This window comes from Nicotiana tabacum, chromosome 18, assembly GCF_000715075.1.
Source record: "Nicotiana tabacum cultivar K326 chromosome 18, ASM71507v2, whole genome shotgun sequence".
In the NCBI taxonomy this organism is placed as follows: domain Eukaryota; kingdom Viridiplantae; phylum Streptophyta; class Magnoliopsida; order Solanales; family Solanaceae; genus Nicotiana; species Nicotiana tabacum.
In genome coordinates, this window is record NC_134097.1 from 84911290 (window position 1) to 84983378 (window position 72089).

The window sequence follows — 72089 nt, forward strand, 5'->3', positions numbered from 1 at the left end:
TTGACATCTTTAGAAAGTTTTTATATACATACGAAAATTCAAAATTCACAAAAATTGCATATATTTTTGTTTTTATCAGGATAAGTGTCTTTTGTTAAAATCTTATTAATAAATGTGCAGAATGAGCACGATTCCGAATGAACCCTTTTCAATCATGAATAAAATTCCCCTCCAATTGCGGCTCTGGTGGAATGATTTGGGCAAAGAAGGGCATGACGAAATCAAGAAGTATCTGAAAGGCCTCACGAGTTTGTTGGATATCAGGCCACGAGGAGATATCATAAGGGCACTAGTCCCCCACTGGGATCCTGCGCACAATGTCTTCCGTTTCTCAGATTTTGAACTTACCCCAACTTTAGAAGAAATAGCAGGGTATATCGGCAGCACTGAGACTCCTTTGAGGCACAAATATCTGATTGCTCCAAGAGCTGTAGCAATACACCGGTTCCTGGACTCCTTAAAGATAGTCAGAACAATTCATAACCCTGACTTGGCAAAAGGTTTTTGCAGCATGAGTTTCATATATCAAAGATATGGTCACATAGGAGGATTCGACAAGCCAGAAAACCAGTTGTGCAGCAAAGGTAATCACCAAAAGTGGGAAGAACATAGACGAATTGCTTTCATGATAACTTTCTTAGGACTACTAGTATTCCCAAGAAAAGATGGGAATATTGACATAAAGATAGCAGGGGTCGTCAGTACGTTGCTCACACAGAGTGATAGTACGTTGGCGCCCATGATAGTATCTGATATATTCAGGGCACTCACTTCTTGCAAAGCCGGAGGAAGCTTTTTCGAGGGTTGCAATTTGTTGTTGCAAATGTGGATGACCGAACACCTATGTCACCGAGCCCAGTTTTTGAGCCATGGGTCCGCTGGAAAGACCTGCATAGAGGAGTTCTATACCAGAGTTGATGAAACCTACCTGCCAGAAGGAGTCACAGCATGGACCTCATGTTTCCATACCCTCAACGCCAGTCAAATACAGTGGACGCTAGGGTGGTTACCGATCGACGAAGTCATATACATGCCAGCAGCCAGGCCCCATTTTCTCTTGATGGGACTTAAGAGTATTCAACCATACGCGCCGCATCGGGTTTTAAGGCAACTTGGGAGGTATCAGATAGTGCCGAAAGACGAGGATCTGAGCATCCAGGTAATCGAGATCAGTCCCGACGGCCAGTTTCCTGAAGCAAGGGTTCGTCAAATTTGGAGCCAATGTCAATACTTAGAAGCAAATACTTGTGTAATGAATCGGGCAAAAGGGGAAGTTTCGCCCGGGTATCAGGCCTGGTACAAAGGGGAGACATCATCTGGAAAACCAACCAAAAGACCTCACCTGCAAGAATTTGCCAAATCTTCACAAGAACAGTGGGGCTGGTTGGCCAAAGAGCAGGAATATCTTGTCAAAGCAGGCAAACTGAAGCAACAAGTTCAGGATATGAGGTTTGAGTGCCAATTACAGTCTGCCGCCCACGAGGGAGAAAAGAACAGGCTAATCAGAGAAGGCGAGATCCTCAAAGCTCAGATCCGGAGAATGAAAAAAGAGGCTAATAGCCAACTAAGAAGCCGGGCAGATAAAAGATTGATAGCAGGGTTAAAGGATCAGGTTGCGGAATGCCAGGAAGATTTGGAAAAAGCCAGGGCCAGCACGGCAAAATTGCGAACCAAGTGGGCAAAAGGTGCGATGGCTCGGAGGCAGCGCCTGCAACGAGTCATAAGGGAGTATGAACTGAGCGTCGGGACATTAAGGGAAACGAATGCCTCTCTTCGAGAAAGGATCCTCAAGCAAACACGAGATGCCCAAGCCGACAGAAGGCAATGTTACGATGCAATGACCAGAATGGAAAGGCAAATGGAGATGTTCCAGGATCAGCTTGCCAACAATGCGCAAACACTGGGATTGAAGAACCAACAGATAAGGCATTTGTTCACAGAAAGGGACAACATCCGGGGAAAGATCGACGAGATTGGGCATTACATCTACATGAGATGCCTGGCATGCGAGCAAAAGCCTCGAAAGACCCTCCTTGTTTCCATCATGGGTTGCGTCCACCGAATCATGAATGAGTTGAAAAACCTGCAGAGGGACCTCACACCAAGGGCCGCGGAAAGGCCGAATGATGCCTCGCGGGTCCCTAAGTTGGAAAATTAATCTTTGGTTGAGTCCTGTTTATTTGGCTTTGTCGCTTTTCCATATGTTGTTTTCCTTTCTTTTAGTCAAAACGGGTTAAGAACTGTGGAGTCTGTACTATTGCTATTCCTTGCTTGATGTAATTTGTAATAGCAAAATTTTGAGAATGAATTTAATGATTTCACAAGAATTGTGTGTTTCTTTACTTTAAGGCAGAACTACGCCTGGTCTGATTCACGCGGGGACGTGATACGTAGGCAATCCCCATAAGATTCGACCGCTTTTAATAAATAAAGAAAAGAAAATGTAAATAAAATAAAACACGAGGTTTCGCAAAATACTTTAAAGAGAGACGAATGAACAAACCGGGATGACGCATGTGGTTTGAAGCAAAGCATGTAGAAACGGTTAACTGCCTAGGCGCATTGCATCCTCTATGTGTTATGATCAAATCTGTTAAGCTCTAACACTAACAAAGTTTGTTGTTGTCTGATACCAGACAGTTAGTTGTTAAAGAATTCTGGCAACACATTCATACCAAACCAGATCCAAAGGACCGGTAGCAACAAGCATGACTACTTCAGAGAATAGTAATGAGGAAGAAAGGCCGATGAGCCAGTTGCTAAAAGAAGCAATGGAAAAGATTGAAAGGATGGGACTAGAGATGCATGCAATGCAGCTAGCCCTGGCCAAAACACAAAAGAGCCCTGAGACACTGGGACACATGCCGGAGTACCCTCACTCTGGCCCTTCCACAAGCCGCCCAAATCCCCTTTATCATCAAGAAAGAAGCCCTCATGATTCCCAAGCTCCACCACCCCATCAACCTCTCCCAACACCCAATATTCCCATTTTTGTGGGACCTACATCAGCCCCTTTGCAGCGAACGACCAGTGAGCCATTGTTTCAGGCTCACGATACACAATACTATCCCCCTGAGCCTACATTCCATGCACCCGAACCACAGGCTTACAATCCCCATTTGGAAGTACCGGCAGAGGTTGAGAAGCCGGTTAAGGCCCCTGAACAGGATGAAGTGTTGAGAAAGTTCAAAAGCCTGGAGCAATCCTTCAGGAACTTGCACGGGCTGGGCAATCAAGTCAGCGTGGCATACAAAGATCTGTGCCCTTTCCCAGATGTCCAACTCCCGGCTGGGTTCAAGATGCCCAAGTTTGATTTATATGAAGGACACGGTGATCCCATGGCACATTTGCGGGGATTCTGTAGCAAAATGAGAGGGGCAGGAGGCAAGGATGAGCTTTTGATAGCTTATTTCGGCCAAAGTCTGAGCGGATCTGCACTGGAATGGTATACCAGGCAGGATTTCAGCAGGTGGTACACGTGGGATGACCTGGCGCAGGCTTTTGCAGGTCATTTCCAATACAATCTGGAGATAGTCCCTGACCGTCTCACGTTACTAAGAACTGGGAAGAAACCTGGGGAAAGTTTTCGCGAGTTCGGATTCCGCTGGAGAGAACAAGCAGCCAGAGTCGATCCTCCCATGAGAGAGGGAGAGATGGTGGACTATTTTTTGCAGACATTGGATCCAACCTACTTTGGTCACTTGGTGACAACGGTTGGAAAATCTTTCAACGAGGTGGTCAAAATAGGGGTCATGATAGAAGAAGGTTTGAGGTCAGACAAAATCTTGAACTATTCGGCACTCAAGGCCACAACCCAGGCTATTCAAAGCGGCACGGGAGGTGCGCTAAGAAGAAAGAAAGAAGAGGTTGCCACGATTGAGGCAGGCAGTTGGTCCCGGGCTGGCAGGCCGCATTACAACCAACCCAGGCCTCACAGGTCAAACTACCCATACAACCCACCACAAAATTTCTATCCACCTCGAGAACCACATTGTTCCGTACACCAAGCCCAGGTATACACTCAGCCTCCGGTTCGCCCACAATGGCGCGCACCGGCTCCCCAGAACATATATGCACCACCACAAAACACCTACCCTCCACCAAGGGCATATAGAAATCCTTCAGGGGCAGGTTTCCGGGGAAATCCAGATGCCAGAAATGACAGGTTGCGGAAGCAAAGAACCTTCACCGAACTGGGAGAAACCTACACCACTGTGTTCCACAAGCTGCGGCAATTGGGTTTGGTTAGTCCTGTCCATACTCGGGAACCAAATCCCCCGCCTCAGAATTTGGATCGTTCAATCAGTTGTGAATACTGTTCAGGGATGCTCGGGCACGATACCGAGAAGTGCTGGAAGTTAAGGCATGTCATACAGGATCTTATTGACACCAATAAGATCGAGGTCCAGACACCGGAGGCTCCTAACATCAACCAGAACCCACTGCCAGCGCACCACGAAACTCACATGATTGAGTTGGTGTGTGAGGGAGGAGAATTAAGAAAACCCTCACAAACAGTGATGATGATCCAAGCCGCCCCGAAAGAAGTCTTAGCCAGTGGAGGAACGAGTGTACAGTCGCAGGGAGAAGGCATCAAGCCGGTAGTGATATGGGGGAAAAGCCCATCCATCATAGCAAGCAAACCCGAGCCAAGCAAGTTGGTAATACCAGGGATCCTGCCCACACCGGCAGTCATGTTGAAAGGGGTATGTAGAGAACGGGTGACCATAAAGCCTGTGGTCCAACTGCCGATGATTGACAGCAAGGCGGTGCCTTGGAAATATGAAAAAGCAATGGTGACATACCAAGGAAAACCGGTGGAAGAAGTCAGTTGTGAAGCGCAAGGGCTGACTCGATCAGGTCGATGTTTTGCTCCGGTGGAGCTAAGAAAAACCAACCCAGTGGCAACCAAGAAGCCAGTGTCCGAAGAAGAGGCTGAAGAATTCCTGAGGAAGATGAAAGTACATGACTATTCCGTAGTCGAACAGCTGAGAAAAACACCAGCCCAGATCTCACTGTTGTCGTTGCTGATCCATTCTGAGGAGCATCGTCGGGCCCTGTTAAAGATATTGAACGAGGCTCATGTACCCAGTGAGATTTATGTAAACCACCTGGAAACCATTGCCAGCAAGATTTTCGAGGTGAACAGGGTAACATTCTCAGATGATGACCTGCCGGTGGAAGGTACGGAGCACAATAAAGCTCTATACCTGGCTGTCAAATGTGAAGACTCAGTGGTAACCCGAGTATTGGTGGATAACGGCTCAAGCGCCAATATTTGTCCCTTATCCACCCTGGACCAGTTAAAGATTGACCGTGGAAGAATCCGGGAAAATAGCATCTGTGTCCGGGGGTTTGACGGAAACGGAACAGCCACTGTGGGGGATGTTGTACTTGAACTAACCATTGGTCCGGTCCTGTTTACCATGGAATTCCAGGTATTGGACGCTACGGTATCTTACAACTTGCTGTTAGGACGACCCTGGATTCATGCAGCTAAAGCGGTGCCTTCCACCCTACATCAGACAGTGAAGTTCGAGTGGGAAAGACAAGAGGTCGTGCTGCACGGCGAGGATACAACATGCACCATGAGCGGAACCATCGTGCCTTTCATAGAGACCACTGATGACAAGGGCCCCTGGGTCTACCAGATTCTCGATACAGGGTCAGCCAACAAAATTTCTGAAGGAGAAATCATCCCGCACCCTAGGGTAGCTGCCGCAACAGTCATGATGGTATCGGAGATGCTGGGTAACGGATTTGTGCCGGGAAAAGGCCTGGGAGTTGAACTTCAAGGGATAGTCCAACCTGTTTCCCTTCCTAAGAATCTGGAAACTTTCGGGTTGGGGTTCAAACCAACCGCAGCAGACAGGAAGCAAGCGCGAAAAATGAAGAAGAGAGTCTGGTTTCTGCCTAAACCAGTGCCACGCCTCTCAAGGTCTTTTGTTAAAGCAAGTGCCAAGGGGTCAGCGATCCCAAAGATTCGAGGACCTTTGATCGGTATAAATGAAGACCTGAATCAGAGTTTTGAGAGGCTATTCACAGATGTCAGTATGGTGGAAGCTGGAGAAGGTTCCAGCAGAGCAGAGATACAATTTGTGGGGCCTGAGGCCAAGACCAACAATTGGACGGTTACTCCTCTTCCTGTCCGAGGGGAGTCTTGGTAGTAGGCTTTGATTAATGTTTTGTTTGTTTGTTTGTTTGATCGGATTATTCAAGGGTGTAATCCCAATTTTACTTTCGTTTTGTAAAAGTGTGAACCCTTTTTATCCTGCAAATTTAATAAAGTTCTTTTCTTTTGTCCCATTTTAATTTCTTGTTTTGTTCTTTTTTTTCTGAACAGTTCTCTTTTTACTGGTCCTAATGACATGGCATGCACAGCGGATCTTCGACCTAGTCTAATAAATCAATCTGAATCTGACTCAATGATGCAAGAGGTCGTTTGTGATAATGAATCCGAATGTGACGAAGGGGAAGCCTTCGAAGAAATAAACCGAGAACTGTGCCAATTTGAAGAGAAACCCAAGCCTAACCTAAATGACACTGAGGCTGTGAACCTAGGAGACGCTGATAACATCCAAGAGACCAAAATTAGCATCCACATTGAGCTGAATGTCAAAGCAGAATTGATCGAAACTCTCAGGAAATTCAAAGATGTTTTTGCATGGTCCTATGATGATATGCCTGGATTGAGCACCAATTTAGTGGTTCACAAACTACCCACTGACCCGGCATACCCTCCGGTCAAGCAAAAACTAAGGAAATTTAAAACAGAAATGAGTGTAAAAATTAAAGAAGAAGTGATCAAGCAGTTGCAATCGAAGGTCATTCGGGTCACTCGATATCCCGAGTGGTTGGCCAATGTGGTACCAGTCCCAAAGAAAGATGGAAAAATCAGGGTGTGCGTCGACTACCGCAACCTCAACAAAGCAAGTCCCAAGGACAATTTCCCGTTACCCAACATTCATATCCTGATCGATAATTGCGCCGGGCGCGAGATCGGATCTTTTGTGGATTGCTATGCGGGTTATCATCAGATCCTAATGGACGAAGAGGATGCGGAGAAGACAGCGTTTATTACGCCATAGGGAACCTACTGCTATCGGGTAATGCCGTTCGGATTAAAGAACGCCGGGGCAACGTACATGCGAGCAATGACTGCGGTGTTTCATGACATGATACACAAGGAAATTGAGGTGTACGTCGATGATGTGATCATCAAATCTTGGCGTCAGGAGGACCATATAGCAGACCTAAGGAGATTTTTCCAAAGACTCCGGAGGTATGATATCAAGCTTAACCCGGCCAAATGCGCATTCGGGGTCCCATCAGGAAAGTTGCTAGGATTCATCGTCAGTCGACGGGGGATTGAGTTAGACCCATCCAAAATTGAATCCATCCGAGATTTGCCACCACCAAGGAACAAAACAGAGGTAATGCGTCTGCTGGGTAGACTCAATTACATCAGCAGGTTCATCGCTCAACTCACAGCAACTTGTGAGCCCATATTTCGGTTGCTGAGAAAGGATGCTGCGGTAGGTTGGACAGCAGAGTGTCAGGAAGCTTTCGACCAAATCAAAGGGTATCTGTCTAATCCACCCGTATTGGTCCCACCTAAGCCCGGGAAACCCCTAATTCTTTACCTGACGGTCTTGGAAAATTCATTTGGTTGTGTATTGGGGCAACATGACGACACAGGAAGGAAGGAGCAGGCCATCTACTACCTTAGCAAGAAATTCACAGTGCATGAGGTCAAGTACACTCAACTCGAGAAAACGTGCTGCGCCCTAACTTGGGTAGCTCAGAAGTTGAAGCACTACCTGTCTTCATATACTACTTATCTCATATCCCGCTTGGACCCATTGAAGTACATCTTTCAGAAACCTATGCCCACGGGAAGGTTGGAAAAATGGCAAATTCTGCTCACAGAATTTGATATCATCTACGTAACGAGGACGGCCATGAAAGCCCAGGCACTGGCAGACCATTTGGCAGAGAATCCCGTTGATGAAAAATACGAGCCCTTAAGAACGTATTTTCCTGACGAAGAGGTGTTGCATACGAATGATTTGGAATTACCTGAGGAACCGGGTTGGAAGCTCTTCTTCGATGGAGCTGCAAACGCAAAAGGGGTTGGAATAGGAGCAGTACTCATTTCTGAAACAGGACGGCATTATCCTGTTACGGCTCAACTACGCTTCTATTGCACCAACAATATGGCTGAATATGAGGCTTGCATTCTGGGTCTGCGCTTGGCTGCTGACATGGATGTCCAGGACGTCTTGGTCTTGGGAGACTCGGACCTCTTGGTGCATCAAATTCAGGGTGAATGGGAAACACGAGATCTAAAGCTCATACCATACCGACAATGTTTGCATGATCTGAGCAAACAATTTCGATCGGTGAAGTTCAAACACATCCCGAGAGTTCACAATGAAGTTGCGGATGCCTTGGCCACCTTAGCCTCAATGCTGCACCACCCTGACAAAATGTATTTGGATCCTCTACACATCCAGGTCCGTGATCAGCACGCCTACTGCAATGCCATAGAAGAAGAAGCAGATGGCGAACCCTGGTTTCATGATATCAAGGAATACCTCAGAATGGGGATATATCCAGAACATGCCTCTGGAGACCAAAAAGAGCCCTTCGGCGTTTGTCGAATGGTTTCTTCCTCAGTGGAGGAGTATTGTACAAAAGAACCCCGGATTTGGGATTGTTGAGATGCATAGATGCCAGTCAAGCAATGACGGTTATGGAAGAGGTACATGCGGGAGTTTGCGGACCGCACATGAGCGGATATGTATTGGCAAGAAAGATCCTTCGAACAGGGTGTTATTGGCTCACCATGGAACGCGACTGTATCACTTTTGTGAGGAAATGCCATCAGTGCCAGATACATGGAGATTTGATTCATTCTCCGCCAACAGAGTTACATACGATGTCAGCACCTTGGCCGTTTGTGGCATGGGGCATGGATGTCATTGGGCCCATCGAGCCAGCAGCGTCCAACGGTCACAGGTTCATTCTAGTGACCATTGATTACTTCACCAAATGGGTTGAGGCTAAAACCTTCAAATCGGTAACCAAGAAGGCAGTGGCGGACTTTGTTCACTCCCATATCATCTGCAGATTTGGGATCCCAAAAGTGATCATCACGGATAACGGTGCGAATCTTAATAGCAGCCTGATGAAAGAGGTATGCCAACAATTCAAGATTACACACCGCAATTCCACCCCATATCGTCCCAAGGCGAATGGAGCAGTCGAAGCAGCCAATAAGAATATCAAGAAGATACTGCGAAAAATGGTGGAAGGGTCCAGACAATGGCACGAGAAATTACCCTTTGCTTTATTGGGGTACCGCACTACCGTCTGGACCTCCATAGGCACAACTCCTTATTTGTTGGTATACGGAACTGAGGCCGTGATACCAGCGGAGGTCGAAATTCCGTCCCTCCGAATTGTCACTGAAGTCGGGATTGATGATGATGAATGGGTAAAAGCTCGATTGGAACAGTTGAGCCTGATAGATGAGAAACGATTGGCAGCAGTGTGCCATGGTCAACTGTATCAGAAGAGAATGGCAAGAGCATATAACAAGAAGGTGCGCCCCAGGAAGTTTGAGGTGGGGCAGCAGGTGTTAAAGAAGATCCTCCCACATCAGGTCGAGGCAAAAGGCAAATTCGCCCCAAATTGGCAAGGGCCTTATATCGTGACCAGAGTATTGTCCCACGGCGCTCTGTGTTTGACAGATGTCGAGGGTAGATGTGTCGACATGGCTATCAATTCAGATGCAGTCAAGAGATATTATGCGTAATTTCTTTAATTATGGCAATTTTTGGTTTATTTGTTTGTATTTGGCATTTGTTGGATAATGAGATGACGGAGGCAATTCTTTCTTCTATCCAAACAATGTTTAACCCTTGCTTCCCCCTTTGAGCCTTAAGTAATTCTTTCATACCCCTCTTTTGGAATCACTAATGGAAAGGACATGAAAAAAAAAAGAGAAAGATAAAATCATAAGAAATACAAAACCGTGGGAACTACGTTTGACCTGATTCCTCAAAGAGGATACGTAGGCGCCTCACGGCTCGGTCATAGTATGCATCATAGTGAATATAGGATGCATAAGGTACATAGTGTGCATAATAGGCACAGCGTGCGTAACGCACATAGCGCAACATAAGTGTAAAAACATAAGTGTAAAAAATAAATTCCCCAAGCAAGAAAACTGGGGCAGAGGTTATGTTTTAAAATCCAACAAAGGTTTGATTCCAAAAGTTGTAGCACATCACCCATCAGATTATTTTCATTTTTCATAGCCTTTCTTTAACTCCGCACCAAAACCAACATCAACGTCCAAAAGACCTCCCGATCGATGTTCAAGAGATGTCGAGTCAGGCGAATAAGACCGAGAATGGTACACCAATCCCCAGCAAAGAAGAGGATCGTAAGACTGGGGATGGATTGATAGTCAAAGGAGTCTCCAGAAGAGAAGGTCGTATCTACAACGCCCTGATTCCTCGAAAGAAATAAAATGAGAGAGTCTTATCGGTGAAAACCTTCACAGGCACCGAGAGGCGATATAAGATGAGGGATATGAAATGAGAGAGTCTTATTGGTGAAAACCTTCACAGGCACCATAAGGCGCCGGGAGATGAGAGAAAAGAGAGAGTCTCATTAGTGAAAACCCCTCGAAGGGCACTATGAGGCGACGAGACAGATCAGCAAAGCTACCACATTCGAAACGAAATGAACACTCTTTTATCATCCCCAGCAAGTCAAACCATCGGGCAAATCAATTGATACAAATAGACTGGGTCGGAATCTATGGTGCACGCCATGATCACGGGGACCAATTGTGTCCTCCAGATAAGTTCTTTTGATTGTCTCCTCCCACAAAATATTGGTTCAGAAAGATTTTCTCCTTTCCATATCTTTATTTCTTTTCCTAAAATGTGTCTTTAAAGGATTTTTTAAAGCTTACTACCAGAAACCGAAGGGGAATTCATCCAATGCAGGATAATACAAACAGTATTAAAGGCCGGCCCCAGGCAATGCAGGGATTGTGCTCGGAAATGCTGGAAGAAGTATGCTCCAAAAGGGGAGTGGTGTCGGGGGTTAGAAGCAGACTCCCACATCATGTGTTTAAAGAGAAAGCAGAAAAGGGGATAAATTGAAAACCAATCCCCAGCAGGCTAGAGACCCCCAACAGGCAACCTTGCCCGCCAACCAATTATGGGGACAAAGAGCAAGAAAGGGGGAAGAGAGAAAAATGGCTCGCCAGAAAGGCACCCTATACCACCACGATTAAAACTGACTAAATCCTTTTGTCTGTTGCAGAAGAGCAAAGAATTGATGATGGCAGCAAGATGCAACGCCATGGAAGTCACCAAAAACCGGGGCAGAAAATTTTCTGCCGATTGTCGAAAATTTTCTCGAAAAACGGGGAAGCAATTTCAATACTTTTAAGTTCTAGGTCGCCCACCAGTATAATGCGGGAATACATTTAAGTTCTAGGTCGCCCACCAGTATAATGCGGGAATACTTTTAAGTTCTAGGTCGCCCACCAGTATAATGCGGGAATACTTTTAAGTTCTAGGTCGCCCACCAGTATAATGCGGGAATACATTTAAGTTCTAGGTCGCCCACCAGTATAATGCGGGAATACTTTTAAGTTCTAGGTCGCCCACCAGTATAATGCGGGAATACTTTTAAGTTCTAGGTCGCCCACCAGTATAATACGGGAATACTTTTAAGTTCTAGGTCGCCCACCAGTATAATGCGGGAATACATTTAAGTTCTAGGTCGCCCACCAGTATAATGCGGGAATACATTTAAGTTCTAGGTCGCCCACCAGTATAATGCGGGAATATTTTTAAGTTCTAGGTCGCCCACCAGTATAATGCGGGAATACTTTTAAGTTCTAGGTCGCCCACCAGTATAATGCGGGAATACTTTTAAGTTCTAGGTCGCCCACCAGTATAATGCGGGAATACTTTTAAGTTCTAGGTCGCCCACCAGTATAATGCGGGAATACATTTAAGTTCTAGGTCGCCCACCAGTATAATGCGGGAATACATTTAAGTTCTAGGTCGCCCACCAGTATAATGCGGGAATACTTTTAAGTTCTAGGTCGCCCACCAGTATAATGCGAGAATACATTTAAGTTCTAGGTCGCCCCCCAGTATAATGCGGGAATACTTTTAAGTTCTAGGTCGCCCACCAGTATAATGCGGGAATACTTTTAAGTTCTAGGTCGCCCACCAGTATAATGCGGGAATACTCTTTAGCTCTAGATTTTGGAGTCAGTCACCCCACCTAAAGACGGAAGGGTACAACAGAGATCCCCAAACGGGAAACAATAAAATCCCCAGCGCCAAGAAGCAGAAGTCTGCCAAAGCAAGCTCACATTCAAAAGCAAGAAAGAACGCGTCTCAGAAGAAGCGGTTCGGAAACATTGTAGCATGCCCAGTATGACGATACTGATGAAGAGACATACCTGAAGAAACCAGTGGAAGATTTAAAGAAGAAAGCCATGTTCCCAGCAAATCAAACAAAGTGATGAAAACTGGCATTCAAAAAGGTGGTGGACCAGCATCATCTCCCAAAGTCACAAGATAAAGGCATCGGAGGAAAGCGTTAGCCGACAAGAAAGCAAGGCAACAAGAACAAGTGGAAGATGGATAAGATTTCAGGATCCTCAGTTTAGCTTAGCTTCTTGTTTTCCTTTTAGAGCAATGTAATAGGGAGATCGTTTGAGCAGTGGCATCCTACAGCAGCATACAACAGCGCACAACAACAGCAAACACTACAGTCACACGGTAGTCCCAGCTACCAAAATTTCCCGAACTACATTGACCTGATTCCTGTTTCAGCCCAGGATATGTAGGAAACCTCTGAAGCAAAGGTTCGGTCAAATCTTTTTCAAAAAATGCTTCACACGGAGTATTCGTACGGGCAAAAATCGCTCGCTTATCTTTGCGCGAAAACCCTTCGTGTCTTCGTGCAAAGAGGGGCAGCTGTAAGCACGTGATTTTTGCTTTACGAGCAATCACTCCAAAAGGAAAACAAAAATAAAAATAGTGACAAATGACCCCGCGATACAAATTCTGCATGACATGTATTGCTAGTCATTTGTGGGTCTGTCCATTTTGCATTTAATCATTATCAAACAAAATACAAAAAATATGTGTGTCATTAAAAGAAAATTCGAAATATATATATGTGCATCGTTCGGTCTAGGTTGTGATTTAACTTACTTAAATATTTTTGTGATAACTATGTGAAAATGTTATAGTATGGTTGATTTTAATCTCACTATTTTATTTCATTTTTTGTTTAAAAGAAAAAAAAAGCAAAAGAGTGAGGGAAAATCGGTTTGGGCCCAAAGAAATAAAACAAAGCAGGCCCAAACAGACACTCGAGTCCAGTCCAAGTCCGGCTGCCCTGACCACCTCCCGAAACGACGCCGCATCATGCATCTGATCTGGGCCGTTCAAACTCTCGATCCAACGGCTCAGGACCTCTTTCAGCGACCCATGTTCAAACCCGACCCAAATAACCAGCCTGACCCAACCCCTCACTTAAACCAAACGACCCCGTTTAACTACCAAACGACCCCGTCTCATGTCTCATCCTCAGATCCAAGCCGTTGAGATCATCTGATCTAACGGCTCAGATCCAATCAGACTCCCCATATATAAACTCAACCCTTCACCCCACGCCCCCTATCCGAACCCCACCCCTCACTCGTCTCCTTCCCCAAGCTGAAACCCCAAACCCTAGCAAGCCGTCCTAGCTTCCCCTCCACCAAAACCCGGCGGCACGAACGCCGGTGACCACCCCCTTCACACCCCTAAAGCATCCAACCACCCTGAACACGAATCCACTAACCACGAACCTCGAATCACCTCCTATCGTCTCGAATCTGGATTTGAAGATTCGAGACAAAACTCGATCTATGCCAAACCACCCCATCTTCATACCAGACACCCCCCTGACCGTCCTCATGACCAAACCAAGCTTGGTTTGGTCCGAATCTACCCACAACTCCTAAAAATCCAGATCTGAAAATCCAGAACTTGAAACACATGCACCTGGGGAACCCGGCCAGTCTTGACAAGGGTTTGGGGTCTAATAGACCTTAATCAAGGTGTTCTCATGTGAGAACACCCTGGTTAAAGTTTGTTCGGCCTCAAAAGTTCGAAGTTGAATCAGATTTGGGTTTGTTTGATTTAAACATTTTCGGTAAGTTTTTCCTTTCTTTTGTGATAGTTTTGATTAAGTGGTCAGCATGTGTCATTATGTTTGTTTGTTATTTTTTGTTATTTTTTCATTCGGATTTCTTTCATCTCTGTAAAGACCTTTTTATTTGGTCGATTGTGTTCTGTGTATGATTCTGAATGTACTTCTGTGATAAACATGATCGTCGATTAGTTTAATCGTCAGATAAGTTAACTCATATAGGCCCCAGTAATTGAACAAAAATTGTCTGATGCCCTTTAGGTCCCTAAATGTATTGTTTATGTGAGCGATTGATTATTACCTGCTACCATTAGTATAGCCGACTCGATAAATGTCGTCGATTAGTTTTCTATAACTAATGAAACGAACGAACTAATTATGTCGCATGACTAATGAGCCTGTATTGGGGTTTGAATTGGGCATTGCCTATGAATATTAGTTTGTAACTACCTTGTAAACAATTAAAAAGCCAGGCTGGGGCAATTCTGAAATCGAATGGTTAAAGCCCAAAGTGCCCTGATACTGCAATGGGCAGGGCAGTGATAATCAAGGGCTAGCAAGGGTAGTCTGGGGTTCGAAAAGAACAAAAACGATTAGTTTAAATGAGCTGACAAGTAGGGTACTAATTTGGGATTAAATTAATGCCAATGGGGAACAAGACATAAGAGCATGGGAATTTAAAATGAATACTAAAATGAACCCATAACTCTTGATTAAAGAAAGCCAGGCGTGGGGAACAAAAAGGGCTGGCATCAAAAGATGCTTAGGATGGGCTTAATAGGGATGGGCAGACTGCAAGTTGAGGATGCAGGCAGCTTAGCTGCACTAGGTCGATTAGCTTATAAATAAGCTGTTTTAGAACATAAGAGGGGGCTGGAGTTTTGAGTCTTAGGCTGGACTTTAGTCTTCAGAAAAAGGGAGAATTTTGAGTCTTAAGGCTGGAATCTTTAAGTCTTAAGAAAGATTTGTGAGTTAAAAGAAAAGGCTGAAAACATAAGAGAGGCTTGAGTAAGACATTGTAACCAAACACTGCCTGAAAGTGGTATAAGAGTGCATTTTGGTCAAGCTGTCTTGGCCAAGTTCTGTTGCTTGCATTGACTGAGTTGTTTGTGGTTGTTGAACTGGTGGTTTTATTGCATTTGAACCCCCAGTTACTGCTGCTATTTCTTTACTTTTTCCTGGGATTACTGGCTTGGCACTCGACTATTTGCTAGTCCTTGTATTCTGGGAGATCACTGTTGGTTGTCTGTGGCTGTGGAAAACACTTGGTTCAGTTGGTTGTTGCTGTGTTGTTGTTGTGTATCTGTTGTTGCTGTGTTTACTGCATACTGCCTAGCTGACCATTCCTTCCTTCTTTGTCCTCCATACCAGGTACACAATTACACTACCAATGTAACACGAAAGTTTGAGCAATGAGTATAAAAGAGAAGATCTGCAGATGTTGTTTATATACATGTACTGTTGTGTTGAATGTCATGTAATGTCTAATAGCTCATATTTGGGATACTGAAGTTAGCTTACAAGCCTAGTTGATGTCAATATAGGGTATTGAATGATAATTGTATATGTATGCTGTTAGATAAAAGTGGTCTCAATGAATTAGGTTGCATCTCAGATTTAGTTTACTTTGCCGTATATGCTGTAATGCAGTCCAAGCATGAAATTTGTACGCTGTAAATTAAGTTCTTTCCTTTCCAATAAATTGCCATATATAACTCTTAAAACCATGTTTCAAGATAAAGAACACAAATTCAGGGCCTCAACCTCATGAAGGTCGAGCCCAGGTCGAAGACAAACCAGGCAGGCCCGCATCGAACGAGCAGTGGCCCAGGTCTGGACAACCGCGCGTGGGCTGGATTTGGGCCCATGATTATTCGTTTGGCCGACTGTGCACGCAGCTTCGGTCCTGATTTTTAAGCATTTCCTAATTCCATTACAAACAACTTGCAAGCATGTAATTAATTAGGACTATCTACTGTTTTCAATTGATAGAGACAAACACGACAAGAAACGTAGTTGCTATAGGATATCCTTTTAAAATAAGAACGAGATGAGCCTCGACAAAAATAAACAAAACGTGCAGATGCGGGGCCCTTGTTAAATGTATATTATTGAAGCATTTAGTTTCCGGGACGGGTTGTTTAGCAAATCTCACAACCCTCCTAAAATAACAATACGTTAGTCTCTTTAGGATGCGCTTTAATAAGCCTTACCTTCTTAAAAACTCGGGTGCACATTTATGTGACCCAAATCCAAATCTCGACGGATTCGAAATGTATTTCTAATCACGGGTACATTGATTGTGACGTGATCCGAGAGGCATATCCATGACGTTGCTAATTCCTTTTAAAAGTAGAACGAGACGAGCCTCGTCAAAAATAAAAAAAATGTACACAGCTACGGGGCCCTCCAACTGTATATATATTAAAACACTTAGAATTCGGGACAGGCCGTTTAGCGAATTTTTCGGCCTTACCCAAAACAACAAATACGCTAGTTGCTTTAGGCACGTCTTAATAATTTACTCTCCTTAATTCGGGTGCACATTTATGTGACCCAAATCCAAATCTCAACCGAGTCAAAATATGTCAACAATCACGGGTGCATTGATGCAACGTGATTCGAGATATGTTTTCACAACGTTGCAAGTATTATAAAAACAATAATAATAAAGTGGTTAAAAGATAAATTTGCACATAAGTTCACACTTGAAAAATCAGATAAATAAGCCGAATATAACAGTTGAGCGACCGTGCTAGAACCACGGAACTCGGGAATGCCTAACACCTTCTCTCGGGTTAACAGAATTCCTTATCTAGATTTCTGGTACGCAGACTGTAATATAGAGTCATTATTTTCCTCGATTCGGGATTAAAATTGGTGACTTGGGACACCCTAAATCTCCCAAGTGGCGACTCTGAAATAAAATAAACAAATCCCGTTTCGGTTGTCCTTTAATTGGAAAAACTCCCCTGTGCCCCGCGGGCGCGGAAAAAGGAGGTGTGACATGTACTAGATCCGTACCCAACAACTGAGCCTCTGCCAGCTCAAACCATCCAACCGACACCGCCTACCATATAAAGTTCAAAAGGAGCCATCTGGATACTCAACTGGTAGCTGTTTTAGGCAAACTCTGCTAATGGCAAAAACTGATCCTACGAGCCTCCAAAGTCAATGACACAAGCTCGGAGCATATCCTCCAAAATTTGAATAGTCCGCTCGGACTGCCCGTCCGTCTGAGGATGAAATGTTGTGCTCAACTCAACCCGTATGCCCAACTCTCGCTGAACTGCTCTCCAGAAAAGGGAGGCAAACTGTGTACCTCGATCCGAAATGATAGACTCGGGCATACCATGAAGATGAACAATCTCTCGGATATAGATCTTAGCTAACCTCTTGGAAGAGTAGGAGACTGCCGCATAAATGAAACGTGCTGACTTGGTTAGCCTATCAATAATAACCCACACTGCATCGAACTTCCTCTGAGCTTGTGGGAGTCCAACAACAAAATCCATAGTGATACGCTCCCACTTCCACTCAGGAATCTCAATCTTCTAGAAAAAACCACCAGGCCTCTGATGCTCGTACTTAACCTGCTGACAATTCAAACACCGAGCCACATATGCAACAATATCCTTCTTCATCCTCCTCTACCAATAATGCTGCCGCAAATCCTAATACATCTTAGCGGCACCCGGATGAATAGAGTACCGGGAGCTATGAGTCTCCTCTAAAATCAACCCTCGAAGCCCATCCACATTAGGCACACAAACTCAACCCTGCAGCCTCAAACCTCCATCATATCCTAATGTAACCTGCTTGGCACCACCGTGTCCCTACGGACACACAAATGAGGGTCATCATACTGCCGATCCCAGATACGCTCCAATAAAGAAGAACGAGCGACTGTGTAAGCTAATACACGACTGGGCTTAGAAACATCCAACCTCATGAACTGATTGGCCAAAGCCGGAACATCCAAAGTAAGCGGTCTCTTACCGATTGGAATATACGCAAGACGGCCCATACTGGCTGACTTCCTACTTATAGCATCAGCTACCACATTGTCCTTTCCCGGATGATATAAGATGGTGATATCATAGTCCTTTAATAGCTCCAACCACCTTCTCTGCCTCAAATTTAGCTCTTTCTGCTTGAACAAGTACTGCAGACTCTTGTGATCCGTGAACACCTCACATGACATGCCATATAGATAATGCCTCCAAATCTTCAATGCGTGAACAATGGCTACTAACTCCAAATCATGGACCAGATAGTTCTTCTCATGAATCTTCAATTGACGCGAAGCATATGCAATAACCTTGCCATCCTGCATCAACATCACACCAAGTCCAATACGAGATGCATCACAATAAACTGATATGGCCTTGAACCTGTGGGCAAAACCAACACAGGCGCCGTAGTCAAAGCTATCCTGAGCTTCTGAAAGCTCGCATCACACTCGTCCGACCACCTGAACGTGGCACCCTTCTGGGTCAATCTGGTTATCGGGGCTGCAATAGATGAAAACCCCTCCATAAACCGACGATAATAGCCTGCCAAACCCAAGAAACTCTGGATCTCTGTAGTTGATGCTGGTCTAGGCTAGTTCTTAACTGCCTTTATCTTCTTCGAATCTGCCTGAATACCCTTTGCTGATACAACATGACCCAAGAATGCAACTGAACTCAACCAGAACACACACTTTGAAAACTTAACATACAATTGACTATCTCTCAAAGTCTGAAGAACCACTCTAAGATGATGCTTGTGCTCCTCCCAGTTGCGGGAATAGATCAGAATATCATCAATGAAGACTATCATGAACGAATCTAAGTAAGGCCTGAACACTCGGTTCATCAAATCCATAAAATCTGCAAGGGCATTTGTCAACCCGAATGACATCACTAAGAACCCATAATGCCTGTACCAAGTGCGGAAAGCTGTCTTAGGGACATCAGATGCCCTAATCATCAACTGATGGTAGCCACAACTCAAGTCAATCTTCAAAAATACCTTGGCACCCTGAAGCTGATCAAACAAATCATCAATCCTCAACAATGGATACTTATTCTTGATTGTAACCGGCGCACCCCAAGGCGAGACACTAGGTCTAATAAAGTCTTTTTCAAGCAAGTCTTGCAACTGCTCCTTCTACTCCTTCAACTCAGGCGGGGCTATACGATACGGGGGGATAGAAATGGGCTGAATGCCCGGAGCCAAATCAATGCAGAGGTCAATATCTCTGTCGGGTAGAATACCCGGCAGGTCTGAAGGAAATACCTCAGGAAACTCACGAACAACAGGCATAGAATCAATAGAAGGAACCTCGGTACTAGAATTACGAACATATGCCAAATAAGTCACACACCCCTTCTCGACCATACGTCGAACCTTCATATATGAAATAACACTACGGGTAGAATGACCGGGAGTCCCTCTCCACTCTAAACAGGGTAAGCCCAATAAGGCTAACGTCACAGTCTTGGCATGACAGTCCAAGATAGCGTGGTAATATGACATCAAAATCAACCATGTCCAGAAGTAACAAATCTACACGAGTCTCAAGACCCCTAATCACAACTATACACGAATGATGGACACGATCTACCACAGTAGAATCACCCACCGATGTAGACACATATACAAGAGCACTCAAAAAATCACTAGGCATGACCAGATATGGTGTAAAATAAGATGACACATAGGAGTACGTAGATCCTGGATCAAATAGAACTGAAGCATCTCTATTACAAACCAGAACCGTACCTGTGATAACTATATCGGAAGCCTCAACCTCAGGCCTGGCTGGAAGAGCATAACATTGGGGCTGGGGCCCACCACTCTAAACTACATCTCTGAGACGGCTTACTGATGGTTGGCCTCCACCTCTAGCAGCCTGACCTCCACCTCTAGCACTTCTACCTCCACCTCTAGCTGGCTGAGCGGGATGTGGAACACTCGGTACCTGAACCATGGCACGGGAACCCTGATGCTGAGAGTTACTTGATGCTCGAGGGCTAAATCTAGCAATATGTCGCATATCACCACAAGTATAACAAGCCCTCGACTGCTGAGACTACTGACCCTGATGACCTGAATGACCACCCCAAAAACTCTGGAGCGGCGATGCACTAATAGGAGCTGGTGGTGCACTGTAGGACTGCTGATCAGAATACTACATATAAGAACCACGGCCACCTGAAGCATCGTGAGAAACCTGAAGTGTTGTCTGAAAAGGCCTAAGAGGATGGCCTCTACCATACGAATCCCTGCCTCCAAACGAGGCGCCACTGAATTTGCCTGAATGATGAGGCCTCTTGGAAGACCCCTGACCCCCCCTCCATGATAGAACCATCTCAACCCTCCTGGCCATATTGGTCGTATCCTGAAAGGAAATCTCGCTCCTCGTCTCCTTAGCCATCTAAAGTCGAATAGGCTGAATGAGTCCCTCAATGAACCTCCTCACACTCTCTCTCTCTCTCATAATGGGAAGTATAAGAAGAGCATGACGGGCCAAGTCGATAAACCTGGTCTCGTACTGAGTAACATTCATAGAACCCTGCCGGGGACGCTCAAACTGCCTCCAATAGTTCTCCCTCTGAGTGATAGGAAGAAACTTCTCCAGAAATAGCTGAGAAAACTGATCCCAAGTCAAAGCTGGTGACCTAGTGGGTCTAGCCAAACAATAATCTCTCCACCAAGTCTTAGCAGATCCAGAAAAATGAAAAGCAGCAAAGTCGACCCCATTGGTCTCCACTATCCCTATGTTCTAAAGAACCTCATGACAACTGTCTAAATAATATTGGGGATCCTCAGAAGATGCATCGCTAAAAGTAGTAGTGATGTTCTTGGTGAACTTATCCAATCTCCACAAGGCATCTGAAGATGTAGTTGATCCATCGCCGGTATGAGCTGATGCTCGGCTGAAGAAGTGGTACGTGACCTCGCCATTCGTGAAAGAACAAGAGTAGGTGGTTCAATTTACCAGTGAGAGAACAAAATCGCATGACAGAGAAGAATAAATGTGAAGTTTTTCCTAACTCTGTAGCCTCTGGGGGATAAATACAGACGTCTATGTACCGATCCCTCAAACTCTACTAAGCTTGTCCGTGAGTTGTGAGACCTATGTAACCTAGAGCTCTGAAACCAACTTGTCACGACCCGGATTTCCTACCCTCCGGAGTTGTGGCCTACTGGTGAAAGCTAGGCAAGCCAACCGTTGAACAATTTACCTTTTTCCCATTTTTAATCCTTTAATAATTATGAACCAACAGTTTATAAACAGCAAAATTTAAAGAAGCAGAAGAAAAACAAATAAAACCATTTAAATATTTCCAATACAATTTCTTAAGCAAGGACTACACAGAACTGGTGTCACAACTTCACAAAGGGTCTAGGAATACTACAAATAAGGTCTGAAAAATAAATACAACACTGTTCCTAAAATACGTAAATGAAACAGGACGAAAGGATAGAGGGAGATGCCAAGGCCTGCGGATGCCTGCAGGACTACCTTGGATCTCCGTATGGACTGAAGGCAGCAACCCCAAAGCTAAGGTCTAAAAGTTGCTGTGTCGGGATCTACACACAGTGTAGAGTGTAGTATCAGCACAACCGACCCCATGTGCTGGTAAATGCCTAGCCTAATCTCGGCGAAGTAGTGACGAGGCTAGTACCAGACTACCAAATAAACGTGTGCAGTTAAATCATATACAACGGAAAATAAAAGCAGGAATGTACAGTTTAGAATGGGAGGGGGAAAACATGTTGCGGGGAAACATCAATTGATGATAGAAGGACAACAGGTAAATACAAGGAACACCATAACTCAGGTATCAACAAGAATCAGAAATCAAACAAGTGCATGGCATCACCCTTCGTGTTTTTACTCTCGTACTCACCATAAGAATCAATATAATCTGCACGACATCATACTTCGTGCTTTTACTCTCGTCCTCACCATAAACATCAACATAATCGGCACAGAATTGTACATCGTGCGGCACGGCATCACCCTTCGTGCTTTTACACTCTTCCTTACAAAATCATATACGGTATCACCCTTCATGCTTTAACACTCTCTCACCAAAATAATGCATGGCATCACCCTTCGTGGTTTAACACTTTTCCTCACCCAAACAACAATCACAAACAATAAGGGCAAGGAAATAAGTAAAATCACAATAAAATTCCGGCAAGGGAACAATAGTTCAACAACCAAATCCCGACAAGGGAACAATAGCAAAGGCACAAACATCCCGGCAAGGGAGACTATTAAAAGCAACAACATCCAGGCAAGGGAGACAACATAATAATCTTCATTTCTTTTTCATATTTACTTCACAACTTGAGCCAATGCTCTATTAGGTTCAATTGCCAATTATACTTACACAATTCATTATACAATTTCAGCCAACGCTCTTCAATATTCAAATACCACTATCACTTCCACAAGTTTTGCTCAATAATAGAAATCATCACATAAGGCATGAACAATACAAATTGAGTCATAATAGTCATAATATAATACTCCCGGGCATGCTTGACACCAACGTATAGATACTCGTCACCATGCCTATACGTCGTACTCAACAAATAACACATAGCAAATAGGACACAACTCCTAATCCCTTAAACTAAGGTTAGACCAAACACTTACCTCGATGCCACGAACACAATTCAAGTCTCAACTATCGCGTTACCTCTTGATTTCACCACCAATTCGCTCGTATCTAGCCACAAGTTACTTAACTATATCAATAAATGCTAAATGAATCAATTCCAATGCATGAAAATAGGTTTTCTAAAGTTTTTTCCAAAAAGTCAAAAATCGTCCCCGGGCCCACATGGTCAAAACACGAGGTTCGAACCAACCAAAACTCGATTACCCATTCCCCCACGAACCCAAATATATAATTTGTTTTGAAATCGGACCTCAAATCAAGGTCCAAATCTCCAAAACCTTTGATTTGAGTTGAAATCATGAGAAGAGATGTTAAAGATTAATAAAAACAAGTTAGAAATGACTTACAATCGATTTGGAAGAGTACTTGTCTTTGAAAAATCGCCCAAGAGTGTTTGGTTTTGAAAGGGTTTGAAAAATGGTTGAAATGCGTCTAAGTTATGATTTTGTAGGTTGCATGTGTCGCAATTGTGACCAATTGCGAACCCCTCAGACTGCTAAATTCGTATTTGCAATTAATGTTCGCAATTGCGAACTTGCTTTTGCGATAGAATTGTTGCATTTGCGACGACTGGGGAGTTCAGGGCATTTTTGCATTTACGAAGGGACATTCGCATTTGCGATATCGCTTTTGCGATAAACTCATCGCATTTGCGACCCAAGGCAGCACAGGTCGTCTTCGCATTTGCGAAGCCTGCAGACCTGCAACATACCAGCTAAAAACTTGCAACATCCTAAGTTAAATTCCACTTCGTGGCCTATCCAAAACTCACCCGAGCCCTCGGGGCTCCAAACCAAACATGCACACGAACCTAAAAACATCATACGGACTTGCTCGTGCGATCAAATCATGAAAATAACATGTAAAACTATGAATTAAACCTCAAAACTCACCATTTTCATCAAGAACACTTTAAAGTTCATAACTCTTCGACCAAATGTCCAAATCACGTTAAATAAACTTCATTTTCACCAAATTTCACAGTTATCATTTAAATACTTTAACAAGTTTGTACCGGGATCCAAAACCAAAATACGGGCCCGATACTAATGGTTTCAAACATTAATTCTTTTCTTTATTTCATAAATAATTCAGCAAAATAATTTCTTTCAAAAATTAATTTATAAGGCTTGGGACCTTGGAATTCATTTCTGGGCATACGCCCAAGTCTCATATTTTACTGCAGACTTCCCGGGATTGTCAGAATACAGATCCAGGTTTGTTTGCTCAAAATGTTGACCAAAGTCAACCATAATCAAATTCTAACTCTAGAAATGTCTACTTCTCATATTTTTACATAAAAGCTTTCTGGATATACGTCTGGACCATGCACGTAAATCGAGGTGAGGTAAAAAGGAGGTTTTAAGGCCTCAAAATACAGAATTTATTTTTAAAACAAGTGATGACCTTTCGGGTCATCACAGTTCTGTACAAGATAATTTCAAACAACAAGAATGCAGGATGTGATGGAAGAATTGATATATAATTGTCAAGCTACTTTTTTACCTAGGAGATTGATTACATACAACATACTTATGAGCCATGAACTGGTCAAGGGATATAGAAGGAAGAATATTGCTCCTAGATGCATGCTCAAAATAGAAATGCAAAAGGCATACGACTCTGTGGAATGGGTGTACATTGAACAAGTACTGAAATTACAGAACTTCCCTGAAATGTTTGTGAAGTGGATAATGGCCTGCATCAAAATTGTGTCCTACTATATGCTAATCAATGGTAAGCCTTTTGTACCATTTGAAGCAAGAAAAGGTTTAAAGAATGGAGATCCATTATCCCTTTTCCTTTTTGTTCTAGCAATGGGATTTGCAGATAACTTACTCCTATTTTGTAGAGGTGATATTCAATCAGTACAGATGTTGCACAAGCACTTCCAAATGTTCTCAGCAGCCTCAGGCCTAATTGCTAATCCAAACAAAAGCAGCATTTAGTTTGGTGGTGTGAATAACATGTTTCAGCAGCAAATTATGGACATACTAGGCTATACAAAAGGTGAGCTACCATTCAGATATCTGGGTGTTCCATTAAACACTAAGAGGTTGTGTGGCATTCAGTGTGAACCCTTAATAGAGAGGATGTTAAGCAGAATTCAAAGCTAGACCACAAAATTTCTATCATATGTAGGATGAGCAGTCCTAGTCAAAACTGTGCTATTTGCTATACAAACTTTCTGGGCTCAGATCTTCATCTTGCCTCAGAAAATTATCCATTTCATAGAAGCAATTTGTAGAATGTTCTTATGGACAGGAAATGCTGAACCAACAAAGAAGACTTTGATAGCCTGGGACAAACTATGTGCACCAAAAGTAGATGGGGGATTTAACTTCATCAATGTGGAGCTATGGAACAAATCAACCATTTGCAAGTTACTATAGAGTATTTGCACAAGGAAAGAGAAGATGTGGATTCAGTGGATGCATACTTACTACATAAAGGGGAACACGGTATGGAATACAGAACCAAAGAATGCATCATGGGCCACACAAAAGATTTTTAAAGCAAGAAACTACTTTGCAAATGCAGGGCTCTCAGAAGAAGATGTCCAGAAGATGGAGAAATATTCTGTCAAACAACTATACAAAACCATGCAAGGAGACTTTCCAAAGATGACATGGAGAAAACTAGTATACAACAATCAGGGACAACCCAAGTGGACATTCATTCTAAGGCTAGCAATTCAGCAAAGATTGTCTACTAAAGAAAAGCTAGCAAGATGGGGTATAATTGCAGAACAAACATGCTCATTGTGTAACAAGGAAAATGAAACAGTGCAACATCTATTTTTTGACTGTGAGACAACAAGGAAAATATGGCTTCGACTACTGGAATGGCAAGGTATACGAAGACCAAAGAAATCTTGGCAAGAGGAAGTGACATGGATGGCACAGATAAGCAAAGGAAAGAGTGCATGCGCAACAGTATGTAAGATGACCCTAGCAGCTGTAGTCTACCACATTTTGCAAGAAAGAAATAGTGTGATTTTTCAGAAGAAAACGAGAACAAGCAATGTCATATTACGACTAATCATATAGGAAGTTCATATAAGGGATGCCAAATTTCCTTGTCTAGATAGAGCAATGGCTAATCTGAATTGGTACATTGCAATAAATTAGAGTATGAAGTAGCGATTAAGCTGTAGAAGCAGTAGAAGTTTTAAGGATGGGTATCTCCTAGCTGAGGCTTTATGTCCAGTAGGAGGTATGCTAGAATTTTATTTTTGTAATAGAATGTACGAATTGTAAATATTGTTACTTGGTAAATAAAATACTTTAATTACCTGGTAAATATTATTCTTATCTCTTTATGCTTTTGATGAATTCAAAATTATAATTTAGTAAAAAAAATATTATATTATTTAAATTTTTAGTAAACTACAAAATCTGAAAACTAATCAAATAAGTATTACACTAGAAAGGAATATACAAAAAGAGGGGATGCAGATAATGTTATGATATTTATATTTTTAATTAATTAAAAAATAAAAAATAAATAAACAACACTCAAGAAATGTATCAATAGTACTAAGTACTTGCTAATTTAATAATAAAAATAAAAATGAACAAATATTTTATTTGATTACTATATGATGTGTATTCTTTAATTTTTTATAGATTATATTATATTTGTGCATACTATATTAAATAATAAAATATAACTAATATTTATTAAATTAATCTAACATATTAGTTCATAATTTTATAAGATTAATATTCTGTTAAATTTTTTGCGTATCGTGTGAGTTTTTATACTAGTAACAAAGAAAGAAAAAGAAATTCTTTGAACAAGGTACACTTGTTACCACTCCTGTGTTGCCAAATGTCATAGCATTCTTCTCTTCTATTCCATAACTTCCTTTGGTTCTCTCTCCATTCTTGCGCCATTATTTCTAGCATACTGCAATAAATACTCATTTACTATCTTATTCATCGTTTCTTTGACTCCCTTTTTTCTTTGTATTTTTCTCCACAACTTTGAACTTTCAATTTCACAAATAATCATTATTAAATTTATATTTCTCCTTCAACATAAACTTCCCCTCCCCGTAGATTCCTAAAAATGGACACAAATGAAGAAATAGCATTGACCCAAATGAGGAAATCAGTTGAAAAGCTTGGTTCTTCCACTGAGGTAAGCATAATTGACTCCCTAATTCTTTCCTCTTAAGTGTAAAGTTTTAACTCTTAATTTGTACTGAAAATCAGGTCTTTTTTCTTTTTTTTGTTCAGGGTTATGGAGAGCAGACACTAATGAGGTTCTTGATTGCAAGATCAATGGACCCACAAAAAGCTGCAAAGATGTTTAGTCAGTGGCAAAAATGGAGGGCAGAAATGGTTCCAATTGGGTACATCTCCGATTCTGAAGTTGCTGATGAATTAGAAGCTAAAAAAATTTATTTGCAGGGATTATCCAAAAATGGGCACCCTGTTATGATTGTCAAAGTTAACAAGCATTTTTCTTCCAAGGATCAAGTTCAATTCAAAAGTAATTTCTTTTCTCCCTCAGAGTAAACGTTCTTCTTTAAAAAAAAATATTGCATTACCTTTTTTAGTTGTCTTGGTTAGTTCATTATTACTTATCTTTTTGTGTTTTTAAGATAAGAATATTCTGGTTGGTTCACTCAATGATGCCGTTTCTTAATCTTTTATTTTCCTAGTAATGGGCTATTGCACATGTCTTTAGTTTAAACAATCTTGTAGTTAGTTGTTAATTTCTTGGACTTGACTTCTTGTCGTTTAAAGTGTGCTAGCGTTAGGGAATCTGTAGCAGGAAAATAGTTTTCTTTCAAGTAATAAAAATCACTAATCCGTGTGACCAATAATATTTTATTGAAAGGAATACTATGTGTAAGGGTAGTTGATTATGTTTATTTAATTACAAGTTGATTTGTTAATATTGAACTGATATCTAACCAGCTATAAATTTTAAAATGACAAAAATTGATCCATAATATTGAACGTGGTAATGAGTGGGCGGGTCAAACTTGAACGAGCCAATGCGGGTCAAATCAGTAAATGGTCCATGAGCAAACCCGTCTAACTTTGATTGTGTCAAAATGGGTTGAGTCGAATAAAGTGTCATAAGCTAACCTTGTGTTACGGTCTATCGCAAGGAATGGAACTTGAGTCCCACATCGGTACTACAAAGTGCTGATGTAGGTTTAATATGGCCTTGGGCTCTCCCACCTAAATAGCTAGCTTTTGGGGTGTGGTTCTCCCTAGGTTGTATCAATGGTATCAGAAACACCCACCATCCTTTGTGTCCCCCGTGCTTTGGATGGTGACGTAGGTATTGCAGTGTTCGTCCGGGGCTAGGAATGTTTATATTGCCTTAGGCTCTCCAACTAAAGTGGATAGAATGAAAAGTTTAAAGTTAAATCGTTTCTAAATATAAAAGTGTGTTATTCTTTTACAACAGACTAATAAGGAAAGTGTGGCATTTAAATTGAAACAAAAAATATTTCTCAATGTTTGAATTTGATTCTTGATGTTTGAGTTTAGGTTGCATTTTGACCCGCAGGATTATACTATTTTAACCAAATAGTTTAATGGGTCATTTCAGATTCAATCTATTGGGTCAAGTTAACAAATGAGTCATAACACAACCAACTTAATATTAGAGGGGTTGGCAGATTTACCAAAAATGGGCTGTTTTTGCCACCTTAACTGCAAAGGTGGGCAATGATTTGTAGGTTTGGAGGGCCTAATCATATGATTGCCCATCATAAAACATGTGCTGCTTGTCCCCTTCTCTATTTCTTACATAGATCTTTTGAGTTACTTGTTCACTTTTAGCTTTTTCCTTAATTGTTGTCCTAATTTTCTGTTAATAGATTAGTTAAACACTATCTTGTCGGACTGATAATGAAATTTGAAGGCCTCAGTGCTCAATATGGTTGTCTTGGTGTGTAGTTTTGTTGGCTTATTCTGGCATGCAATAAATTGGTGTTCTTCCTATATAATAGAATTTTTCTGTGGCCTTTTCTTATAGCTTCTTGTTTTATATCATTCCTTTAAACACCCTACTATAGGTGAACTTCCTACTTGGTGAACAACGACGACGACGACCCAGTAAAATCCCACTAGTGGGGTCTGGGGAGGATAGTGTGTACACAGATCTTACCCTTTTTGCCGAGGATCTTTCGGCTTCCTACTTGGTGAAATGACTATAAAAGGGGTACGGGAACTCTTAAATTCCGAAAAATAATGTTTTGAGTTATCAAGGAACAATAGTTAAGGACATATACCAATCTATTTTGAGTTATTAGGGAACACTGGTTAAGACTTTTTCACCAAAATAACAACATCTATAGTGTTTACCAAGTTGTAGGATCGTAAATGAATCATTTTACGGTATTATTTTCTCTCGTATGCGCCCTTATCTCTGGTAACATAAAAGAGAAATTATTTGTGGTGACTAGTAATCGAATCTTGAATGAATCCTTCAGAATTCTTCTTTCTGTAGAATGTTAATTATTGCTTTTAACCAGAGGCGGATCCAGTATTTAAGCACTGTAGGTTCAATTTTTGAGATATTTAGTATTGGAACCATTATATTTATAAAGTTATGGGTTCAAAGTTCAAACCCACTATATATTGCAATTTTAGCGAATTTTTATACTAAATTTATACTCCGTATTGAAAGTACTGAGTTCAAATGAACCGGTACTATCACACTACATAAGACTCTGCTCTTAACAATAAAGTTAGTATTGACACACTTGCCTCTTTTGCAGAATTCGTGGTTCATCTACTAGACAAAACAATTGCAAGGTATCATTTTCATTCAACCATGTTGCTCTTTGACCATATCGAAAATTGCACATGAGGAACTACTTCTTAACTTTGTAAAATTGATGTTTCTTTACGTAAATCGAAGTGTCTGAGAAATTGCTTGAGAGAGAGAAGGAACATAGAGGTTTGTGCTGATATTTCTACCGAGCCAGCGAGAGACAGAGGTATGAGTGTGTGCATGTGTGTGTGCGTGCGTGAGAGAGAGAGGAGACAAGGGCAGCCCAGTGCACAAAGCATCCCGAGTTCAATCAAGGTCCGAGGAAGGACCGCACCAAATGGTGTGATGTAGGCAGCCTACCTTGATGCAAATATCAGTGGCTGATTCCACGGCTTGAACCGGTGACCTATAGGTTACATGGAGACAACTTTACCATTGCTCCAAGGCTTCCTTTGAGAGAGAGAGAAAGAGAGGACATTCTGAGAAATGGATGCATGTATTTGACTAGAAATAATATGAGCAGACTGGTTATGATAGTTCTTTGTTGGGCATTATTCTGTTTTTGCAGACTGTTGGACACTAAATTTTTTGTGTTATTCACAAAACTAGGTATACTGCTCAGAAGATTGGGCATGCATTTGTTTGGGACTGTAGATCCTTTTACATTTTATTATTGTAGTCACTCTAATATCTGTCTTTTCAATGAGGAGTGAAGTAATGATAGAAACCTTCTTCTCTTACTTGTCCAAGAACTGATAATAATGATAAACTGCTTAGTGAGGTAATGCTATCTAAAGAAGAGGATTGCTTTCTCTTTTGTATGGGCAGTGATAGTGATTTTTTAAAGGGGCACAAAAGAAAGTGCAGAGGAATTATTTCTCTCCTGATATCTGATGCAATAGAGTTGATGGATTAGGAGGTGGGTAAAAAACTGAACTTTCTTACCAATAAAATGTTAAACCGCTTATGTGGTTGCAGCTTAAGTTCTACCTTGATATTTATGAAGAAAATGAGCATCTACAAGAACCTAAAAGTGGCTTAGCATCTAGTCAGAATGACATTATCAATGCGAGTAGCATGCTTGCATGCTCCTATGTTAGGTGGATGCAGAATTGGAAGGATGAAATGGGTACAAGTATAGAGGAGTATAGACACTAGTTACGTCGTAATATTACAGACACTATTAAATAACCTGGAAAATTTATCTTTTGGAGCAGAATTTCATTTGGTTAAAAACTCTGGTCGATTATCACCTTGGATCTAAGGATAGGCAATTTAAATTGTAGATTTCATCTGGTGAATCAATTGTGATCTCATGTGCATGGTCAGTCACCTGTTTCTGGAGCTCTGTAGTGGGTAAAATTCTAGCTTCTCCAACTTCTAGCAAGTAATGACCGTCAAAATGACCCGAATCTCAATTGTGTTCCTCCAGTTAAAGAGTAGAAAACATTTCCGCGTTGTCATTTCCTAAATCTCTATCCATGTATAAGAATGTAGAGATTGCAGCACTGAAGCGATACCAGATTTTGTAAATTGTACCAATATTTGCTATTACTTGTATTCCAGAAACAGAAAATTTTCCCTTTCCTTAAAGCACTTGATAGATGTTCACAGTAATATGGTAAATTGCAAGTCATATCCAGTAAGATTCCTACCATTAGAGGTCTTATGACTTTGAGACTCATGAAGTTCCTCAACTTTTGTTTCTCGCCAAATATGTTTGTTGTGCTGAGAATCGTGGTTTTGTTTCTAACTTGGACCTCTTTGTGCTTGTTTCAGCTCTTTCAATGGTAGAGAAATAGGAAATGAAAAACTTATTGGAATTCTTGATCTCCAGAATATTACCTATAGCAATGTTGATACTCGTGGATTAATCACTGGTTTTCAGTTTTTACAGGTAACCCCTTTATGAAAAGAGATAGTAGTAACTGTACCTTTGACAGTAGCAACTCAGAACCTTATACATCTGCTGTTAGCTATAAGACAGTTCAAAGAGTCAAGATTAACGGCTTACTAGAACATAACTTACTAGACTATGTATGTAGCTGGTATTGAACTCTCACATGTGAGGTATCGTTAAAGCTTTGATTTGCATGCACTCTGAGATGCCGTTGGTGTAATGAATAATTTGGATATGCTATCCACTTAAATTCTCTGAAAATTTCGGTCAAAATCTTTGTTGCTCTTAAACTCTTGAATCTTGATCTAGACTAGTAGTAGCATATACTGAACATCTGAGTTGGTAGTGCCACATGGTGTAATGAATTGTTTTGATAAACTCCGCTGACTTAAAATCTCTGAAAATTGACCTTGCGCCTCTTAAAATTACGCGTGTTATATTGATGCTGCTAGCTGTATTTCACACAGTTTCTTTCTACAGGCTTACTACCCTGAGCGTTTAGCTACTTGTTACCTTTTACACATGCCACAGTTCTTTGTCACTGTATGGCGATTTGTTTGTCGCTTCCTTGAAAAAGCAACTCAAGAGAAGGTATGTCAGTGTGCATAATGGCCCATCGATTGATATTACATTTTAACAAAATGCAATAGTAAACGAATAGTCTTCAATACTAGATCATTTCTGCAGCTATATATCTCAGATTTTTGTGCATAATTTTCTTCTTGGTGGAAACAATATTACGGATCAAACATTGCTTATAATTAAGTTCCCATATTTCGCCTGAAGCAAAACTTATTATGCTATGCAGATCAGGATTGTTAGAAGTGAAGAAGAAAGGGAAAATTTCATCCGAGAGGTTGGTGAAGACGTCTTACCGGAGGAGTATGGAGGGCGTGCTAAAATTGTACTTTTGCAGGATGTTGCTGTGAACTACTAACACAAAGAAGAGGATTAATAGAAAGGGAAAATAAGAGCAAATCATAGGCATACTATTTATGTCTATTTTATGTTACTAAATTTGTTGTCTTATAGAAAATCCAGAAACGTTCTGTAGTACTCGACTGCCACAGTTTAACCTGACTCTTTCCAGGTGATTGAGTAAATTTGCAAATCTATAACTAGAGAATACCATAATAAAATGTGAAAAGTGTTTACAGTTTACATTATCAGTAAAATTGAAATGTTCTATTTTATGGCTCGCAAAGCCAACAACCTAAATTATCCATACGGTTGTTCCAACTCTCAATACCACAACTTTATATCTTCCACTTTCTTTTTAGCTTTATACTGTACCTGTCCCAATCTAGTACTGTATTCGGACGGGTGTGGCGGTGGCGGATCTAGTATTTTGGGTTCTGGGTGGCTCGATTTTTTTTGATAAACTTACTACACACAACTATTTTGATACGACGGTGAAAAAAAGTTACCGAGAAAACTCATATTTAATATTATGGACATCAATATGTGCTGAGAATACAATTAGTTAAAAGAAAAAATTAATGGATTTTACCTTTTTTGAGGAACTATTAGTCTTTAAAAGGGGTTGAACTTTGTGATTTTTTTAAGAAGATTTTTTTTCTTTGCTATAGAGAGTTAGGTAAAGCAAAATTAAAAATAAAAAGCAAAAATCAAAGGTCAGCCAAAAAAAAAGTAGTATTGGGTTAAGAAAGTGTGCTTGAAAAATAAAAAAGAAGACTTAATTAATTGAGGGAAATATTTATTAAAAAAAAAAGAAGAAGAAGAAGGAGGAGGAACAAAGTAGCCTTGAATATAAGAAAAGGAAATATTTACCTGGTTGAAAGTGCTCTTGCGAGTACTGAGTTTCGAACTTCCTCTCTTTAACATCATTAAACTTTTAGCACCCCTTCTCTACCAAAACACCCACCAAAGTTTTTGTTTCATTGACCTTGTATATCTATTTCGTTTAGTTTTCCATGGAATTATACCTACTCCAAATTAAGGTTAATATGCTTAAGCATCCAAAATTTGTATATAGATCCTCCCCTGATGCTATTGAGCGAGGAATACACCTCGTCTCATCTAAGACGGCTAAATGCATCTTAAAGTGTCACGAGTTTAAATTTTTATGATCTCTTGAACATTATTACCTAATTAGGACTTCGAGTTTAAATCTTAATTATCTCTTGATTACTATTACCTAATTGCGTCATCCTTATTCACTACGTTAACAGTAAAATTGATGACAATGTTAAAAACACACATTTTATATATCTAGCAAAAATATATTTTTTTTCCAGTACTCCTTATTGTTTATTAAGCAAACAACACATACTGATACATTTGGTAGCTATTATTGCCACATTCTTTTCTTGAAAGAGGATTTTCTCAAAAAAAATCAAAATTCTTTAAATATGAATAATATTATGGTTTACAATACTTCTTAAATTTCTATAAACGAAGTGATCAATCTCACACAAGAAATCGAATATTTTCATCCTTGCATTCTAACTCCTATCATTCTTTTTGAAATATAGTACTCCTGTGTTTTTATTTTAAATATAGTAATCCTATTGTACAACTCCCGGGTATGATGCATTAGAGAAAATAATGCATGTTTGATATACTTTTTCAACTATGTATTACTAATGCAAGTATTAGTTATACAACCTATTTGGTAGTAAAAATTGCACGGGGCGCCCTATTTGGTCGCCCCCATTTAACCTATACCCGTTTTTTTAAAAAACTTTTAACTTGTACCCACTTTTTAAAAAACTCCAGCCCCCTTTCTCCTCCTCCTTCTCCCTGTGATCTCCATATCTCTCCGGAACGTAACATTCATGTAACAATATCTCTCCTTCTGTGGCTTCACTCAATTTCTCAGAAGCCATCTTATTATACATAATTAAATAATTAAAATCTTTATTTTAATCTGCTTCTTCAATGTTTGTCAAAAGAAAAATCAATTGTGTTACCGAAATCCCAATTTAAAGTGTTGCAGCTCAAAAGAATCTAGTCTTCTTGACATTTATGGAGCTATAATATCCCCAACAGCTAAAATAGTACTTTGATCAATGAGGGGCGGCTCAACAAAACTGGTGGCCTAAAACCAAAATATATTAAAAAGACCCTAAAACTTCTTTTATAAAATTAATATATTATTGAGACACAAAAAAACTGACATAACTTTGATCTAGTGGTGAGTGCAACTCATGATGTATGAGTTGGGCACACATCATATGGTATTGAATCCTTCTCTTAAGTAAAAATGGTACAAGGTGAGCCTATTATCCATTGTGTTTTGAACCTTGCGTCATTGGTCAAGGGGGTTTCTTAGTTAAAAATATGAGACACAAAAGAACTTGTTTTTTGATGTGTGGATCAATCAAATGTGATAAAAAAAATAATTAATTTAGAGAATTTGAGTTGAAATTAGAAAGTAAAATCGTGAGAATCACAAAAAAGGACTATACATAAAAAAAGAAAAATAAAATTGATTAGAAGATAATATATTATTTAATTTAGTGAGAAAAATTTATCCAATTAACTCAATCAATCTTACGTCTATCAAATATTAAAAATTATTAAAATTTGAAAGGTTTTATTAATAATTATATAAATATAAATTATGAAATATATATTATTTTTGGGGGGCCTTAAATATTTGGGCGCCTAAGGCAAGGGCATAACTTGCCTTAACCTTGAGCCGCCCTTGAGTCCACCGCCGCTTCCCGCAAAAATGAACACTCCAGCACTTTCTGTCCGCCACAACCATTTCCTCCACGGCGGCGCCACCGCCATTCCACGACCGCGCTCCATCGCCACCTCCACCTCCCCTTTCCGCGTCCGCATGTCTCTCCAAGAGAACGGCCCATCCGTCGCCGTCGTCGGCGTCACCGGCGCGGTCGGTCAAGAGTTTCTCTCCGTTCTCTCCGACCGTGAATTCCCTTACCGTTCACTCAAACTCCTCGCAAGCAAAAGATCAGCTGGTAAATCAATGAAATTCGAAGACAGATTATATACAGTTGAAGAGCTCACGGAGGATAGTTTTGAAGGGATAGATATAGCATTGTTCAGTGCTGGCGGTTCTATTAGTAAGAAATTTGGACCGTTAGCGGCTCAAAAGGGGACTATAGTGGTGGATAATAGCTCGGCGTTTCGAATGGATGAGAACGTGCCTCTCGTGATACCCGAAGTGAATCCTGAAGCAATGGCGCATGTGAAGCTAGGTTCTGGAAAAGGAGCGCTCATTGCTAATCCCAATTGCTCTACTATTATTTGCTTGATGGCTGTTACTCCTCTTCATCGTCGTGCTAAGGTGACAGTTTGATCTATCATGTTCTTTTTCCTGGTATGTTTAATGATGTTAAGTTGCTTGTTTGATTGAATACGGGGTTTTAGATACACAAGAAGAAAGACTAAAGCTTGTGATTTTTATATGTTTATGAATCATATCATTCAGGGTAAAATATGAAGTTTAAAACTAAATTATTTCTAAGTATTGAAAGGTCCGTTTTTTTTTTTGGATGAAATAAAAAGGAAAGTGTACCATATAAAATAGGGCAGAGGGAATGGTGGAAATGTTGAGAACATCTTGTTTAGATAACTGTTAATATGAGAATTAGATGTTTCATGTACTTTTGTTGTTTAGAGATTTGTATGATTACTGTTAATATGAGAATTGGATGTTTCATGTACTTTTGTTGTTTAGAGATTTGTATGTTAGTAGAAAATTTGGAGAACATCTGGTTTAAAATTGTTAATTTGAGGTAGATAGGTCAGTAGAAATCGTGGAGAATGTCTAGTTTAGAATGCGGTTAATTTAAGAAGTACATCATTGGTGTATTTTAGTTTGTTTAGATATTTATTTGGCATGTCTGGAAATTATGTATAGAATTTTTAGTTTAGAGTACAGTAATTTATGTATTAGATCTTTCGTGTCCTTTTAGAGTTTGATACGACATGCAATTTTCCGTTTTCGATTTATATATGAACAATGTATATCTTGTGGTAATTGTTAAATTCTTTGTTTCAATTTATGTGACGTAGTTTGAGTTGATATGGAGTTTTTCGGAAAAAAATGAAAACTTTCGAAAAACTTGTGGTCCGAAGCATGTCATAATATTTGTGTGGCTAAGATATTTCAAACTTGTGGTCTAAAGCATTTCATAAAATTTGTGTAGCTTATAGAAGTTCTCATTAAGAGTAAAATGAAAAGTTTAAAGTTATATTATTTTTAAATACATAAATGCATAATTCTTTTGGAACAAACTAATAAGAAAAGTGTGTCACATAAATTGGAACCGAGGGAGGACTTCCTTTTACTACATCTCAACCCCAAAATTTGGGGTCTCCATATACATCCTGCTCTATTTGGAAGTGTATTTAGAGAATTCATCATTATTATATTATTTTTATCTGGCATATGAACCGGCTGTTACTTGCAAACTGACATATACATAGTGCTCTTCTATTTCTTATAAAAACAATAACAACATCATTTTTTTTTTAAAAATCAAATAGTAGCACCAATGCGCATATAGATGATCAAAAAGTTTAGGCTCTGGCTTTTTCCTATGGAGATAGAAGATTATTTTTCTTTTTTTTTTTGATGAAGGGATATTGGAGGTGGCTGATTGTTAGGATTGCTATAATAGCTTGTTTTGATTGTCTGGTGTAAGAGCAATTAATTTGAGGCTAGATATATTGGTAGAAAGTGTAGCGAATGTCTAGTTTAGACTGCAGTTAATAGAGAATAGATCATTTCCCTTAGGGCTCGTTTGGTACGAGGGATAAGGGATAATTAATCCCGGAATTAAATTTGAGATGAGTTTATCCCACATTTGGTTTGGATAAAATCGTTATATAACTAATCCCGGGATTGTAGTATTTTTTTATCCCCATAGGGATGGTGGGATAACTAATCCCAGGATAATTAATTATGAGATAATTTGCTTCCCAACCAAACGACCCCTTAGTTTGTTTAGAGATTTGTTTGGCATCTCAGTAGAAAATGTAGAGAATAATTTGAGAATTAGATCTTTCATGTCCTTTTAGTTCGCTTAGATATTTGTATGTCAGTATAAAATCTGACAAATGTTAATTTGAAAATCTTTCTCTTACACATGCATCTTCATGGTAGTTGTGAACCCTTTAGACCAACAGTTGATAGTCTAAGAACCGACTCAGTTCAGTTTTATTCATCCTATGTAGATATGCATATTTTCAGGTCAAACGCATGGTTGTTAGTACATATCAGGCAGCTAGTGGTGCTGGTGCTGCTGCAATGGAAGAGCTAGTTCAGCAGACTCGTGAGGTTTTTATTATGCTTCCTTTATTTTCCATGGCTTAATATATCTAGTGATTTTAGGTTTACCAATTAAAATCTCACGATTTGATTGATGTTGCCTTGTACACATTAGGTCCTGGAGGGCAAAGAACCAACTTGCAATATCTTTAATCAGCAGGTCTCGCCTGTGATTTCCCTTCTCAATGCTCAATTGTTTCTGAAATAACAAATGAATGCAGTGCCGTCTAATTGCTTCTTTTACAAAATTGTGCAGTATGCTTTTAATCTTTTCTCACATAATGCACCTGTTCAACCCAATGGATATAACGAAGAGGAAATGAAGCTGGTCAAAGAAACAAGAAAAATATGGGTAAGTATACTTATTAAAATCTCATGATTTGATTGATTTTACTGGGTATGTTGTTGTTGGTGGTGGTGGTGGTGGTATTCAATGATCATGTTTGGTCCTAGAGACTAAAATAAAATAATTGGCCATCTACTGTATTAACGCATTCATTCTGCTTGTTACCAGAATGACATGGATGTCAAGGTTACTGCAACATGTATACGTGTTCCTGTTATGCGTGCACATGCTGAGAGCGTGAATCTTCAATTTGAGAAGCCCCTTGATGAGGTAGCCTTTGCTAAACTGCAGCAAAATCTGTTATTTATCTTCCTGTCTTGACAAATGGTTCTTTTGCGTTTCAAATGAACTTTTTTTTTCTTCATTATCTTTTAGGCATTGAACTTGTGTTCATTTGATACTAAAATGCATAAAAGCTGTTACAGTCTAGGTTTAATTGCCGAAAAGTGCAAGTTCGTGTGGAGCACTGCGAAGGAGAATGTACCATCAATTAGTAATGACATAAAGAATAAAAAAAAGGTTGCTCTAAGGATCATATCTTAACAGTTCCATTCAGTACATCATATTTAGTTGTGCGCTGAAGTGGCATGAAACTGCAGTGATATATGAAGTCCTTGCGTAATAGTTACCACAAATTGCGAAATTTGTCTTGCGGCTGCTTGAAATTTATTAAATTTTGAGCTTATTGGCTAGAATATCTATTTGATGAGTTCAACTCACCTGAAACAATGATGCAGTGAGATAGCTAAGTATTACATAACAATAAATTTTAGCTTTTCTATAATCTTGTGTTAAAATGAAATTAATCATGTGAACTATGTTTGGTCAGCAAATTCTGCCAATTTTCTGTTGCTAGTCATCATGGGAAAGAAAGATAAAAATAAGGAAGAGATTATTTCTTCTTTTTGATTAGTGTTGGTGGATCAACTGGAGATGATTGTGTGCGAGTACTTTAAATGTGTTCTTTGTGATCCATGGAGTGAAGAGATCCTTTTTGTAATTATTCTCTTACTCTCTTTACCTCAGGATAAATTACTTGAAGCTTTTCTTGAACTGTGCAGGATACTGCAAGGGATATCCTTAAAAATGCACCAGGTATAATTATCATTGATGATCGTGCAAGTAATCGTTTTCCAACCCCACTTGAAGTTTCCAATAAGGATGATGTTGCAGTTGGGAGAGTACGCCGCGATGTTTCCCAAGATGGAGATTATGGGTAAGAATTGGTTTATAGGCAAGTGTTTTCTCTACTTACTTTGCAGGACCTCCAGGCTAATGACTTATTTTATACAGGCTGGACATCTTTGTTTGTGGTGATCAAATACGCAAGGGAGCCGCCCTTAATGCCATCCAGATTGCAGAGATGCTGTTGTAGTTTTGCGATATAGCTTCATTAAAAAAAAGGTTTTGCGACCCGAAGGTTCTATTTTTGCTTGAATGTAAGAGACGTAGAACCTGAAGAAGATAGAGGTGGTCGTGTTTTCCTCTTAACAGTTACATTTTGCTCATTGGGGTTTGGCAATCTTCATTCTAGTTTGAGGAGAAATTTTGCTTCAGACTCTCGTTTCTGCGAAACTTTTGTTATTTATAATAATTGTGTTGGCTGAGCTAATGAGTTGCCCTTAGATGGCTAAGCGAGTCTTCCATATTTTACTTCTTGGTTTTCCAGTTTTCTCCCTTTGCGCAATCGGCGTCTATTTTCACGAGAGTTGAGTGAAGTTGTATCTAAAACCAAGTTCATGTGCAAGTTGCTTTAAGAATACTGTAGTTAATGCAATCATGCAACCAGTTATTCCATTTCATGTTCTCTGATCAAGCAAATCAGAGTTGATTATGGGCGTGTTTGGTATAACGGAAAATGTTTTCTGTTTTTCCAAGAAAATATTTTCTTGGAAAACAAGTAGTAATCTTATTCATTTTCCGGTGTTTGGTACGCAAATTAAGGAAAATGACTTCTCAAGGGTATTCATAAATAATTTAGATATAATGAACATGAAGCCATAAACTTTCAAACCAACAAGAACCCATAAATTTCATAAATTTTCGAACCGCTAAACTTTCAAAATTGTGTAGTTGAAAATCCGGGTTTATAATTTTTAAACCCGTAAACTTCCAAACACATAAACCTCCGAACTCATAATTTTGAAACTTGTAAAATTTTGAGCCTTTAAACCGATAAATAATAAAATTTAAAACTGAAAATATATTTAAAAAATATTTTTTTGGGGGGGAGGGGAAGGTGAGGGGGTTGGGGCGGGTGGTGCAGAAAAACGAAAAAATAGAAATTTGAAATTGCAAAAAAAAAAAAAAAAATCGATTGGGGGGGGGGGGGAAGGGGGGTTGGAGGGGTAGTAGAGTGAGTGGTAACGGAAAAATTAAAATTTGAAAAAGAAAAAAAATCTTTTTTTGGAGAGGGGCTGGGGTGGGTTGGTAAGGGTGAGGAAGGTTGAGAAGAAGTTTTGGAAAATGTTTTCCCTTCTCTTGATAAGGAAAATTTTTTCCTCCAATTGGAGTTCATATGGAAAATATTTTCCAAAACATTAAAGTCAACCAAACATGTGAAAATTGAAACAATCTTGGTTTGACGTTGAAGGGACGTTCGTTTTGAACCAGAAGAGATAGTAACATTGACACCAGGAAAAGGGTTGATTATTGACATTGTCTTAAAACCACAGCGGGAAACAGCAATTCTAGAAGGGTAGAGGCAGGACTTGGGATGTTTTTAGTTTTGTCCCTTGCGCTTCAGAGCAAGAAGTAGCAGAACTTTACTGTAACTTGCATCAAGTTTTGAATAAAACCCTTCATTCTGGTCAATTCTTTCAAACAGTTGATCAACTACACTGCTGCCGAAATGCTCTGCTATAAGCCACTCAAAAGCTGCTCTAAGATGACTATTATTCTCTTTAGCATTAATTGGCTGATTCTTAAAAACAAATGGATCTGGTGTCTTCATCATCTCAATGCTGAAGCAGCCATTTCTTTCAACCAGATTTACCATCTCATCTGGAGTTGTGATGTAATAAGGCAAGTTGAAGGAGTCCACTTGAGCTTCACTGATTATTCCCTATAACCGCAAAATTGGTTATTTTTCAAACTGTATATAAATTTCATTCATCCGGCTAACAAATTAACCACAGTCAACTATCAATTGATTAAAATGCACACATTTTGTATGGTAGTGTATTTGTATGGCAATATATATATTTCTCTAAGCGAGGAAGCTGAACAAAAACAACCTCATTTAGCATAAATATGGTAGTCACATAATTCTGCAGTTAATAATATATACTTCAGATTTGTGGGAGACCATTAGTAGAGGAATCAAAAGGTCATATTATACTTAAGTGAATGTTAAATGACTCAGTCAAGTAGTACAAGAAGTAGTATCAAATATTGATGAAGGATTAAAATCACAATTTTCCATGTTCCTTTGGTAGAAAAAGAGAGAACTAAGGAACTCACATCATTAGCCATATCCATGAGAACAGAGCCAATGGCATCAAAAGTAAAACCAATCGCGGTCTTCGAACGATGAAATCCTTGAGGAATAGCTGGTATGACAGGTAACAGTAACCCTCCAACAACAATCTCTTTAGCTCTGGCATTCAGGAAGTTATTGACATCCTTAGCAAACTGAGCTGCATAAGCTTCAGCTACTTCATCTGATGAAGTTGAATAGAAAATCTTTCCTCTATTCCATGCTGGAGACTGCTTGTTTTCTACTTCTATTGGCACTTGTGATAACCAGCAAAGTGCATAAGAAGCATGCATAATGTCAATGGAGGATTCGGGGAATAACCGGCTGTGGAAAGAACCAGGAACACCAGCTGTGAAGTATTGGTTTTCAGGTGGTAGGGAAGCATAGAGTGTATTGAAATCATTTGTGGGAAGATCATTGAAGAATACTTGGAACTCAGTAGTAGAGAGGCCTTTTAGTGCATGTTTTTTCTGCACTGCTTCTATTATATTTTGAACTGCAATGTAGGTGTTAGGACCAGTTGAACAACCTAAGTCTGCAATTCTAATTGTGTTTGAAGTGTTGGAGATGTCGAGTAACTTGCTTATTGCCTCGTTGACTGCTTCTTTTGTAACCATTAGACCTTCTCTCTGCAAACAATCATAGGTATGTAAGATTTTCAATTAATGCAAACATTTTCTGTCATCAGGGATATCTAATATCTTTAGTTATTTCAAAGAAAAAGGAATAATCTATAGGCAGTTGAACAAATTCGCAGTAAGTATTACATAATCAAGAAAATAGTTATTCTAAACTACCTGATAAGTGGAGTTTTTGGAGTAACTGTATGTGCCATCTCCACCTTTCATTGGCAATGGTTTCAGTAAAGAAGATGCTTTGCCATCAGCCATCTTTTACTATCTCTGTCGAAGTTGGGAATTGTAGTGGTAAAGAGAATAGGACGTGGGGTGCTTTTTAAGGTTGTTGGATGACAGATGGTGGTTGAGCTAGAATTTTCATCAATGGTGTCAAAATATAAAAAAACAGATACATCAAAAAGTTTAAGAGAGTTAACGTATAGTAAATATACATAGAACAAAAAAAATTATCTAACAATACAGTGTAATTTTCCGACAAAAGAGTGTCAATTGACGCTCCGCCACCAGTGACAGATGAATATTCAGTAAATGTAGCTTTTTATACATTTGAATGAATGGTCTGGACGATTGTACCATATAAAATTTTGAATCTAGCACGCAACCTGATATAAGAAATTATTACACCTATTATTTTTAATAATATTGGATCAAGACGAACTTATTTGGAGCGATACAGACAATGAGAATTCATCTTGTCATACTTTGTATTATTTCTATTGTTGTTGTTGATTTGTTTTACTACCTGATGTAAGACGCATTGTGAGGATAGTGACCATTTTTACTCTTATTCTTTTCCTTTTGTACTTCTAGTGTATAGCTCAAAAGTTAAAAAGGGCAGAATTTTAAAAAAAAATAATAATAAAAAAAAAAAGAGCATCATGTTCAGATATTTCTTTTCGTAGTGGGGACAAAGCTATAGATTAGTAACATAATTTAACCAGTTTTTTCAGCATGTAAAAGGAGATGAGATACAAATATAAAGGCACAATGTAGAGTACGGTTCATATTCAAAATTCTTAGCTAGCGTTTGGCCATAGATTCTCAAATTTGTTTTGAAAAATCTGATTTGGGTAAAAGTTGGTTTGAAGATGAAAATGTATTTGGACATACGTTTTCAAAATATATTTCCCAAATTTATTTAGAAAAACATGTGTATTATTAGGGATTTGGTCCAAAACCAGCTATATTTGGGTTTTGAGATTTTGTCAAAATACAGGCAAAATCTAGGGCAAAACATGTGTTTGCCAAATAAAATCCAAATTTATTTTAGCAAAATTTATGACCAAACGGGTATTTAAATACTATTATAAATAGAGAATATTATGAGATGTCACAAATAAAGGACGAAAAGGAAAATGAGAAACAAGATACGGAGATATGCTTCTAAATGCCACAACATGTAACGTTTAAGTTTGCAAAATTGGATGGTTGCACTATTCAACGGAGTAAGGGGTGTGGCGAAATAGTGGAACCCTCCATCCTTAATCAAATATTTCGGATTCAAATAAATCTTTTCGATAGGATGCAATGTGCCTTGTCCCTTCGGTGGGTATTCCGAATTAAACTTCGATGATTTATTTTATGGTAAGGGCGCGAAGCCCAAGGTTAAAGAGTTAATCATGCTCCCACGAAGTTAACTACCAATGATGTCAAAGAGAACTTTGACAAATCAAATGCTCATTTTCTAATTTGGTATTGACTGCTAGGCTGTTTATTGCATGTTACCAGGATACAAAGCCTGCAATAATACAGCCTTGCTTTGCTTTGCTTATTATTATATTATATTTGCAGAAACCTTCTTGAGATTCACACTTAGCTACATTTTTCTAACTCTTAATCCCTTAATTATTGTTCCTCCGTCAGAATTTTACAGCATTTTATCTTTTAAGTACCATGATACATAGTACTAGTATATATTTGCAAAAGATAGTGACTAATTATGGTGGGACGATTTGGACCAGAAATCCACGTGAAAATTAATGTTTGGCTCCATTATTAATTGGGACGGAGAGGGCAAAAGGAAAAAGCATATTGACACACTATATATATACTACTCCCTCCGTTCACTTTTACTTGGCACGTTTTTTACTTTTCATGACTCTTAAGAAATAATAAATGAAGTGTATAATTTACTATGATACCCATATTAATTGATGCATATTTTATTAGATTTGAGAAAATGATTTGAAATGAGTAATAAATACTGTGGGTATAAAAAAAATTTATTGTCTTCTCTTGATATGCGTAAAGTGAGAAGTAAAAATGAAAATCTATTTTTAATATACATGCCAAGTAAAAGTGAAGGGAGGGAGTAATTGACAAGATAATGTACTTAGTTATTTGTTAATTCAAGTAGTTAATATGTCACAAGGACAACAACTTATATAAATTTGGTGGGTGCGCAACTAGTCTACTTGATATGCTATGTGGAAAAGACATTTTAGTTTTTACTGCCATATTAAGAATTTTATTTTAACACTTATAATAGCTAATTATATTTTATCTCCAAATTGTTTAGGAAATAGGTGGTATAAGTTTCTGAATCATATAAATTGGAATATGATATTGTAGTATGTTGATGTTATATGAGATAAAGAAAGATTTTTTTTTTTGGACTTCTTCTATAACTGGTTTGATTTTCTTTTCTTTCTTTATTTCTTCGTTTGTTTTATTTTTTGGTGTATTTGATTTGTTTCATTCATCTAAGACGTTGGTTGAAGATGGAGAGAAGATCCAGCACTTGTATAATCTACAGAACAAAAATTGAACCGCAAAAACAGTTAAAATTATTATAATTTTAAATTACTTAAACCTTTTAAAATTATTGAAGTTATCTTTTATATTGATAATATGGGGGATAAGTCTCTTTATTTGTGAGATATGTACTGAAAGATACCGTTCCGTTGACGATTAAAAAGATAATCTCAAATGGAAAATTTCGCATAATAATATGATACTTGATTCCGCATAAAATAAGGAGTAGTATATTTGATTGGAGAGGTTAGATGGAATTGTACTCGCACAACTAATGCAGAATCCCCTCATAACTAGTGCAGAGTTTGGTTAGTCGCATGCAAGAAAAATGAAACAACTCTATGTGTATATTAGATAATGATCTTGGGCAAATTACTATTAGCCCGCCGTCAAAACTATTTATAATCAATAGCAGCAAAAGTGCATAAAATTTGTATATTTTTTGTATATAACTTTTTTTTAGAGCAGCTATACAGTTTCATTTTCCCTATAATAATCTTCACATAATTAGCCCAGAAACAAAACAACCCCGTCCTAGTACATTCCCATTCCAACCAGATGTAGGGGTCATGGGGAAGAATGGGAAATAAGGAAATTAGTGAATAACATAATTCGACACTTATATAGAACATCTGAGTAGGCTTAACAAGATGAGTTGCACATTTTGTAGAACTTGTCCACAATCTTCTTGGGCATGGTAATCGAATTTTCTCCAATAAAGATAACTTAAGTAGAATGCGACTAGTTGCTACAAAAGATAAAAATTACTAGGACAAAACTCCACCCACCCAAAAACAACACTACTATAATCGTTAATTTCCTCAGACAATTATTTGGAAGAAGAAACATATTAAGGCGAAACTCAAGTGGACAAGGTGGATAAGGGAGTAACATGTCCATTTCCTGATCCATTTTCCCAGACTAGTTCAGAAAGATCACTCTCAAAGAATGTTTTGTGGAGAGCCCTTACACATTGCTCTGCTTCACTATCATTTACTATCAATGAGATATTGACCTGGCCCATCACACACAAAAGTTAGCGTGTTAATAATGTGAAGCACTTTCTCCCGTAATGCTTAGAGATGATTTATGTATAGCTTTGGTAGATTACCTTCGATGCACCTTGAGAGATCATTTGAACATTGATCCCATTGGTACGCAGAACATGGAAAGCCTGTCATTTAATGCACAACATGAATTACACTTAAAGAAGATATATAATGATGTAAACTCCCATATAGGTGCGATGTAACAGCAAACCCGATACTGATGACTTAAACAACATACAAGTGATAGAATGAGACACTAAGCATGTGGCCTAAGGTGGCTAGGACTCCGGTTATTAAATCATATGCAAAGAGAAACTACTCAAGAGTCATAATGATGAACTACTGTATAACTAGGTTGAGAAAGCATATTAGATAATGCAGCAAAATGGGCTAAAGTACCCAAGCAATAGTAACTCTATACTACAGAAAAAGGTTCTGGAATAATAAGCAAATGAAAGCTCTGCTGGTCACTAAATGAATGTCTACGAGGATTATAATGGTCAGCAATTAAGAGCTATTAGAGCACCTTTTCGAGAATCAGCGAGGACCTCTGGACGTTCCCAATCAGAGAGATGATTGATCTGTGTTGAAGTAGATTCACAACCGCAATTTTCTCAAGTTCTTCCACGACATGATCAAGCTCCTGCTCAGTTCAGTAATTTAGAATGTTATAACACACCACTGAAAGAACCATAAAATGCACGAATGAATTTATGCACATGCAGGAAAGATATCCACATAAAAGGAGAGTTGAGACAAAATTTAGCAAACTACTAGTGATCACTTGAAAAACGATAGTACGTTTTGCAATTTATTGATGCGGCCAAGAAATTAAGAAGAAAGTCGTACGCTTGCCTGCTGAATCAGTTCTCTGCTCCAAAGTTTTGATGGGTCCAATGTCAAGGAAATACTAACTTCACTTGTCGCAACAACGTCAACCGATATACCTAAATCTTCAAAGATGGAGAAAACCTGAAGAAGCTACAAACCACATCAGATTCCGGACTCGAGGGCAAAGTACTAAAAAGTGACGTGGAAGGTACCTTTGCAAGGAAACCAAATTGACCGAGCATGCGGGTACTCACAATATCCAACATGGTTACATTTCGTTTCAGAACAATACTTGTAAGTACTGCCTGCAAGCAAGTACGGGATGAAACACAGTTATGTTTTCGTTATTTCTGCAGATAGAATTAGTGGAAAAAGCTGCTCTAACCTTACTCATATCTCTTGCTCTACAGATAAGGGTACCAGGAGCTTTAGGATTATATGAATTTTTAACCCTAACAGGAATATCACCCTCTCTTGCCGGCCTCATGGACTGTGGATGAAGGACCTGTAGAAGCATTCCGAGGAGAATTAAAGCTATTCTAAATATAATAGTTAGACTGCAAATTCTTATGTCATCTATTTTCCGTTTTAGGTTGTCAGAAATGGATAGACCTTCAATCTTAATTCTTGCCATGATAAATATTCTATGATTTTTTCAACTTTGAATTGTAATCTTTTCCATTAAAATATAACTTTCCTGAACCTTTTAACAATTGTTAATAATAAAACATTTGCAACTTAGATACAGCAATCCATATCAAACTCCTTAACCAAATGCTACATCGAATGATCAAACAACTGGTCACGAAAGAAGATCTATTGGACATTATGGCTTCCAGTATGATGGACCCTCTTTTTGATTTTTCAGACTAAGAATCTCAGTTGACGAGTGAGAGGGACAAAGTGGTATAAGGTTGCTCCTAGCACTCAAGAGATTCTACTCAACAGCAACGAATACATCCCTGTCATTGAATAGTTAAACTTTTTCACCTCAGAGAGAGGATCTCTGCAAAACTTCTTGACTAACTAGCTTGTCTGGAAGAGTAATAGTACTACTCTATTAATTAGGAAAATAAATCACTAAGACAAGCTACAACAATTGGATTTCCAGGATGAAAATAATTTCTGAAACAGCTAACAAGACCTGTGCGCCAAAGTATGCAAGTTCAGCTGCCTCGTCAAAAGTTAGATAAGGCACAGGCTGTGCACGTGGATATATGTTGGGATCACACGTCAAAACACCATCAACATCCTTCCAAACCTGTCAGTCATATAACAAAGGATCATCAATCAAACTGGCTTCTTGATTGCAACTTCTTATGCTTATACAAGCAAGGGTGCAAATTAAAGATGTGATAAAAATAGTAAGCCAGATTCATCTGGTAACCTGAATTTCTCGTAATCCCAATGCTTTACCAATGGTTGTAGCAGTCAAGTCACTACCGCCCCTACCTAGTGTAGTCACAGCACAAGTCCTCCAACCCTTCAATTGGATACACATATCAGTGTCAACTCTAAGGAAAGGCAAACCAAAAAGAAATGCATGAAGAAATTAAAAAAAGAAGCTTTCCCAGAAACCCAGTGACAATAGGGATTGCAGGATTATTCATCCAATCACTACTTAATCTCTTTGCAACAGCAGGATAAGTTGCCTCCAATATATCCGCATTAGTAAATTCATCAGTTGTTATAATACCCATCTCAAATGCATCATACTGCAGAGGAAACCCAAAAGTAAATAATCAGTATTTCCACACAATAAGTGCCAACCGACAAGAAAACACAAGATCTATACAACTACTTCTACCAAAAAAAAAAGATCTAAACAACTACAAGAAATAATGCAGTCCGCATTCCTATAAAGGCAGATCAGCATGAAAATATTTTCATAACCTTGACCACTTATCTCGTTGTTTCTAAGTCACACCACAAGTAGCTCGATGATATCCAATGTTAAATCATTTCCTTGCCTTATTAGTATACCATTAATACCTAATTTCAACAAATGAATAACTCTTAGTATGTCCTCTGCATCTAAGAATACGAGGCACTAAGGGAATTATCTGCCACTGAAATACTTTTTCTAACAACATCGTAATATTCATCAGCAATTGCTGAAAAAATAATGTCTTATCCAAATAATAGCAGAAGAAAAGATATGTACATACCTGGCGGGCTTTGACACCGAGTTTATTCAGATAGGCTGTAAATATTCTTGTGGACATGCACTCTCCAAAGGATACCAAGTAATCCCTTGTTCGTGGAGTCAACTCCTTCATCATAGCAATTCCGTTCAAAAGTTGTTCCAATTCAAGTAGATGCTCTGCAAATTTTCCCGAAAAATGATAGAGCATAATCAGAAAGACTCAGCTTTTACTTCTGAGATAATCTGGTATCATAACAGCAACAGATAGAAGAACCCATGGATGAAAACAACAAAATACTCACAGAGCACTAAAAGGTCATAAAATCTGCTGCTGAAAGCATTCATTTATTAGTTGTAGTATAATTTCTCATTAAAGTTTTCATAAGAGCAAAACAATGGATCAAGACATGAAAGCTTGTAAAACAATTCTGAGGGAGGGGGAAGGGGGATATAAGAGTTCAATTTAATTTTGTCCAAAAGAATATCACTATATAAGCTTTAACAAATTTCTGTGATACACGGCAATCGTACATTAGATACACTTTTACTAAATCTAGAATTGCAGCAATTTTTGAGATGGGTAACTTTAGAGTTTTTTGATAATGCAGGTGATGGAGGGTTCAATAATAAAGCTCGGAAGAATTTTGCACCCTGACATGTATAGGGACCAAAAAATAATTTGCTAGAAGTCGGAAAATCAAGTTTTCCCTACTCTAATTTTCCAAAGAGAACAAACATGATAACACAGCTCCAAGTAATCACTCACTTGAAATGGTAGACTTTTCTACTCCAAGTTCGTCGATTGTCCTGTGTCCGCACATAAAAAATGATTAGAAAAGATCAAAATGATGAAGAATGATCCTGGAAACTAACATTCGTAATGAAAGAGCTCATCTTTACCTAAAATGGAGATCCTTTATAAAATCCAATTCTTGCAGATCACAAACATTGGAAACACCACAAGTGACAGCCTTTTCCCCAGCCAGCAAAAGGTTGTTTGTTGTCTTTCCCATTGCAGCCAGCAATAACAGGTCTCTCTTCAGGAAAGCTAAGAATAAGATCAGCTACTTCTCTCATTCTCTCCGCTGAGGCTACTGATGAACCACCAAACTTCATCACGCATGTAAATTCACCAAAAGCTTCATTCTTGGTTTCTTTAAGCTCGACTACATCAGCTGCTTGTGCTTTACATATCACACTCTGCACTCTCTCATAACAAGAAGCCTTCGCATACTTACTTGGTACAGAAGCAAAAGGGACAGAAGCCACAAAATCAAGCTGCCGGAAGTGCACGCTTCTTTTGAATAGAGAAGGGCAGGGAGTTTTAACCCCACAAAAATGTGACAAGGATGCCATAGCAAATCAGCTAAGGAACGTCAAAAAATGAGGATGTAGATGACAATAAGGTTCTTTCGACAAATGAAGTGATTCAGGTTTTGCAAAAAAAGCAGAGAGAGCCAATTAACTTAGCTAATTAGCTCCCCCTGCTAAAAAGATATTACAAAGGATCACACAATCCTGCACAAGCCAACAAGGAAATGAGCCTACTTCAAAAAACAACCATAAGAAAAACAATAGCCTACACCTCCCATTTATAGAAACAATACTCCGGGCATCCTATTAAACTTTATATAACAGTATTTGACAGAACACGAAGAGCAAGATGATAATTTGACTTATACATTATACGAGTTTAACTTGCTGTAGTAGGTTACTTATTACATATTTTTGAGATACAACCTTCATAAAAAAGTAAAATCCATACTGTATTAGTAATTAGTAATAATCAAAGAAAATACTACAGCAATTTGTGCGAGAGTGAAATATCGTATCAAAGTTTAAGAAACAAACTGAAGAAAATTCAATAATTTAACAAATATGAAATCTTGAAATTTTTGAAATATGATATAGAAATGAGACATATATTAGGACCCCAAAAAAAAACATTTCTCCCAAAACCAAGCAAGAATGACAACAGCGTTGTTCCCCAAAGCTTCAGGATTGGTCCTAACACTATTAAGAGAATCCCAAATTTCAATAGCTGAAATACATAAAATGCAATAGAGCAAATAAGTTGTACATTCTTATAGATATCATTTCAATGATCAACTGTTTGATTTGAAACCCATATCAAAAAGCCAAATGGCTTACCTAATTCAAATCAGGTATTTCAAGTTCGCAGCTGTTGTTTGAAACAACCAATCCTATTTTGTGGGTATTTTCTTGAAATTCTCTTTAATGGTGTCAAAAGCCCGCTTAATTGTGGAGCCTCCAGAAAAGAAGAGAAAGCTCGGCCGCAGAGAGGGTAGTGGACGTGGTTACAACTTCGGCGGCGCTATTTTGCAAATTTCCTCTTTATTATTTCTATTTTGTTATACTCCACTAGGTCTTTGTTGTCTTAATGACAGTTTTCTTCTGTTTTTGCTTTGTTTCTATTTTTCATTTTTTTGTGAAGTTTTGATATAGTAATTTTTATTTTTTTAAGAAAAAAATTGTAATTGTTCAGACAACTTGATCGAGAAGTAAATACAAATACCATACAGAAGTTACCACCAATGACATTTGAGATTCGGCTGAAAAAAATACTTAGGACATTTGGAGTTCAAGTGAAATTTAAAAAAGATTTGGGGGAAGATTTGATTTTCAGAAGTTAGAACAGACTTGGAGGGAGAACATGATTTGCACCCTATTTAGTATTTATGGATGGAATCATTTTATCGCTTCTCTTTTTTCCTCTTTGTAATTAAGGAAAATAGATTAACTACAAAAGAAATTTGCTACTCTCTTTATTTAAACTTATATTTTTATTTGACTTTGCTTGTATATTTACGAGAGATAGTTGACACTAACAACATGCTATTAATTTATTTTTAAATATCCTAAAACTCACCTAAACTATCACGTTTTTGTCAGTTACATACTTAAATTATTTTGTTCCCAAATCTCTCCCTAACTATATTTTCCTATATATTAAAAAAAATCTCATCAATTTTTTAATAAAATATGTATGAAATTATACATAAAAATGGTCCCAATTGACCGTGTCTAATGGTTAATTATTGTTACTTTCCTTAAAAAAATTTATTTTCCATCTACTTTCTTTGTATTCTAGCCTTCTTCTTCTTTTTTTTAAATCATTCTTCCTCCTTTCTTCCTATGGGTTTCATCTTAAAAGAATTTCTTCTCTCGTTTCTTCTAAAATAGTCTTCTTCATTTAGGTCTTTTTCTTTCAACAATATTTAGTCCATCAAAAGCTCATAATTGTTACCAAACTCTAACTAAATTTTTTACCAAACCCTAATTTTCTTTATCCCAAATCTCGTATTAAATTAAAATTTCATGCGACAATGAAGGTTAATGGGAAAAAACCAATATTTAATCGGGGTTTAATGGTGAAAATTACGATTGAGACATAGTGTAGCCATTATCGGAGGAGATGGAAGAGATATTTATTTTTATTTTACAAATGACCATGTGTTTATCTCGTCGCCCTCTTTCTTTGATTGTTTTAACCCCCCTCCCCACACACACACACACACACATCCCCCATGCAGTTATTCATTTAATTATCTTTATTATTAATTAAAATTCTTGATTAAATTGATATTTGGATTAGCCGGAGTAAATTGAAGGGTGCATCACACTCACCACTAAAAAATTGATGAGGTATTTTTATATTTCTTTTTTCTTCTTCTTGGAGATGGATAAAAGTGAGAACTAACTAAAGTTATTTATTAAAGAATAAAATTAAAGACGAGCAAAGAGCTTTATGAAAGAAATATTAAGCTAAAGAATGCTGAAATCACTAACGGGCAAACTGTGTGAACTATTCGGTGAGCAATTTCCCTCAAAGTAATTTTCTCCTATTCTTTTTTCACTTAGCAGTTAGCACCCTGACCCTCTATCAACTATTTTTTTTAAAGTGAAAGTCATATACGTGGTATTTCTTTTTTATTATAATCTTATCAATGATATTTATATAAAAAATTTTGGTGTGAATTCAAATTTAATTTAGCTCCAACTAATGCTATGGAGGAAGACAAAACAGATACAATTTCTTTCAAAAAGTTCCTTGTAAGTTTAACAACTTTGATATCATTATATATATATATAAAAGAGGGAATGAACAAGTGATTTGGCACCTTTCTTTTGCCAAGGTTCCTATTTATTTTTTTCTCCTTTTTTTTGCCCTTTTCCCCCTTCATTCATTTAATTTAATTTGTTCAATAATTAAAAATTGATCATTTTCTATTGTATTTATTATATCTCATTATATTAATTTCAGTTACGAAAAGCCCCTTAACTATCTGCTGCCCCATTTTCAGTTTCTAAGACCTTTCATTTCCAATACCTTTTCATTAGCTGATAGTAAATGAAGGACATTAATAGTGATTTTTCTATATTATGACACAATGAATAAATTGAGTGTGATGATCCGAAGACGTGAGTTGCAGGAAGACGACAATAGCTATGAAGGGAGCAGAGTCCAGAAGCAGCGGAGGAAAAGAAACCATACATATGTTATTACCTCTTCTGCCTTTTGATTTTCTACTTTAAACTTGTAGCTTTCAAAATTCCTTCTTCCTAGAATATCTTGCATTCTCACTTTTTTGTCATTCAATCTCTGTTATCGATTTCTTTGTTATTGTGGCTAACTTATTTTTGTCATTTTCCACCATTGATATAGGGATCTTTTACTCCTCTTTTTTATTTTTAATACTATTGCATTGGTACTCAATGTTGTAAGCACGTGATTTTTGCCCTATGAAAAAATTACTCCCAAAAATTCAAAATAAAACGATTTTTCTTGGTGTGCAATTTTGAGAATTTTTGTGACATTTTGGATAATTATTTGTATTTGTCTGTGCATGTTTATTTGTTAAATTAATAAAAAATACAAAAATATATCGCATTTGCATTTAGGATTTAATTCTACAATTAGGAATAATTAAGCTTGTTTTACAAGAATGAAAATTACAAAAATATGCATCGTTTGCATTTTTAGCATTTAATGTCCAATTGTACAATTTTATGTTTAATTACTACTTAATTGTGTGTTAATTGTTATTGGGAGTTAATTTGCACTTTTATAAATTAATTTAGTTCTATATGATAATTTAAGGATTCTTAGAGAATTTAGTTTTAGAAAGTAAAAGAAAATAGAGCAAAAAATATATAGAAGAGATCGGATTGGGCCTTTTCTTCAATTTTAAGTCACAGGCCCAAAGAGACCCAATCTTCCCAAACGACCCAGTCCATTTCGAACTGGGTCGACCTAGTCCATAACCCAAAAGACCCAAACCCTCTTTTCATTTTTTTCTTTCATTTTTCATAAAACAAAAACAAAAAAAAACAAAAAAAAAACAAAAAAAAAAACTAAACTACCCCCCCTCCTCTCTTCTTCTTCCTCTCTTTCTCTCTTCTTCTCCAAACACCCCCAAGCAGCCATGGCTGTTTCACACCCCTTCCCCGCCTCTTCTCCGTCACACACGCGCACACCTCACTGCTCCGAGCATTCATGACCGCTGCTTCATCGTCTTCACGCCTCGTCAACCATTCGCCTCCAGCTTCATCGCATCGTGAACGACCAACCTCTGCGGCGTCTTCTACGACCAGCTCCAAGCCACGAATGACTGGCTTCTGCTGCGTCTTCTCCAGTCGCAAGCTCCAGCTCCACCATGGCTGAGCTTCGTCGCCACCTCCAAGCCATGAACAATCGCGAACGACCCCAAGCTCGAGCCATCATGGTGCAGGTCAAGCCCAAGCCCCAGTCGTCCTCACGACCAGCAGCTATAGCCATCGATGACCACCACGCTGCTGCTGCTGCGTTTTCTTCACTTCCATGGCTGCTGCGGCGTTTCCTTCTTCGTCCTCTTCCAAATGACCAAACTACTTTCCGTTCGAGTTCGTCGTCGCTTCGATCCGGTTAGTAGGTTTGAGTTTCATTTTGCCCGTAATTTTGTTTTGATATTCTCAGATCTAAAATCGATAAATGTTCGATTCTTGTTTTGTTCATGTTTATCGTTGAATTAATTTTTTAGTTTGTTCATGTGTTTTGTTGATTTAATTTTCAGATTCAAATGAAAATTTAATTAATTGTTTTTTAGTTTATTTCATGTGTTTTATTTGTTTTGTAAAAGAAATTGTTAGTTTAATTTTTATGTTGTTAGAATCAAATTGAAATTTAATTACTTATTTTGGTTTGTTTCATGTTAATTTTATTTATTTTTGTAAAAAGGAATTGTTAGTTTAATTTTAATATTGTTAGATTTAGTTTAATCGCTCGAATCATTCGTCTTTGTTGATTAGTTTAGATTAAATTCGTGTTCATTTTTTGGTTGAAGTTCATTCTTAATCCGTTGATTTAATGTGAATTTATGTTTTAAATGATTGATTTAATTTGAATATTCATCTTGGTTGTAATGTTGTTGGATTTAGTTTAAAGATTAATTGGTTATTGAATTTAGAAATTCAAATATACTTGTTGGTTGTGTTCAATTTGTTAATATTGTTGAATCTGCAACTATATGTGTGGTTAAAAATATCGTTCAGTAAAAATAATTTTGATTGTTGATTTGTTGTTCATAGTTTAAGTTTGAATTCGTTGATTGAACTGGATTGGTTATAGCTGGTAATTTAATTTTAGGTTCTTAAATAATTTTGAAGTTGAACAGATTTTTGAATCGGGGCGTAACAGTAGTTTTAGGGGGTAAAACGGGAATTAACCAATCACATGTTATTTAATTATGGTGGAGACCAGACATAATGATAAAAGCAAAAAGGAAAAGGTGGATAATGATGTCTTCTTTTCAAAAAGAGGGAACATGGGGACCCACTTTGACTACTTTTCAAAAAGAGGGAACATAGGTGCCCATGTTGACTACTTTTACTAAAGTAAAAATGTAGGTAATAATAAAAAGTTAAAGGGTGCACATAGTGGAAGAAAATTGGGTTAATAAAGTAAAAGAGGTAAAAGGGAGTCTTGCTTTGGATATAAGAGGACTCATTTAACACTTAAAGAAAAAGAAGGGGATTTTTGGAAGAATTTTGGGAGAGAAATTTCAAAACTAAAGGAGAGAACAAAAACTGAAAAAAAAAATCTTCTACTTTCCTTCATTGTTTGAAATCAGCATTAATTGTTGTTGTTTCATCGAAGCTTGAAGCTTCTTTTTTGGGATTACTACTCCACCGGTTTGCAAACTCTGTTCCTGGGTTGTTACTGTTGCTGGGCTGTTGTTGCTGTGCTGTATTGTTATTACTGCTGCTGATTCTCATCTTCATCTTCTTTTATTTCCAATACCAGGTACACGACTGTAATACTAGCTATTACAAGATAATAATGTGGAAGCATGAATACATATGAAGAATGAAATTTTGAAGTTTTGATTTCGCTTTTTCTTTCTTCCTTTTATTGATTGTATTTAGGCTATTTCATGTATTACTGAATAATAATTGGAATAATAGAAAATAACATAAGTTAGTCTTTAATGAATCGGCTCGGCAAAACGGGTTAATTCGCTAGTTATGAAGGTTTTAAGATTATCAACAGTAGGTTAATCGTAAACAAGTAGCTAAATTTAGCTAATGCATGAATTTGAACTAAATTTCATGAATTAGGCATTAAGGCATGATTTGAGTTCAAACAAGATTAGAAGAACGTTTAAGTTTAATAAACTTTCTAATAAGTTTTAGTAATTATGGTTAAATCTAGTTTCAAATGGTTATGAATAATTAATCTCAATAGTTTTTTATAACAATGCGAGTTTTAATCTAGCTATATTTGATTCTTTTGAATATTAGTTGTCGATTTTTATTTTTATTTATAATTTCAATTTTTTTTTTTTGTAAAATTCCTTTTCATCAATATTTGTATTAATCTAGCAATTAGTATGCCATGCTTTCTTAAATAAAAAAAGACTCGTAATTAATTAGGATTTTCTTTCTTTATTTTAGAGACTAATTTTAATAGAAAAAATGTAGTCGCTTTAGGATTTGTCCATTTAAAATAAATGAGATGAGATGAGCCTAGTAAAATGTATAGATTGTGGGGCCCTCACAAATGTATGCATTAATTACTTAGAACATCGGAGTTGGCCGTCTAGAGAAATTTTACGGTCTTTCCCAAAACAACAATACGCTAGTCGTTCTAGGCGCGTCTTTAACAAATCATTTTCTTAAATATGGGTATGCATTTATGTAACCCAAATCCAAATCTCAACGGAGTCGAAATGTGTCGATAACCATGGGTGCATTGATTGCGACGTGGTCTGAAATACGTTTTCACAATGTTGCAATTCTCCGTAAAATAATAACAATAATAATAATAATGAAAGCGGTAAAGAGTTAAAATCTGCACATAAGCTCATAATTGTATAAAAAATCAGATAAACAAGCCGAATATGACAGTTGAGCGACCGTTCTAGAACCACGGAACTCGGGAATGCCTAACACCTTCTCCCGGGTTAACAGAATTCCTTATCCGGATTTCTGGTTCGCGGACTGTAATACAGAGTCATTCTTTTCCTCGATCCGGGATTAAATTGGTGACTTGGGACACCCTAAATCTCCCAAGTGGCGACTCTGAAATAAATAAACAAATCCCGTTTCGATTGTCCTTTAATTGGAAAAACTCCTTCACCCCTCGCGGGTGCCAGAAAAAGGAGGTGTGACAAATGTTGCATACGTTTTGTTTTATAATTTGAGCAGTATTTGATATTTGATGCTTTCTCTACTACTATATAGATTATTGAATACCTTAACGTTTTTTAATCTCTTGTATTCTCAATTTCTCACTTTTTCGTCTTTTTTGCTAATGTCTAATTTGTGGGATTTATTTGTTTTTTCTTTCTCTTTTACATATTTTTCTTTTGTTCTCTTTCCTCTTTTTCTTTTTGCGGATAATGATTATACATGGATTATTTACATATTATACATTTACGGGCTATTTTAAATTTAAGCGATTGGGTGAATATCTATATATGTTGATTCTTCATATAAAAAATCCCAAAGGCAGTAGGTCATATCTAAATTTTATCTCATAAAATCACTTTAATTATCACAAGTTTCTTCAATTATTTTATATTCATAAGAATATTTTACATGTTAAATATTGTCATTAGTTTAGTTGTTGTCACTATCTTATTGATTTTGATTTTTGTTATTTAGTGTAGTTCTATATAGGCCTAAGACCAGCATCTATATTATTAATTGTGTTTCAAAGTTTTAGAGAACTTTTTTCCCTTGAAAATGAAATTGATAATCCAATTGATCTTATCGATCAAAGAGAGAAAAACTAGCTTCCTATTATTTTGAGAAATAAAATTAGGCATTTTATCAATATGAAAAATATTATATTTTGGCCAGAAGATTCGTCTTTAAGGTAGTTGTGGAAGAAATACGAGTAGATTTGTTTCAAATAGCAAAGTAGCCTTCAAAACAAAAACAAAAAAATAGCTAAATAGTTCAAATTATATTGGATGGGATGTATATTAAAGTCAAACTTATAACTCAAAGTGAAAAAGAAATAAATAATTCAAATTAGTTATAGAATGGTCAAGGTTACATGAAATTTTTTCATTTCTTCCTTTCACAAGAAGTCAAAAATATCAACAAAAACAACAACAACTTAGTATAATCTCACAAGTGGGGTCTGAGGAGGGTGGTGTGTAAGGCAGACATTATCCCTACACTGAGATAGGGAAGTTGTTTCCGAATAGACCATTTGCACAAGAAGATGAAATACACAATAGAATAGTAACAACAACAAGAAGTCAAAAATATCATTTTATAAATTTAATGTTGATGTCTTGTATGCCTGCGCGAAGGGCGGGCAACTTCACTAGTTTATTATATTTATATTTACTACTATATATAAGAGACCATGTAAAGAGTTTTGTAGTCCTTAATTACATTGTAACTATCTTGTTAACTTGCCAACCAAAAGGGTTTGCTCTTCCAAATATGTCCTTGTGTTTGCTATTTATTACTTTATATACTAAAGTATATTTTCATTTTCCAATAAATCAAGATACTTATCAATCCTTTTTTGGTAACATATAGCTCCTTAACCTAACTTTTTGCAGGTGAAGTATGTACCATAAGTTTTTTGCCCCTACTTTATTTCGTTTTTGCTTAGGTTCCTATATTTAATTGGTAAATATATTAAACTTTGAACCCTTCAAAAATGCTTGAAAAGTTATTAATGAAGATGAATAATTATGCACAAAGATAAATCTAAAATGTTGATAACAATAACCTTGAAGAACTCATTTGATATTTGGAGAGTACTCTATCGATCAAGTTTTCTAATAATTCTAAAATTACAATTAAATTCTCTTTGATCTTATTTTTAATAGAAAAATTATTTTGAAAATATACATTTAAATTTAGTCATGTAACACCATTATACAATAGAAAAATAAATTTCAATTGTTTTTAAAATTAATAGATTAGAATCTTGAAAATAAAATAAAAAAATATTTAAACTTTATCCAATTTACTTAATTAAGTGGGGATAGAACAGAGGAAAGGGAAATATTCTCAGTAAGTGATCAACTTGTAATCTCACATTTATTAAATACGGTTGATGGTCACATGCTATTGAAACAAAGATATATATTTTTCTTAAAATAATTTAATTTGTCAGAAATTATATAATCCTTAATTGATTGGGTGGCGGAATTTTCTTTTAAAAATAAAGCATTAATGAGTTAATGACAAACTAAGTTATTTCTTGGGCTTTGTTTTAATGAATTTGGATCTTTCTGAATCTAAACCTAGATTTTAATCACCATATTTTTTCTAGCATAAACTATGGTCATATGAAATTATGAGTAGTTAATCAATATATACCAAAATAATCTATTAAAACATCTTCTTTATTTCTACTTCTAATTAGAAATTATATGCTCACAGATTCATAAAATATTAAAATATCTTCTTAATCTATGATTATTGTCCATTTGGAATCATTTTTCATACTTTAAATTATGTTACTAAATATCCAGTTACTTTATCTCTTTGATATCTGCTTATTCTTTAGCACACTTGCTTTCTTGTAAATATTTTTTTTAATAAATTATCTAATAATATGATCAGAAAACATAAATAAAGAATAATTAATGGTTAATAAGCGATGATCTTAAAAAAAGTTGTGCTTAAAAACGTAATACATATTATTACTAGTTAATTTGTCCGCACTTCGCGCGGTCGTAAAGAATTATTTTTAATGATTTTGATCTTATTATAATTTAATTAAAATATTAATATTATTTAATTTATAAAATATTTTTTTATAATTTTGGAATATTAAAATAAATAAATGGTGGATTTATTTTTCAAAAGATTTACTAAAAAGTTAGTACCGTGTACAATTCAAGTTCCCAAGAAAGTCAAATCACCATCACTTATATGTTTGTTTTAGGCAAAGAATTTAAAAATAAGAAGAAGTAACTTCGGTGGCACCACAACAAAAAGACTAAATAAATATCTGTAAAAGAAATTTACTCTCATAATACATTTGTCTCACATTTCTTCAAACCGGTTCTTAAAAGTTTAGTCAAGAAATTTTATACTTCAACCCACAGAGTTGTGTGGCTACCGAGATAAGCGACTTAAAATGACATTAATTTCTTGTCCACATAAATAAATAAAATTTATTTATTGCCTACCGGAAGAAAATTCATTATGTTGTTGTTACTGTGGTGGTGGTTGTATAAATAAATATTTGAGAGGGCTAATTTTCACGTACTTATTAATTGAAACACAATATTTCAAGGAAGCAGAAATAATGCAAACAAATTTGGCTGAGAAAAAAATCGTAAACAAATTTGGTTGAGAAAAAAATCGTGCATTATGTATACAAAAATAAAATTAAACACCCATATCAAAAGCTGCGAAAAAAGATAACAAAAATTTAAAAGAAAACATCAAAATAAATAAACTCACATTCATCTTTCTCTCTCTCACGAACATAGAAACTCTTCACTGGTGTCCGCATCGTATATTAGCAGTGGATATATATCGAATCACATATAGATCTCTATAAGACTTTTGAAGTTTTCCTTATGATGAATCAAAATAGTCTCTTAAACTCTCCAAAGGGAAGAGGTTGTTATATTTTACTTACCTTTTTATTTTATCATAAATAAGAAGTGTCAAGCCTAATGATATGTTAGTCGTCCAAATTTTTTCCTTTTGATAATTAAGAAAAATTCCCTGAACATGCAAAGACAATTTAGTAAAACTCCAAGAAAAGAGGTATGGAAAAAAAATGACAAATCACAATAGTGGCTCTAAAAAACTTTATTATTAAGGATAAATATTTAAAATAAAAAATGTTGTCTTAACAAAAAAATCTTAACAATATTCTAAGCACTTTACACATCTAACGTTTTTCGAAGACATAGTTTATATATCCTCCGAGTTTACTGTTATAGCAATTTTTTTTATTTGTTCATTTTTTAAATGTGACATCACTTACATAAAATCTTGTGTACGTCACTGTGCACAGGATAGTCTTCCTTCAGTGCCCTCACTCATCTTTCTACTTCATTTTTTGTAATGATCAAAGTGAAATTCTTTTTGTGCGTGGTGAAAGAGATGCTGGAACTCAGGTCTGGTCAATATGGAGATGAGAACCAAATTTCAACGGAGGCAGTATAAGAAGACGAAAAGAGGAACTATGATTGTTCAAAGGGAAGAAGCATGGTTTGTTTTGTAAGCAAGAAAAGGCCCACACATTAGTACTCATAATTGTTATAATAATGCAATTAAGGAGGAAGAAAACGGGAGCAACACAAGGAAAACAGAGAAATTTCAGGAAAATAATGGAGTAATTAATTAAATTAATAACCGAAGTAAATAAATATGGTAACCTTAAATTTCTGCAAATTTTTAGATGAAAAATAAGAATAAAATAGCAAAAAACTGAGAAAAAAGATAAATAGATTTCCTTACATATAAGAGGTGCCCATGATATGTTCAGTTTTTTTCTCTTTTCTGTCCTTTAGAGGAATTAGGTATTGCGTGCTAATACAATTTACACGCACACAAGTATATATTCTCTAAGACCATCTCCAAGGCTACTCTATTTCTTGCACCAAATCCAAATTTGGTGCAAGAAATGATGTTTTTTTGCTCTAATGCAACACTAATTCTTGCACTATTATAGAGTATGAATAGTGTTGCACCAAATTTGGTGCAACACTATTCATCACTCTAAATTTGGTTTAATATTATTTTATTCAATCTTTTTATTTTGTGAACTTTTAATTTATCATATATTGTGTATATAATTAATTTTTATATTAAGATCTTTATAATTTTAATTTTATATCCTATTTTTTGATATATTAATTTTTGTATATATTATATTTATATAAAATTATAAGTTAATTTTATTATTATTATAATTATATAAAAAGAAATATAACCATTATTTAAAAATAAAAAATGCAAATGTAAGATATCTAATGTTGCTAAAATTGAAAAGTGAAAACTAAAATTTAAAAAAGAAAATTAACAATACATAAAATAAAAATACATTATAATTAAAGTACATAAAAGGAGGATACATTAAAATTGAAATTACATTAAAAACATAAAACATAAGTTTAGTAATCCCCTATGTCATTTCTAGGTGTACCAAAATTACCAAAATATTGGGAGAATAGAGACGAAAGTTAAATATTTATGTGGTACTTAAATTAAATTTGACTATGATGTAATATTTATTTAATTATCTTTTATCAATGATTTCACTTTTAGTTAATTTATCCTTTAAAATAATTTTGTAATAAATGATTATACAAGTGGTGAATGTGAATTATATATAATGAATATGGAAAAAAGAAAAAAGATAGTATTAGTTTGAAGGAAATAAAAAATGAAAAGTAAATAGAAGATAATAATATAATATAGAAGAGAGAGAAGATTTGATGTAAAAAATAGTGTAATAGTTGGAGTAAATTGGGTGTTACACCATTTTGATGTGAAATTTGGTGCTAGCCTTGGAGATGCGGGACGAACACTACACTAAAAGTTGTACAAAAAGTAATGGAAATTGTACTGTTAAGATATTCTTGAAATTGTGAATACATTGAGGGATAAGATGTAGAAACACGTACAGCACAATTGTAAGAACACATGTGTTGTCTCCTCCCCATAAAACACGTGCACCAAATAAAACATAGATACAAAACCTTTTTTTTTCTCACTAACCAGCGAGGATTACAAAATACTCGGTGATGTTCTTCCATGGTCTTTGCCTATTCTGTAAGCATAATTTGGTGGGTACATATGAGTTCCTATTCCTTGGATTCTACTGAAAGTTTTCATAGATTGTAATTGTAAACTATATTCTTCATTGTCTTTGGTTTGTGTTTCAATTTTGCTATTACGACATAACTTGGTGAGCAGATAAAACTTTGATTTTAATATTCTACTTTGAGGTTCTCTATGGATTTGTGCTTTTTTTCTTCTGCTCCTTTTTGTTCAATTAAATGTATTATTTTGTATTTGTTTATGTATGATACATATTTGTTTTTGTTTTTTGGTTTCACTTCAAGTTTCATTGTGAATTTTGTACATGCATTTGATTATCTGTTCAAATGCCTCTTATGAAAAATCTCTGAATATGTACTTGCTCTGTTGCAACACTAGGCATACTGATGTAGCTAAAGTATTTGATAATATGCCTAAAGCAACTTTTTTATTATCGTTTGAAATAAAATTCATTTGCTTACTTTTCAAACAAAACAAAATTCTTTCTTGAAATTACTGATGGTTGTTGGGCTTTGGGTCTTTAACATAAAATATGTAGTCAGTGCACTTCATCAAAAAATAATAAACAAAAAGGTGTAGTTAGTGTTGGCATGATCCAAGTTATACAGAAGAAACGAGCAAATGCACAAGTTCCTTAAATGACTCTATTCATAGAAGTATTAGGGGTGCCTATGTTCTTGAATTTTCATGTCTCCTATTATTTTATCATCTATTCATGGGTCTCAGAAAAATACGTAAGTTTTGAATTGATATGCAAATTCCGGTACTAATTCAAAGGAGTTTGTTAGACCATCCACTTTAACCTTATATTTTCTTAATAACTATGAAAAATCATTGCAAAGTTTTCTAAATTCATATTTCGTCGTACTTGAATTTTTTATTAAGCACTAGGTTACGGTGACGGTGTTCCTGAAATTGTAGTTCGACTCCTTACATCTTCCAAGTCGTGTTATATTTGCTTCACAAATAATTCCGTATCTGGTGTTATTGAACATTTTGTTTATGTTTGGTGCAACTTCTGTTTATCCATTCTTCTTGTAGTAATTGAGTGGAAGATAATTTGTCGGCAAAATGATGAGTTATGACGATTGAGTATATTAACTAGTGTAGATTAAGAAAGTTATCATCACAATAAGTTGCTCTAGTGGATTATGGCTTAATCCAAATACATGACTATTATCAACTGTGAATTGTTTGTATCAATACTTGTCTAAACATGCTTCACCAATTGATTAGCATGTAGTTTAGTAATCCAGGTTCAGTAAAATAAATAATGTTTTCTCCTTAAATTAATGGGGCCTACTTCCCTTTAAACCTTGATTATTATTTTGAGAAAAGGATGTCTATGTTATTTATTCATGTAAAATGATATTAATAAGAGGTAGAATTGTCTTTTGACGTTCCGAGAAGTTTTATTAATGTATTTCTCATGCATTGCATTCATTTATATGTATATTGAACCATGACTAGACGACGTTATATACGCGTATATATATATATATATATATGGGATATGAAAAAAGGTTACAACGTTATATACGTACCACCACCTGATCACCTGGTATACGTTGATGATTTTGCCCACAGTAGCACCAGATGGCGTTATATACACGTATATATGTAAATATATGTATATGGAGATATGAAAAAAAAGGTTATGGCGTTATATACGCACCACCACCTGATCAGCTGGTGTACGTTGATGATTTTCCCACAGTGGCCGAGATGATATGATGAGATGCCCTCAGAGGCTTGATGATGTTATATACATACAGACCTATGCATTACATGACATTTATATGCATATGCATGGCATTAAAATATTTCATGATTTACAAAGCTATCCAGACTTACAGGTTGAGTCCTTTACTCCATGTCTTTTATATACTTATTTACATGCCTTACATACTCGGTACATTATTCGTACAAACGCCCTTTTGTTGGGAACGCTGCATTCATACCTGCAGGTATAGATAATCAGTTTGACAAGCCATCATAGTAGACGAGGTTAACATTCAACGAAGGATCAGTAAGACTCCACCTCATTCGGATTGCAGTCGAGTCTATGAGACATCGTGTTAGAGTTTTGCTATAGACTTATGGGTAGGCCGGTATCCTGTCCCATTTAATGTCGAATAATCTTAAAGGCTTTGTAGACAGAGGTTCATTTTGTATAGTATGTTAGAGGCCTTGACGGCCCATATGTATTCATGTTTTAAGAAAAATGGTTCAGTGGTACAATGTTTTTCACTTACAATTGTACAATATGAGTTGTGGCCATGTTGGCCCGTGACAATTTTAGAAGAAATAAATGAGTTACAGAATGGTTCGCTCGGGACAGTACGGTACCGGGTGCCAGCGAAGCCTCCCCAGGTTGGGGTGTGACAGTCCTACTGGACAAAAAACCGGTGTCCTCTTCAAGCTATAACTCACTTCAATCCAGTGCCCACACACATGCCTTTGAGCTAAATCAGAACATACCAATCCCTTTGTCAATTGAGGACAAAATTAGACTATACAGACCATGAAAATACTCTTTGATCATTAAATTGTTTGAAAAAAAAATCCCACATCACCTACTCAAAACCAAACTCTCCAATCTATGGAAACCAGAAGAGCCCCTCACCCTAATTGACCTAGGACGGGATTTCTTCATTGCAAAATTCAACAAAGAGGAGAGTAGAAGCAAAGTTCTAAGTGAGTGACCATGGTTTGTGGCAGGGCACTTCCTATCAACCCGCAAATGGGAACCAAATTTTGTTCCGGCAACATCTACTCTTGTTATAAAGGCGGTTTGGATAAGACTTTCATAATTACCAACGGATTTTAGGACACGACCATTTTAGAACAAGTAGGCAACATAGTGGGGAAGCTTTTGAAACTTGATACCTGCATTTTCTCGACCCTAAGAGGAAGATAGGCAAGAGTATGCGTCCAGGTTCCTCTAGATATTCCAGTAACAACAGAAGTCATTATTGGTATACACAACCAAGTGCTAGTCTACGGAGGGGAAGGGATTCTTTGTACGGGATATGAGATAATTTGTCATACCTTGGAAGCTGCGAATTCTGATCAACTGCCACACAAGAAATACACACCGGCGACACCAACAGTGAAGACAACACAAAGGAACAGATCTCCGAGTGGAGCACAATTCCTTTCTCAAAACACAGACTCCATACACACAAGGCCACCCAAGTCAACTCCCAGGTAAAGAGGTTCGATGCCTCTTCAGGTAAGTTTCTTGACCCCAAACCATATTCAGGCACAAATTCCAGCAACCGGAATCTAAAACAAAAATGGACCATAGATGCCATGAGGCCCAATGGTTAGTCATCACACACTGCCCAAAATACGGATGCCATGGGGTCCACTGGACAGTCGAAGCACACTGTCAAAAATGGTTTACAGGGGAAGCAAAATTTAGGCCTGGACCACGACGGCCCATCACCTACCCAACCCATAAGCCAAACACACGCTAGCCCAAATAAATGAATCTCTCGGCTAAAAAGGCATTTGGATGCCTTTGTTCCATCGACCAAAGATCCCTCCCTTGGGATTATGTAAGTGTGTAAGGAAAATGGAGAAAGGACGTGTCAAGAACAACGGGAAAGGATGGATCCCACCATTAATTTGGAAATTGCCCCCCCCAAATCGAGTAGTATCTCAGCATCTGATACTTACCCAAATTTAGGTAATTATACCATAACAAAACAATCCCCCTAATAAATACTTTACAGTGGGCCACCCACCCAGCCCAACAACCCAACCACACTCTTTCCCATACTCACACTCAAACAATGAACAAACCCACCCCGTTTTCACCCCTCTCAATAGAGGAAATCTAATGACTGGGGAAAATCGAACTCAACTCCTCATTAGTGAAGTGACACTGAGTGTCAATCCTTCAAGATTGAGCAAAGATCTCAATTGACACAACACAGATTCCAACAATCCCCAAATGGACTATACCCAGGCAACTGATGAGATGCCTTCATTTCCTAGTTTAACCGGAGATCTTCTCCAAAAATCTCCTCTCAATAGAGACTCCAAACAACCCAAATCCTCCACCAAAAAACCACCCTCTCACCATGTCCACCATCCCACTACAACCAAACTTGATGCTGGAGTTATGGATGGAGATGGCCCTACAAGGTCACTCCCAAAACTTGCAAATGATGGTTGGGCCAATATCGATCTCCATCACCATCCAAGGCCCCTGCTACTTGGCACAGCTAGCAACCCACCTACTCCACCAGGGTTTGTCCAATTTCGACCATCAGTTATGGCTATCCACCCTCTTCCAAGCCCAGTACATGGGCACACAACAACCCCTATCAATGGAGGAGCTCAAGTCTCTCATGGGCCAACCCTCCCAAACAATGCCCTTCTTCCTATTAATGGACCTGAACACCCCTCTTCCATTACCGGCCTTGATAATATGGCCTCAGGTGAACCAACCCACTCCCCCCACTAGTGAACCATCAAACTCCCCCACCAACAAATCAGACTGCAACCATGGACATGCTAATAAAGGAGAAGAACCAAACCCTAGTCTATCTCAAAAAGTCCAACGCAGATCTAGAAAACATCTTGGAAAATCTAGGAGTCCAAAAATAATAGTACTCCTCATGTAGGAGGCCATGGTGATTGAGTTCAAAGAGATGTTTGGAGAAATGCTTATTGCTCTCTGCCCCAGAAAGCTAGTAAGCTGCAAACTTAATCTCCAAGCTTCTTCATCTCCAAGCTTAGGGAACTCGGCAGTTGCAATAAGACTTGTGTTGGGAGGAGTGAAACCAACCTCAGTGGGAAAGAGGAAGGGACTCAAGAGGAAAACCCCATCTCAAAACCAGTTATTGATGAATTTCATAATATAGAATGTGAGAGGAGCCAACATTGCTGAATTCTGCAGACACTGCGCCTCTATGGTGAAGCTGCACAAATCGGTGGTTCTTGTTCTCCTTGAGACAAGTATGGCTGACCATATGCACTTAACTGCTGAGCTTCAATTCACAACTCAATTTCAATTCCTTACTGTTGGCCAATAATGAGGAATAATAGTTATATGAAAGGAAGACCTAGTGAAGCTTGAAGAGGTCTGTACCACACCCCAAGGTGTGCATGTCATGATTAAAGTAAGCCCCAACCACCCTAAATGGACTTTCTCTACTATCTATGCTAGCACACACTTATAGGATAGAATTAGTTTATGGCGGTCCCTTGAGGACATGGCCTGTATTTATAAAGGAATATGGCTTGTAGGAGGTGACTTCAATGTGTCCTTAAAGCCAGAGAAAAGCATGGAGGGAATAACATTAGTACAAACAGAAGTAACCGCTTTTGGAGTTGTCTGAACCATTGCAAATTAGTTGATTAGGCTTCAAAGGCTCAAAGTATACATGGTCCAATAAGAGATACACCAACATGCATGACCTTATACTTGAAAAGCTGGATAGGTGCCTTGCCACTAAGGACTAGATTAAGTCATACCCAGAAGCCTCAGTTACCCACCTTCCCAAGACCCACTCTGACCACTGCCCTCTTCTTTTAAGCATTACTAGTCACTAGCACAGTGATTATAGTAGACCATTTAGTCTAGAGACAATATGGTGTGGCCACCCTGATTTTTCCAACATTGTGCAAAACAGTTTCACCTCTTCTAATGACCTGTTGGGAGATACCAACACTTTTAAGGAAAATTTGACCACTTGGAATAAGGTAGTGTTTGAGAACATCTTCCACAAAAAGAAGCACATCCTAGCTAGACTGAATGGCATTCAGAAAGCTAGTGCTTACCCATTCAGCACCTTCCTGCAAAACTTAGAAGCCAATCTCCAAGCTAAATTCTCAGCTATCCTCCAAAATGGGGAAGACTTTTGGAAGCTGAAATCCAGAGTCAGTTGGCTATGTCAAGGTGATGCTAATACCAAATTCTTCCACACTACCACTCTCAACAGAAGAAGGAGGAATATGATCCTTAGTTTAACTAATGAGGTGGGTAATCAAATCACCGAGCCTAAGCTCATCAAGGAGGATACCAGAGATTTTTTAAGAACCTCTTCACCACATCCCACACATCATCCACTCACAAGAGAGGTCATAGTGAGAATACTCCTCTAGTACTTACTGACAACATGAGAGTGTCCCTAGACCAACCACTTAGAATCTCTGAAATCAAAGTAGCCATGAATTCCTTTAAGCCAATAAAAGCACCTGGTCCTGACGGGCTGCACCCTTTCTTCTAGCAAAAATACTGGTCCATCCTATCCATTCATGTCAACCAGTTCTGCCACAAAGTCTTTACCACCTCAACCATGCCATTTGAAGTTAACAAGACTCTCAGTGCTTGATCCCTAAATGCTAGAATGCTACTTTTCTAAAGAGCTTTAGACCTATAGGGTTGTGCAACATAAAGTACAAACTTGTCACAAAAATAATAGTAAACAGGATAAAACCTATCCTTTAGATTATTATTTGGCCATCTCAGGCCAGCTTTCTCTCTAACAGAAAAATTTCTGACAATGCCATAATTGTTTAGGAATACATCACCCATTTTCAAAAGATGAAAGGGAAAACTACAAACATGATCCTCAAAATTAACCTTGAAAATGCCTTTGACAAACTTGAGTGGTCTTTCATCAGGGACCCCCTCTTTTTCTTTAACTTCCCTCTTAAGCTGACCAACCTGATCCTCTCTTACATATCTACCTCTTCCATATCAATCCTGGTCAATTATATGGATTGTCCACAAAGGGGATAGTGTCAACCTCTTCTCTGACAATTGGACCCCAAATCTGCATCCCCTCAATAAAATCCTCTAGGGGCCTTGGCAGAACCACAACCTGACCATCAAGACAAACACTATCCTCGGCAATGGGGAATGGAATTTTGATGCCATCCACTACCCCATTCCCATGGACATCAAGCGTGTGATCTGATCTACATTCATTCCCCTATCCACCAACTCTAAAGATCAACTCATCTGTAACCTCACCAGCAATGGTCTTTTCAGTTCAAAATCATCCTACAACCTGATTAGTTCTGAAACCAACACCAATTCTAGTCATGATGATACCTTTAGTTGGATCTGGAAGCTAAGTGCTCCTAATAAGATTAAATTCGTCACCTGGATGATGCAACATAATAGACTCCCCACTGCCATGCACTTAAAAAAAATATGATTAAATGTTAACCCACTATGTCATTTCTGCTCCTCTGCTGTGGAAGATATCAGCCACGTCTTCTTTGAATGCACCAAAGCTAAGGCATTCTGGCACTCCCTAACTATGGAGTGTACCGATGAATCCTCCCACCCACGCCTTCAATTCTCAATGACCCACTAGGAGGATATTTGGCACAAAGTCAAGAGCATGCAGTTCAACAATGCTATCACCTGGAAATCACTCCTACCCTTCTGTTTTTGGGGCCTATGGCTCACTAGGAACAACAACATTTTTGAGAACAAAAAGAACATTGTTCCAGTCAAACAAACCATTGCTAGAGCCACAAAATACTACCATGTTGCAGTGCAACATAAGGAAAGGGCTGAAAAAACTAAAATCCATATCAAATGGAGGCTACTCCCTGCTGGCACATACAAACTCAACATTGATGGGCAGCATGTCCAATATCAAGAGTAGGTGGAATTGAGGGAGTAATTAGGAATAACATGTGTGACTGGGTTATGGGCTACATGAGAGGTTTACCCCATACCATATCCTTAGAGGCTGAAATTCAAGCCTTATGGCAAGGGCTCACACTAGCACTACAACACAAGCTCACACCACTTCAAATCTTCTCTAACTCAAAACAGGTTATCAGAATGATAAAGGAGGGAAATATGCAATTGAGCTCCATTATTTTTTAATACAGGTCCTTGATGGAGCAGTTGGGGAATCCAGCACTGGATCATGATTTCAGGGAAAAAAACTAGGTGGCGGACCTCCTCGCAAAGGAAGGAGAACGGAAAAAGGCTTTTGATAGGACAACAATTTTGACAGTTCATCCGGTATTTGTAAATAAGGCACTGTGGGTAGACATCCTAGGAACTGTATTTGTACATAATGTAAAGGTAAACCCTTTTGTAAGACAAGACAATGTTAACGAAATAATAGGGAGCCATAGCTCCCAAACAATGATGTAACTAGTTTTGGTATTTATATATTATTATTTAGTTCACCGAAAAAACGTGGGTGGGAAAATTCTTTTTAAGAAGTCCACAAAGAAAAGTATAACCACAAGTTTATTTGAAATACACAAGTCATATGCATTTAATAATTTGATGTAACCTTTATCCTGAGTTGACAGTGATATTGCACCCAATCCTTGTGCTGCAGTTCACTGCGAAAAAACGTGGGTCGACAGTGATACTACAGGTTTCTAAACGGGGCGGATGCTATAAATGGAACACTTTGGTGTCATTAATATTTTCGTTTTTTACTCCAATAAAAAAGGTCTTTGAAAAAATAGTCTTCATCAAATTTTGGGAAGTGCTTCTGTTAATTTCTAGATTTTTTTATATAGTGATCATAAAAAATTATTACAAAAATATGACAATTGGCCGAAATTTTTTTTGTGGTAATTATTAGGAATTACCATAATATATGGTAAGCACCAGAATTTTTATATGGTGATCACCAGAATTTATAAAAATATTGCAATTGCTAAAAAATTTCATATGGTGATCACCATATAATATGGCAATTGTCCGAATTT

General features: G+C 37.7%; 5 protein-coding genes across 5 annotated transcripts; 3 read left to right on the forward strand and 2 right to left on the reverse strand.

The window, feature by feature from the left end:
- Positions 1 to 25354: 25354 nt before the first annotated feature.
- LOC107820043 (uncharacterized) lies at positions 25355 to 25987 on the forward strand. The gene has a single exon (XM_016646246.2). It carries the CDS (start codon positions 25355 to 25357, stop codon positions 25985 to 25987), a length of 633 nt encoding a protein of 210 aa, XP_016501732.2.
- An 841-nt stretch (positions 25988 to 26828) lies between these two features.
- Positions 26829 to 32745, forward strand: LOC107820045 (SEC14 cytosolic factor). The gene is made up of 6 exons (XM_016646247.2): positions 26829 to 27083; positions 27182 to 27437; positions 29689 to 29725; positions 31464 to 31581; positions 32065 to 32175; positions 32393 to 32745. Exons 1-6 carry the CDS (start codon positions 27012 to 27014, stop codon positions 32519 to 32521), a joined length of 723 nt encoding a protein of 240 aa, XP_016501733.1. The 5' UTR covers positions 26829 to 27011; the 3' UTR covers positions 32522 to 32745.
- Positions 32746 to 35189: 2444 nt separating this feature from the next.
- LOC107820046 (uncharacterized) lies at positions 35190 to 39802 on the forward strand. Its single transcript, XM_016646248.2, has 7 exons — positions 35190 to 35860; positions 37772 to 37858; positions 37965 to 38009; positions 38106 to 38201; positions 38364 to 38465; positions 39257 to 39411; positions 39489 to 39802. Exons 1-7 carry the CDS (start codon positions 35282 to 35284, stop codon positions 39568 to 39570), a joined length of 1146 nt encoding a protein of 381 aa, XP_016501734.1. The 5' UTR covers positions 35190 to 35281; the 3' UTR covers positions 39571 to 39802.
- A 729-nt stretch (positions 39803 to 40531) lies between these two features.
- Positions 40532 to 42657, reverse strand: LOC107820049 (loganic acid O-methyltransferase). Its single transcript, XM_016646255.2, has 3 exons — positions 42471 to 42657; positions 41658 to 42302; positions 40532 to 41259 (listed from the first exon to the last, which is right to left on the reverse strand). The coding sequence occupies exons 1-3, from the start codon at positions 42561 to 42563 to the stop codon at positions 40918 to 40920; spliced, it is 1080 nt and encodes a 359-aa protein (XP_016501741.1). The 5' UTR covers positions 42564 to 42657; the 3' UTR covers positions 40532 to 40917.
- A 3006-nt stretch (positions 42658 to 45663) lies between these two features.
- LOC107820047 (aspartokinase 2, chloroplastic) lies at positions 45664 to 51519 on the reverse strand. The gene is given in 14 exon segments (XM_016646253.2): positions 45664 to 46080; positions 46177 to 46239; positions 46641 to 46757; positions 46970 to 47086; positions 47158 to 47250; positions 47331 to 47450; positions 48090 to 48206; positions 48333 to 48428; positions 48511 to 48660; positions 49114 to 49268; positions 49858 to 49898; positions 49992 to 50114; positions 50116 to 50609; positions 51243 to 51519. Coding segments are annotated over 13 exon segments (1677 nt in total). The 5' UTR covers positions 50448 to 50609; positions 51243 to 51519; the 3' UTR covers positions 45664 to 45927.
- Between the last annotated feature and the right edge of the window lie 20570 nt (positions 51520 to 72089).

Bases quoted from the DNA above. Each gene is read 5' to 3' on its own strand.
- LOC107820043 (XM_016646246.2), top strand. From the start codon at position 25,355: ATGTGGATTCAGTGGATGCATACTTACTACATAAAGGGGAACACGGTA.
- LOC107820045 (XM_016646247.2), top strand. From the start codon at position 27,012: ATGGACACAAATGAAGAAATAGCATTGACCCAAATGAGGAAATCAGTT. The intron at 27,084-27,181 runs GTAAGCATAATT...TTTTTTGTTCAG, and splicing joins AGCTTGGTTCTTCCACTGAG to GGTTATGGAGAGCAGACACT. The intron at 29,726-31,463 runs GTATCATTTTCA...TGCTTGTTTCAG, and splicing joins CTAGACAAAACAATTGCAAG to CTCTTTCAATGGTAGAGAAA.
- LOC107820046 (XM_016646248.2), top strand. From the start codon at position 35,282: ATGAACACTCCAGCACTTTCTGTCCGCCACAACCATTTCCTCCACGGC. The intron at 38,466-39,256 runs GTAGCCTTTGCT...TGAACTGTGCAG, and splicing joins TTGAGAAGCCCCTTGATGAG to GATACTGCAAGGGATATCCT. The intron at 39,412-39,488 runs GTAAGAATTGGT...TATTTTATACAG, and splicing joins TCCCAAGATGGAGATTATGG to GCTGGACATCTTTGTTTGTG.
- LOC107820049 (XM_016646255.2), bottom strand. From the start codon at position 42,563: ATGGCTGATGGCAAAGCATCTTCTTTACTGAAACCATTGCCAATGAAA. The intron at 42,303-42,470 runs GTAGTTTAGAAT...GATTGTTTGCAG, and splicing joins CCAAAAACTCCACTTATCAG to AGAGAAGGTCTAATGGTTAC. The intron at 41,260-41,657 runs GTGAGTTCCTTA...TTGCGGTTATAG, and splicing joins TCATGGATATGGCTAATGAT to GGAATAATCAGTGAAGCTCA.